This window comes from Lagopus leucura, unplaced genomic scaffold, assembly GCF_019238085.1.
Source record: "Lagopus leucura isolate 7727_CA_CO unplaced genomic scaffold, USGS_WTPT01 Super-Scaffold_100002, whole genome shotgun sequence".
Classification (NCBI taxonomy): domain Eukaryota; kingdom Metazoa; phylum Chordata; class Aves; order Galliformes; family Phasianidae; genus Lagopus; species Lagopus leucura.
Window position 1 is genome coordinate 83,245,892 of NW_024962263.1, and position 65,713 is coordinate 83,311,604.

Sequence of the window (65,713 nt, forward strand, 5' to 3'; positions counted from 1 at the left end):
ACTTCTAGCACATTTATTTTGCTACAGTGGAGAATGTCTTCCACAGCACATTATCCTCCTTTTTCCTCCCTTGCAATCTGACTTAGATTCACCTGCCTCTCCCTTCTCATACCTCACTTCTCAACCAGCCTCCTTGCCTGCTTCAGCTGGCAATGCAGTAGGGAGCACAACACTCATTAATATTATCTTCTAGATTTAAACTTAGGCTTTACAATTATTGGTCAGCTCCAAGCCTCAAATAGGAAACGTGTTTATAGTTCCTCAAATACTCTTCTGTTGCTTTCTAGGGTAGTCATCACCTTTTTGCTTTTTGTCTGCAGGGCACATTGAAGGGTAGTAGGTCAGCATAGCTGCTGTAATGGAAAAATATTGCTGAAACTATTAACAAGAAAAATTGTAACTTATGAGTAGAGACATCTTTCAGCATAGGTGTTTTGTGCTGCCTGCAGAAGAATGAGATAATGCTGCAATAGTATTTGGATTTGGGAAGCTATGTTGGCAGATATATTGGTATTTGCTTATATAAAGATATAGAATCATAGAATCATAGAATCACAAGGTTGGAAACAACCTACAAGATCACCTAGTCCAACCGTCTCCTCATCACCACTGCCACCACAAGCACTAAACCACATCACGCAGCACATCATCCAGACGCCTCTTGAACACTGCCAGGGACGGCAACTCCACCACCTCTCTGGGCAGGCCATTCCAGTGCCTGACCACTGTCTGAGAGAAAAAGTTCTTCCTTATGTCTAATCTAAACCTCCTCTGATACAACTTGCGGCCATTACCCCATGCCCTGCTCGTTGCCTGGGAGAAGAGACCAAATCCCTCTTCACCACAACCTCCCTTCAGGAGGTTGTAGAGTGCAATGAGGTCTCCCCTGAGCCTCCTCTTCTCCAGACTGAACAATCCCAGCTCCCTCAGCTGCTCCTCATAAGACTTGTGCTCCAGACCCCTCACCAGTTTTGTTGCCCTACTCTGGACACGCTCCAGGACCTCAACATCTTTCCTGTAGTGAGGAGCCCTAAACTGAACACAGCACTCGAGGTGCGGCCTCACCAGTGCTGAGTAGAGGGGGATGATCACCTCCCTGCTCCTGCTGGCCACACTATTTCTAATGCAGGCCAGGATGCCGTTGGCCCTCTTGGCCACCTGGGCACACTGCTGACTAATGTTCAGCCGAGCATCAGCCAAGACCCCCAGGTCCTTCTCTTCTTCACACTCATCCACACACTCATCCCCAAGCCTATAACGCTGCATGGGGTTGTTGTGCCCAAAGTGCAGGACCCGACACTTGGCCTTGTTGAACCTCATCCCATTCACCTCAGCCCAGCAGTCCAGCCTGTCTAACTCCCTCTGAAGGGCCTCCCTACCCTCAGGCAGGTCAACACCATCTCCCAGCTTGGTGTCATCTGCAAACTTACTGATGGTGCAGATGTAAAGAAGGCATTGAGGACCTCAGCCCTCTCCTTGTCTTCAGTGACCACATTCCCTGCTGCATCAAGTATAGGATGAGAATTATCCTTGGTTCTTCTTTTGCCATTGATATATTTATAAGAGGATTTTTTATTGTCTTCTAGTGCAGAGGCCAACCTGAGCTCAAGTTGGGCTTTTGCCTTCCTAACTTCCTCCCTGCATACCTTAGCTACTTCTTTGTAATCTCCCCAAGCAGCCTGTCTCTCCTTCCAGAGGATGTAGACTCTCTTTTTCTCCTTGAGTCTCAACAGTAATTCCCAGTCATCCACACCGTTCATCTTCCCCTGCGGCTCGCCTTATGGCACTCAGGGACAGCCTGTTCTTTTGCCTTTAAAATTTCCATCTTGAGGAGCGTCCAGGCTTCCTGGGCCCCTTTACCCTTGAGAAGCGACTCCCAAGGGACCCGCGCTAAAAGCTCCCTGAACAGGTCAAAGTCTGCCCGCTGGAAGTTCAAGAAGGTAGTACTGCTGGCCACTCTTTTGACATCCCCAAGAATGGAGAATTCTACAGTTCTGTGGCCACTCTGCCCAAGACAGTCCCCAACTTTCACTTCTCCCACCAGTCCTTCTCCGTTAGCAAAGACCAGGTCCAGCAGGGCACCGCCCCTGGTAGGCTCTCCTACCAGTTGCATAAGGAAGCAATGTTCCACACAGTCTAGAAACCTCCTGGACTGCTTCCTCTGTGCTATATTAGATTTCCAACATATATCAGGGAAGTTGAAGTCTCCCATCAGAACAAGTGCTGGCGATCGTGTGACTTCTGCAAGCATATACTTGGTAGCTGATACAGTGCAGAGTAATTGTCAAACACAAAGGCAGTATGAACACCTCAATCAGGACAAATCCTGTTTCTAGGCTTAATTTTTTTACATATTATTATTATTATTATCACTATTATCATTATTTACCACCCAGCCTTGGAGGAAAATACTGTGACACATTCTTCCTATCCCTTTAGAACAGAACACAATGATTAGGCAATGCTTTGGGTTTGTAGCCTCTTTTATCATCCTGGGACAGCACTCCTCAAGCTAAAGTCTTGTAGCAAAGAATCATCTCCTAATGTAGAACCAAATGCTGTTATGTTTTCCTAAAACCATTTTTCTTCTAAAAGCCATTTAGGTGTCTGGTGAAATTTAAGTGAACTAGGTCCCTATATGTTTCCAAGTGTCTGCTGTTAAATCAGCTCCCTGGGAGATCACTGGTAAACTCCAATTTAAGGACTGCTAGATTCAGTATTCCTTTTTTTTTTTTTCTTTTTTTTTAATACCATCAGCTTCAATCTCTTCCCACTGTGATTGCTTTCTCTTCCAAAACTCAGTTCTCTCTGCCAAAATCTTTCTAGCATTATGTTATTACTTTTTTTCCAACTTGCCTAGAAGTTTTTAAGCTTACCTGGATGAATTTGCAATGTAAAGCAATGAAAGTGCGTAACAAAACAAGATAAATCAATGTTTTCCTCTGCGTGTTGCCTGCTGCAGAGGTCAAACTAAATCAAGCTCAGTCCACCATTGCACATTCCTGCTGTAAACCAATGTGAACTCCATTAGGGCTAGCACCAAAGACAATAAACTTTCTGAACTTATTTTGAAAGGAATTCATGAACATCAAAGTCCTTCAAATTTCAGCTGAAGTTTCTAAACATGAACTGTATGGGCTTACTCTAGAATCATAAAATCATTTGAATTGGAAGGAACCAACTGACCTGCAATGAACAGAGACACCTACAGCTCGACCAGGCTGCTCAGAGGCCCATTCAGCCTGACCTTGAATGTCTCCAGGGACAGGACATCCACCACTTGAGAATTAGGTTTGTATGTGAATAGAATATTCAAAAAAGTATTTATACGTGAACAATTTGAATGAAAGTGCCTAAAGAAACCTGAAGCTAAAGTGAAATCAATGCAGCACCAGGATTGAATAGAGGGATGCAAACTAAAATTTGATGCTCTATATAGAGTAATGAACCCAGAAATAGTTAAATGGCAGAAACACCACTGAAAACGAAGAATGCAAACACTAAATGTGAGTAGCTGCTGTTAAGTGGCTACAGTCTGCAGTGGGACAAACCTGGGTATCCAGTGCAAAATGATACTGGCTTCTTTTAAAAAAGTGTAGTTTCTGTACAGCTGTGCAAGCTCAAATCTAGTTCACTGCTTTCAAATCCCTTATGTCTCTTTCATCATTACTTCTTTCTCAGTGCCTTTCTCCTATCGAGTATTTCAGCTGATTACTGTCTCCCCAGATATAGACACATTATACTCGAGTCTTATTTTGTTATTTTTTGCTCTTACATTTAAACTTTAAGAGGACTTTAACCAATAGAGGTTCTGTCTTTAGTGCCTACTGAACAGCCATCAGCAGTCATTACTGGGATCAACAAGGCCCAAAACACCTCCAAGCTCTCCAGCTTTCTCTGTAATATGTAATCAGTACTTGCAATTGGGATCAGTGCATTTCCTGAACTGGGTTTAATGAAAGTAGAGTGTCCCAATTGAAACTTTCTCTCTTATATTCCTTACATGTACTTCCAAAGTAGAACAGCTCGTTTCAGTCTGGACCTGTATCCTTGGTGAAATTGGCTTTTAAAATATCACTTTCTTCACTTGCTGCCCTTTTCTCTGCACTGGTTGTAAAGTCATCAGGATGCCTATGAAGTCCTCCTTACTCCTGTGGTTCTTTTCCCACATGGTTACTGAATATTAGCAATGATAATAAATTATCTTACTTATTCGTTTCATCTTCTTTAATAGAACAAACCCTTCTCATCTTCCTGGTACCATTTCAAATGAAGACCTAATTCTAGGCAGAAGAAAATCAGAGGTGGGTGCACATTTGACTGCTGAATTTGAATTTATCTTCCACAAACATTTGCATAGCCCTTAGGAATAATAATGTTTTGAATTCAATGATCATTTAATTCTAATACTGGCTTTTGGAAAGAGAAAGAGTAGATAGATAAAGATGTCCAAAGAGAATAATGTTTTGGACACAGCATCAGTTGGGAAGCAGTTTGAGAGGACGGCTGGGCCTCCAAGAAATTGTAGAATACAGGTGAGGCTGCTGTGGAAGGACAAAGCAGCATTATCTGATCACTGATGGCAGATCAAATAGTGATGCCTTAACCTACAGTGAAGAAAACATGGTGGCAATAAATACTTGCTTGGACAATGATCTGAGAAACATTTGGTCCATGCTCTGACCTTGGAGAACCAGAATTACCTCCACAGTACTCTTGTTCCCAAGGGCTGTGGGGAGAAGGCCAGGAGCTTAGCTGGTTCCACAGTGAGTGGGAGAACATGGAAAGTGCATGACAGCAGGGCCACGCTGGGATGCAGAATGCAAGACGCATCAGCAATTGAGGCAGAGGATGAAGGGCTGTCTGAATAATTATAACCGTGGACTTGGTGGCTGCTCACATCTCATCCTCTGTGGAGTAGCTGCTCCACAGTGGACAAGGTAATGGACCCTTAGAGCCAGCTGCAAGCTTACCAAGGCTTTCTTTTTATTGACATACTCTCTCAGTGTCATCAACATGTCAGTTTATTTGCATTTACTTTTTTGCCATTTCCAAATGACATACACAACAATTTTGCTCTTGAGATGAGATGCCTTTGAGCTTTACTGAGAGCATAAGTTTTAACTTACAAGTGACATGTACTGCTGCTGTTACATTCTCACATCAGATCTCTCCTGTGGTCCTCAGATTAATTAATTCTCTGGTCAAAGAACGTGGATATCAAAGAATCACAATGTGCGTGATCTGACTTCCACTCACACTCTGAATTCTCCCTATTTTAAAAAGAAGTGATTTCTTCCCCACCTCTGTTCCAGGTAGGAACTCCCACAGCAGACTGCAGAAGAGCAGTATGTTTTGTCTAAACCATCATAAGTGAAGTTTGTGATGGACTTCTAGAGGAACCATTAGTAAGGTAAAGTAAACAGGATAACAGAAGGAAGGGTGGAATTCAAATCATAGAGAATCTTAAATCATCCCCCTGGGAGGAGTCAAGAGCAGTGTAGTTAAAATTGTATTGAGACACAACACATGCCATAAATTAACAAAGAGTTGGCCTGTAATTTTTAGAGCAGAAGACATTCAGACATTGTTTAAAGGCATGAAAAGATGGAGAAAATTTCTAATTCATCATGAAGATAGGATGGTTAGGTACCCTGCTGGTTAAACATCAGCACCATTTTTCCATTCCTGGCAGTGTAGTTTCAGTTTATAATCTTGGGGTTTCAAAACGCTTATACCCTCTGGGTTAGAGGGCCAGAGATTATTTGTCAGCTCTTCAAGGAGGTGTTTGCAAACTGCCAGCCAAGTGCTTCAGCAATGCCTGTGGGCCCCCACATGGAGGCTGGGGCTCTCACTGCAGTGTGATTTTCAGTAATCAAGCCACTGTGCTCGCTCTCACTGCAGCATTGCTGGCAGCCCCTCTCTTCCCTGAATAGCCATATGCTGCTCTCATTAAAAAACAATTCATTCACTCATTTGTGAATCCATCTCAAGCATTTCATTCTCTAACTTTGATGGCTGCTTTACTACAGAGTGGGAGAAACCACTAGGTATGAAATGTTCGCAGAGCTCATCATTTTCACTCATTGTGTTAGAGCAAATATATATAGTTTTATTAAGTTCTACCCTTTATTTCCTTTGATTACTGTTTAGTTCTGGAATAATAAAAATATTTAACAACAACCGATTGCTTTCTAGTTTTACTAATAGTCCAAAATGCTCCTTTTGTTAAGGCAGATTAGTAGAACCTTGTTTGCTGAATGAAAAGCAAAATAGAAAGAAAACATTTGCAGAAATTAGACTGTTTAGGTTATTTGTTACAAATGTTCTTGATAACTACAAGGCGAAGTTATAGAAATACTGTGTTCTTGATAAAATTACAGTAAATCTCATTATTATCTTTTTTTTTTTCTAGTCAATACTAGTTTCATAGTATTTTCTTTAAGACAGTGTTCCAAGATATTGTGCTATCCTCATTATTGCAGGAGTTGTTAAGCTAAATGAGGTACACACTTCTTTAATTTTAAGCATGGCAGGTATGACTATCTCTCCATTTCAGGCTAAACAAATCCAGTGCAATAGATCAAAACCAACACTAGCAAAGTTAGAAAGTATTAACAGAGTCTCATCTAATCTCCAAGCACAATGTCAGTACTAGTTTATTTAAGTTATATTTTGTTTAGAATCAGAATTTGTACCATTCTTGTGGGTTATCTGTATTTTGTAAACATTCATTATTTATCATCACTATTTATCAGGTTGCACAGACAGGTGGTGGATAGCACATCCCTAGAAATACTCAAGGACAAGCAGGACAGGACTCTGAGGAACCTGATCAAGCTGTAGGTGTCCCTGTTCATTGCAGGGGAGTTGGGCTTGATGTCCTTTAAGAGTCCCTTCCAGCTCAAATGTTTCCTTGACTATCATCTTGGAAATCATGTGAAGGTGCCAGAGTATCTTTCCCAGATGGCTCCTGGTGACAAATGACATAGGTAGAAAATTTTAACGTGTAAACTGATTAAATCTCCCAAACATCCCTAGAGACTTGAATTGATTTTTTTTTAATTTCAGTGCCACCAAGACAATAATTTCTTGTCTGATTCTGAAAATATCTTCCATAAAATTGCTGTTTGGATAGTCAAAATATTCTCCCTATGCTTTAAATAGAGCATCTACTCAGATTCTCAAAAATCACACTCTTGTAAGTTGATTTGTGGCTGGAATGACTGAAGCTGACTTTCACCGTTGCCTCTATATATACGAACGTGTTTCTGCTCAACTTCAAGTAAACTTCACAAATACTTGCCTAAAGTCACAAGTGTTTCTTTTGTATGGATCTTGGAATAAAAATACTTAAAACTAAAAGGTACAAAGCGTATGAAGTTTGAGAAATGTTCAGAGATGTGCTGTCACCACATCCATGACAGCATGAGAGTATCTATTTAGCTTAAATTCTGATTTCTTCTATATAAATATCTGAATACTAATTATACTGCTGATGTATAACAGCCAGAGGTAGTAAAATAAACACTGGGAGTTGTCAAGCAACCATGCACTAACCATACCATCGAGTGCCCATTTGACCTAAGTCATGTAGGCCGGGCCTGCACAGCAGTTCCAAACATTGAACTTGCTTCCTAGACTTCCTACTTGCATGGCTACATTCAGATGCAAAAAGTGGCATTAATGTAAGAGTAGATTTAGACTAGAAAGTAAGAAATTCTTTACTGTGAGGCTGGAACAGGTTGCTCAATGAAGTTGTGGATGCCCCGTCCCTGGAAGCATTCAAGGCCAGGCTGGATGGGGCTTTGAGCAACCTGGTCTAGAGGGAGATGCCCCAGCACTTAAGATTATCTTAATGGTCCCTTCCAACCCAGACCATTCTATTATTCTGTGATTCTATGTGTCTGAATGCAGCCATCTGCAGAGCAGACCTGTAAACCAGAGGAGGTTTATATCTATATGCATGCTATCTGCTACGAAGCAGAACTTTCCACATCTGTGTGAACAAATTTCCCCATTAAAAAATATATATAATTCAGCTGCATCCAGACTGCCCATGGAGGAAGTCCCCAGCTTGCATTTTGGGCTGCTCGGAAAAATATGTGGAATTCAAAAAATGAACAAAGAACAGCTTCCACAGCCTCTGTGTGGAGGTCCAACACTGTTAACTTAGCACAGATGTAGCCTGATAATTCCCTTTAGTTAGCCTGAAGAGTTAGGCTCCTTGTCACAAACATTGGAGATGGGTAACTTACATCTTTGAGGTGCTTATTTCTCTCCAGGACTAAAAAAGCATGAAGAGTGACTGGTCAAGAAACATCTACATGGTAGACCTCTAATAGTAGATGAGATGAAGAGGTCAATCTCCCTGAAGTGTCTGACAGTTACATTTCCAGTATAATGCCTCAAATCAAAGCAAATGGGACTTGATTAATAGTATTTTAAGCATATACTTCAAATGTCCTTCTTACCAACGGATGATTAAGGACAATTTTTTTAATACTGGTTCCACTGGAGGTGATGTGAATTGGATTGCCCTTTTTGTCATTAGAACTTGGGTTTCCTTGTTAGGATTCAAATCACCAAATAAGAGATGCTGGTTTTAATTGGATTACTTGCCAGCCGCTCTGGTGATAGGCAGCAGAGACGAAAAAAACAATTATAATTCTGATATTCTGGACAGCTCTGCTATTCCAATTCTCCCCCAGCATCCGAAGAATTGGCAGTTCTTAGAAGAAAGTCCAGACTAAATTAAGAAACATTCCTCTCCGCTCTATATTAACAGCTTGCAAGCAGCAGGAGACCAAGGAGATTTGCTCTATGAATTATTTTTTAAATGGAGAGAATTAGTTTTTTATTGTCCTCCATTTTTATTGCAACGCTTTTGCCAGGACTCCATATGCCAAGATGTAATTAGTTTCCAGAGAAAACGTTCGGGGCTCTGGCACAGACCATGGATAGTTTTAACAGCTTCTTTTCTCCTTCTTCAAAGTATTAAGCAAGAGTCTATAATTGTCTGCTACTTCTTTCAGAATCTCTGGAGTTTAAAGCATTTTTTTAGAACAAATTAAAAATAAAAATAATAGTAACACAAGTTTTAGTTCAAAGAAGATAATTTAGGCATGAAAAAGTCAGGAATCTCTACAATTGCTGTGGTTCATTTCAGTACAAATTCACTCCTGCCTTTTAATTACACACATTCATTCTGTCTCTCTATATAAAGGTAAGAAAGACTCAATAAAGATTGCCAGGTGAGTGCCATAGAGGAGAGGCTGTTTTCTGAAAAGAATCATGTTTTCTGCCATTCTGCCATCACTTGATATTTCAGGCTTAATGTTGAAGATGGGAAAGAAAAGTGATCAGCATTTTCTCACATTAGAACTTGTCTTGCTAAACATGGAAATGTCAAAATAGGATGTAGAAAATTGATGATTTTCAGTTAATTTTGGAGTTATAACAAGATCTTCTATTTATTTTTTTAATCTTCAAAATTCTCTCCTCCTTGTCTACAGGATGCAACACGGACATCTCTTGACTTTCATAGCAAACTTTATATGATGAGGAAAATGGTGTGAAGATATAAAAAAAAATAATCACACAATACTCAGGTATAAGTAGGTAAGTGTATATTCACTTTAAAATGTTACGAGCATGTTCAGCCTACAAGGAAACTTCCCTGAGGTTCTTTCCGTTGATACTGAATTATATTAGACTTATCAGTTAAATTTAGATGATGTAAGACACATTTGCTTGAAAAAACTATTCTTTTGTTCTAAAGTCAGACATGGGGCAAGAATTAAAGCTGACCCTCTTGAGAAAGTGACATTCTGACCTTGTTTTATTTTTGCATTTGATTTTCTTTGCTTTGTCCATAAAAAAGTTTTCTTCACGGGAAATTTTCTTCCCAGTAATACATGCAGTGAGTTCTGTACATACTCTGTGCTGACTACTGAGTAATGTGTCTCAGACATTGCCAACATTGAACTCCCTAAATTGCATTTTGCTTCAGTAAAAACGATTACATCGATTCACAGATTATGTGCAGATCTTTTTCACAAATAACCAAGTCTTCAAATTGCAGGATCTCCAGGGTAGGAGCCAGCATTTCCTGGACCATTACATCTATGTGCTTTGGCACTCCACTGACACACTTAGTATCAGATTTTATCTTCTCTTTTATGTAGCACATACAACACTCTGTCTCAATCCCAGACTCACCACTATCTATAGACAGCATGAAATTCATTCCAGAAAAAAAAAAAAAGTACAATAAAGGTCTGTCTGCCAATGAAACATACCATCCAAAAAAGCAGAGCAAGCTCATAATCGCAAAAGATCTGCATTTATACTAGAAACATGGCATTGGAAAACAAATGAATAATGAGCCATATTTTCAAAAACTGTTGAGACAATTTTTGATCCACATAAATGCTTCTGCTTTGTAGCAGTCTTGCAAATTTAGTTTCTGGACAAAAATTTATTTAAAAGCAAGCTGGGGAAGCATTCCAGGGGAAACTATGAATTTGTCAGACACAGTGCTCTCTGCTATCATTCCTGCAGGTAGATCCTCTCTTCAAGAAAGACACTGAGGTCCTGGAGTGTGTAAAGAAAGTCAAGGAAGATGTGAGGGGTCTGGAGCACAATTCTTATGGGGAGCGGCTGAGGGAAATAGGGTCATTCAGTTTGGAGTAGAGGAGGCTCAGGAGACATTATTGCTCTCTACAACCCACTGAACGGAGATTGTGGCAAGGTGGGGTTCAGCCTCTTTTCTGGATAACAGTGGTAGGAGAAGAGGCAATGGCCTCAAGTGACACCAGGGAAGATTCAAGTTGGATATTAGGAAAAACCTCTTCTCAGAAAAAAGGGTGAGGTATTGAAACAGGCTGCCAATGAGGTAGTGTAGTCATTGTCCCTGGGGGTATTCAAGAAAAACATGGATGTGGCACTAAGGAACATGATTTAGAGCAGTCAAAGGTATGGGTTGACGGCTGGACTAGATGATCTTAGCAGTTCTTCCAAACTTATGTCCAACCTGAATCTCCCCTGGCACAACGTGAAGCCATTCCCTCTTGTCCTATCACTAATTACATGGGAGAAGAGGCTGACCCTCACCTCACCACAACCTCCCTTCAGGTAGTTGTAGATAGTGGTAAGGCCTCCACTGAGCCTCCTCTTCTCCAGACTGAACAATCCCAGCTCTTTCAGTCCTCCTCATAAGCCCTGTGCTCCAGACCCCTCACCAGCTTTGTTGCCCTTCTTCAAACACACTCCAGGGCCTCAATGTCTTCCTTGCAGTGAGGGGTCCAAAACTGGACACAGCACTCAAGATGCTGCCTCACCAGTGCTGAGTATAGAGGGATGATCGCTTCCTCACTCCTGCAGGCAACACTATTTTCTGACACAATCCAGGATGCCATTGGAGTTCTCAGCTGCCTGGGAGCACTGCTGGCTCACGTTCAGCTGGGTATCCACCAGTAGCCCCAGATCCATTTCCTCTGTGCAGTCATCCAGTCACTCTGTCCCAGATCTGTAACTTTGCCGGGATTGTTGTGGTCAAAGTGCAGGACCCAGCACTTGGTCTTTTTGAACTTCATTCCATTGGCCTCAGCTCAGCTATCCAGCCTGCCTAGATCCCTCTGTAGGAAGATCAGTACTTCCAGCCAACTTGGTGTCATCTGCAGACTTACTGAAGGTGCACTCAATGCCCACATCCCAGTCATCAATAAAGATATTGAAAGGGCCAGGCCCCAGCACCAACTCCTGGGGAACATCATTCATGACTGGACCAGCTGGATTTAACTGAGTTCACCACAGCTCAGCCGTCCAGCCTGTTCTTTACCCAGCAAATAGTGTGTTTGTCTGAGCCACAGGCTGCTAGCTACTCCAGGAGAATACTGGGGGAACAGTATCAAAGGCTTTACTGAAGTCTAGGTAGACTACCTATCTGCAGTCTTTCCTTCATCTACCAGGTGAGTCACTCAATCATAGACAGAGATCAGGTCGGTCAAGCAAAACCTGCCTTTCAACCTGCCTTTCGTTAACCCATGCTGGCTGTGCCTGATTCCCTGGTTGTTCCACATGTGCTGTGTAACCTCTCTCAAGATGATCTGCTCATTACTAACCTTCTTGTAGACAGGAGTCACACTGATGAGCTTCCAATCCTCTGGGACCTCTCCAGTTGACCAGGAACACTGATAGATGGTGGAAAGCAGCTTGGAAATCACCTCTGCCAGCTCCTTCAGCACCCTCAGGTTGATTCCATCTGGCCTCATGGACTTATGGCAGCCCAGGTAGAGTAGTAGGTCTCTGTTTCCACCTGAATCGTGGGGGTTTTATTCTACTTCCTACCCAATAATTCCAGGTGAGGGGGTAGAGCACCCTGAGACTAATTGGTCTGGCTTTTAAAGACAGATGTAAAGAAAGCAATGAGAACCTCAGACTTTTTCTTATCCTCAGTGGTCATGATCCCTGCTGCATCCAGTAGAGGATAGAGATTCTCTGAACTCTCCCCTTACTGTTAATATTTGTAAACATTTTTTAATTTTCTTTTACCTCAACAGCGAAGTTGAGATCAGCCAAGCTGAGACTTTTGCCTTTCTAATATTCTCCCTGTACGTCCTAACAACTTCTTTGTACTCTCCCCAAGTTGCCTGTTCCTTCTTCCATGGAAGGTAGATTCTCATTTTCTCTTGGAGCCTAAGGAAAAGCTCCTTGCTCATTCATGCTGGTCTTCTTACCTTTCAGCTCATCTTAAGGTACAGGAGGATAGCCTGCTTCTGCACATTTAAGACTTCTTTCTTGAGGAGTGTCCAGCCTTCCTGGACCCCTTTACCCTTCAGGACTAAATCCCAAGGGACATTCCCTACCAGTATCCTAGACAGTTCAAAGTCTACCCTCAAGAAGTCCAAGGTAGCAGTTTTGCTGCCCCCTCTTGACGTCACCAAGAAATGAGAACTCTACCATTTCCTGGTCACTCTGTCCAAGAGAGATCTCAACCTTCACACACCCCCACCAGTCCTTCTCTGTATGTGAACAGCAGGTCTAGTGGGACATCTCCCCTGGTAGGCTTTCTCACCAGCTGCATCAGGAGGTTATCTTCCATGCTCTCTAGAAACCTCCTAGACTTGTTCTTCTGCACTGTTTCCCATCACATATCAGGCAAGTTGCAGTATTCCTGGAACTGGCAATCATCTCACTTTCGCCAGCTTCTCGTAGAACATCTCATTTGTCTTTTCATGCTGGTTAGATGGTCTATAACAGACCCCGATCAGGATGTCCACCTTGCTGGCCATTTCCTTGATCCTTACACATAGAGATTTAACCTTATCATCCCCAGCCACAAGCTCAATAACATCAAAATAACATCCCCTTCTATGACTGGGTGACTAGTCTGGTAGATGAGGGAAGGGTTGTTGATGTAGTCTTCCTAGACTTCAGCAAAGCATTTGACACTGTCTCTCACAGGCTTCTTCTGGGGAAACTGGCTGCCTGTGGTCTGGACAGGTATATACTCCTTTGGGTAAGGAACTGGCTAGAGGGCCGTGCCCAGCGGGTAGCGGTGAAGAGTGAAGTCCAGCTGGTGACCCATTACAAGTGGTGTCCCTCACAGGTCCATATTGGGGCCCATCTTCTTTAATATCTTTATTGATGACCTAGATGAGGGGATTGAGTGCACCATCAGTAAGTTTGCAGATGACACCAAGTTGGGAGGTGGTGTTGACCTGCCTGAGGGTAGGGAGGCCCTTCAGAGGGATCTAGATAAGCTGGATCACTGGGCTGAGGTGAATGGGATGAGGTTCAACAAGGCCAAGTGTCGGGTCCTGCACTTTGGGCACAACAACCCCATGCAGCGTTATAGGCTTGGGAATGAGTGGCTGGACGAGTGTGAAGAGGAAAGGGACCTGGTGGTGTTGGTTGATGCTTGGCTGAACATGAGCCAACAGCGTGCCCAGGTGGCCAAGAGGGCCAACAGCATCCTGGCCTGCATTAGAAATAGTGTGGCAGCAGGAGCGGGGAGGTGATCATCCCCCTCTACTCAGCACTGGTGAGGCCGCACCTCGAGTGCTGTGTTCAGTTTAGGGCTCCTCACTACAGGAAAGATGTTGAGGTCCTGGAGCGTGTCCAGAGTAGGGCAACAAAACTGGTGAGGGGTCTGGAGCACAAGTCTTATGAGGAGCAGCTGAGGGAGCTGGGATTGTTCAGTCTGGAGAAGAGGAGGCTCAGGGGAGACCTCATTGCACTCTACAACCTCCTGAAGGGAGGTTGTGGTGAAGAGGGATTTGGCCTCTTCTCCCAAGCAACGAACAGAACCTGGGGAAATGGTTGGACATAAGGAAAAACTTTTTCTCTCAGAGAGTGGTCAGGCACTGGAATGGCTGCCCAGAGAAGTGGTGGAGTCACTGTCCCTGGCAGTGTTCAAGAGGCGTCTGGATGACGTGCTGTGTGATATGGTTTAGTGCTTGTGGTAGCAATGGTAATGAGAAGACAGTTGGACAAGATGATCTTATAGGTCATTTCCAACCTTGTGATTCTATGATTCTATGAAAATACTCTCTAACATAGAGAGCCACGCCACCACCCCTCCTTCCTTGCCTTCCCTTCTAAAGAGTTTATAGCCATACACTGCAGCACTCCAGTCGTGAGAGCAACTAAGTCATAGTTAGCCTGCTGTACAATGGCTTCCAGCTCCTCCTGTTTTTGCTCGTACTGCATACATTGTAGATGCACTTCAGCTGAGCCCCTTGCCTCACCTCCACTCCCATCAAAGGCTTATCATCATCATATATGGTGACCCTTTCCATCTTCACCTGTCTCCTTCTTTGTTACAGAAGCACTCTCTGTCGTGCATAGAGTTTGGGTAATAAATTAATTCTGAAATGACAAAGAAAAGTCCTTATTAGGCATTTGGCACAACCTAGCTTTGAGCAAAACCCATACAATTAGAGGTATACTTTGACCCATGGACAGGGCCAAAGACTGTGCTACAGGAACAAAGAATAGATAAAAGATGTTGCAGAATTGGTCAGCTCTGCACGGAGGTACAGACAAGGCATGACAAGGAGAGAATGTGCTGCAGTAGAAAGAAAAGTCAAGAGGCCTCACCTTTTTAGGCCATATTAAGGATGAAATTAATTACTTGATTGGCAACGTGAGGAATAAGGTGATAAATCTGACACAGCAAATAGTGATGGAAATATTTGTCATTAGGGTGTTGCCTGTCTCAAGTATGATGGAGAAAATTGCATTTGTCACCAAATGGATAGACTTGGTGCAGACTGGAGTAGAGATTGCAGACTGAAGTAGAGACACAAGCTGGCATTAGCTTATGCAATTTTTGAGATATAACAGCAAACACAGGTCAAGACAGCATGCCACATATATCTCACAGCAGACTGAATTAACTTCCACAGGCTGGATTCTATTTCTCCAATCTGGCACAGAATAACTGCTGTCCTCAGTTAAACTCTAAGTAAATCTGTGAATAGGAATGAAAGTCCTTTTCAGATAAGCAAGACTGCTTTGTTTTCTCCTCATCCACTGCTGCTATAGCTTCACCTCCCATTGCAACTGGGCCTCTTGTTTTTCTCATACTGGCTTTGGATGGGTGAGCTCTCAACCAGGATTTCACCTTAAGATCCCAGGGCGAGCTGCAGCAATGTAAATGGAATATGTGGCCTTGAAATATGGACAGGAGAATTTCCTACCTTAATTGTGTGAAGGCAGAGAGGAGAGAGAGATTTAGTTTTCCCACTGCTACAAGTCCTAATCTTCCAATACTATTTGCATCATTCTATACCATCAATTGAGAAATTCTGCTTTGTGACATGGGACAAGATTAAAGACCAATGGTCTGTTTATGATGAGCTTGATACATATACACTTCGCACTAGTTTAGCAGTGCACAAGTGGATTTACATGCACAGGTGTTGCAACAATTTATATCTTCTTTCCAAGGATGCAGGACATCTGCATGGGAATGCAGATGAATTTTTGACTGCATAGCCATTCTTATCCTGAAAGTAATGGAGGAGGAAATAAATGAAAACTGCACAAATTCATAGAGGAAAAAGGACTAGCATATGTTTGTAAATCCAAACCACAGCTTCTTCTCCTGACTGATGTTCTCAGGTTCATTGATACTTGTGCTACTGCCACTTGAAAGATTATTTTTAGACTCCAGAGATCCATTTAACTCCAAAATTATTTACGATGAAATTCAGAGTAAGTTTCTTGATAAAATTTAAAACAACTCTTGCATTTCTATGGTCTGCTATATTTCTATATCAGACTATTAGTGTATCCAAGGGTAAACGGTCAAATTCTGCACACTCAACAGAGTGCAGTGATAAATTTAGTATAGCTACTGTAATTGCTTCTCCCCATAATGCCAATGAAAATGATGAATGTGGTAAAACTCCTACTAACACCTTATCATTTCCAAGAAAACTACATCATATGTGGGTATTCGTTTGTTAATTGTCATACAGTTAAGTGTGTGCAAATGATGTACAGTGTGGATCTACTAAAGAATACTGACATGCAAATGATGCATTCTATCAAGTTGAAAAGGATCAAGAGAACATTTGGTTATTTCCAGCTCAGTGCAGAATAAGATTTTGTTGACTTTGGTAAAAAATAAATAAAAATGGATTTGATAATAGGTTCCCAAAGGTAAAATTAAAAATTTGTACTACCAGCTGTTGGAGAACTTTTCTTCTGGAATGACTTTGCAGTTAAAAAGAATATTTTTGAGAAATATGTTTCTGCTTGTTCTTGCTGGAAATGAAGATGGCAGTTGTCTGGCACCTATCAGTAAATCTCCTAGGAATTTAGAATTGTAGAACAGAATAATTGAATCATTAAGGTTGGAAAGACCACTAAGATCATCTAGGTCAACCATCAATCCTTCACTGCCACACCACTAAACCATGTCCTTCAGTGACACATCTCCATATCTCTTGAACACAACTGGGGACGGTGACTCCACCACCTCTCTGGGCAGCTTTTTCCAATGTCTCCCCACTCTGAGAAGAAATTTTTCCTAATATTCAACTTGAGCAAGTATTGAATATTTACTGCCAGGCACTGACACTGACAAAACTTCTAGAAGGTTGTTTGCACTTCGGTGCCTTTGGGAATCTCAGCATGTTTTGCCTCATCTCCTCTCCAGAAGAGTGAGTACTCTACCTATTGCCTCTGCTTTCTCTGGAACTGGAAGCATCTTTGTACATCCAATCTGCCAGCATGGGGAAAAAAAACACTTGCTTAATAAATTCTGCTAAACTGACAGAAGTCAGATGCAAAGAAGAAGTGTCAATTTTTGAGGACACTTTTTAAAAAATTCCTTACAGCTTTGTTTTGTGACCACCAGCTTCTGCCCTGAGCATAAGAAATGTTGCTATATTCTACTTAGTTTATGTATTCCCACATTGCCAAACAAAATTTTTAAGCTGGAACAAATGATCCTGTACGTTATAGACTCCTCCAAGGAGATGACAAAAGGCAGAGTCTCAGTACTTTTTCAAAAAAGTGAAAAAATACTGCCCTCATAAGGCAGCTCTGTTTAGACACTAAAAATGGAACCAACTGACATCACCACTCACTTGAAAATCTTAGTGTTAATATTTCAATTCAAAAAGAAATATTTTTAGTGAGCATGTGGAAAATTATGTTCTAGTTGATATGTACTCAGCTTTTTCAAAAATCCATTGACAAGATTGAAAGATTATGAAGGGAACTAAGCTGTCATGGGATAAGAAGGAAGGTTACCTCAAGGTTCAGAAATTGCTCAGAGACAGAAAACAGTATAGGATAAATGGTCAGTTCTCACAATGGAAGAGGATTATCTGCGCATCCCCAGAGACCTTTGTTCAAAGTTGGGCAGTTCAACATCTTCCCAAACAGTACAGAAAAAGAAATGAATACTGAGATGATAGCATTTGCTGAGATAAATTTTGAGGCTATGAAATGAGAGTCACAACTCAAACTGCCTAAGAAAAGTAAAGAATTCAGAAAATCACAAGTGAGTGTGTTTAATGAATCAGCAGTTTAGTGCCTCTAAATGAAAGGGGAAAATAATTTTGCTTAAAACAGCTTGGTTTTTCAATACACTGAGGTATGTCACTTTATATAATATCACGGAATCATAAAATGGCTTGGTTTGGAAGAGACCTTAATGATCATTGAGCTCCAACCTCCCTGGCCAAGGACAGAGTTGCCAACCACCAGATCAGGCTGCTCAGGGCCTCATCCAATCTGGCTTTGAACACCTCCAGGGTTGACACATTCTGTAAGATGAGAATGAAGATCTTTGATCGTCTTTTATTCAATGCCAATGAAGTTCCTCAGGAATATTGTAGAGATTAAATAAAACAGCCAAGCTCAGATATTTCTGGGAATCAGTCAGGTCTGAATTACAGCGACCTGGAGCAAAGGATCTGAGGTTCTGAGCACTGTGGATTTTTTATTCCAAAGGCATTTTACCTTAAGCGACTCTGATCTTGACTTTAAGCCATAATGCCTTGCCGAATTAGAGAGTTACTTTGCTCATCAAGATGTTTACTCAAATTCCTTTTACAAAAGCAAATGGCAAGTTCCCATGAACATAAAACAAGAACTCTAAAATCAGCATGAAAGATGCAAAATATCACCACAAAGACAAGCAGTAGTGGAAATGGACTGGCGAAGTCTGTTCAAAACAGAGTTTAGTCCAAAAGATGGTACTTGTGAAGTAAGTCTCCTGCTTGTCTCTTTTTGCATTGCCAACAATCCTGGTGTGTGCAAACTGATTCCTTTTGGATAGAAACAGTCTGGCAGATGTGGTGAAGGAGTGTGGAGTGGATCTAATGCCATTTATTGCTAGTTGTTATACAAGGATTTGAACAAGTAACCAGGCTATAACATCATCTCATACTGAACACAGGCTGAAATGAGATGCAGGTCATTAATGGCTCTGCATGAGAGAGAAAACAAATGATGAAAGAAAAGCAGCTAGGGGTGACTGCAGGTGTAAATGAGTCCAGCTCAATCTTGAAGAATATGGTGAAAATAGCTACAGTCCGTAGAGCAGTATGCTAGCCATTATTCTGGGTCATCTAGATATTGTATTTGCATTTTTAATGTGCTCAAAGCTTAAGTTGCATTTAGCTCACCATGAATCACTTTCATTCAAGTGAAGTTAGAGGCATCATTGGGAATTTCTGCCTCTCTATCTTATACAGTAAATTATAAGCAATTTTTTTTTCTGTATTTGAATGGAACAGATTCCTAGAACCACATGAAAAGGCCATTGTCTTGTCCCTGTATGCAATAGGAAGAACAGAGGTGGTAAGAGCACAAGCAGCAGGAAAAACATTTATACTTGCATTCATACACAATACGCAGGTACTCAAGCATTGGACAGACAATGAATTTTTGGATCCTCTCTTCCACCCTGAAAGAGGCTCCATATAAAAAAAATGCTACGCAAAGTTTTTACAGCCAAGGAGGGAAACCTAGAATTTCAGTCTCACCAAAAGGAGCCATTTATTTCTTGATTCAAGGTTCATGTGATAAACTGAAGTTCTGATATCTCAGGAGTTAGCAGGTGCTGAAACTAATTCAGTGCATTATATAAAAGCTAGACTTCTCCACCTATGACAGTATGTAGCGATTTGCTTTAATACTGCGATTCAGATATCACAGCTTGCTTATTCGCAACAGTGATGTCTGTCGCATCAGTCCAAAGCTGATTTAAAAAGTCATTTTTGCCAGTTGACTTTGCATATAGCCTACACGTTAAATCCTGAATTGACACAATGGGAAAGAAGTGCATTTTTGTCTAAAAAGAGAACAGAAACTAGATCTAAGATTTCAGCTTGGAGCTGAGTAGACCCAGGGAAAATCATTTCACTGATTAAGTTCAACTTCCATGCCAAATGTTTCTCTGCTACTTAGAATAAAATATTAAACTAAGCAATCCCTTTGGAACAAGCTTTAAAAAGCTTTCATTAGTCATTAAACCCTTTCACTGCCTCATTAAATCTAGTAGTGTAATCTGGTTTTGATTAGCCCCATTGTTAAACATCCACTGTTGTCAAACACTGATAAGGAGGGAGAAATTGCTTTACAGATCACAGACATGAGATGTGTCTCATCACAGCTGATAAAGTGTGAAAAATCACCTTCAGCCCCACAGAAATCACCCCAACACAGTTGGCACAAAGTAATCTGACTAGACACTCATACCTAAAAGGTACAGATTAATATATCTCAGGGGCCTTTGACACTTCACTAGCACTCTACAAATGTTCAAAAGAAATCTCAAGATTTGTGGGAAGGAAATTGAAGCAATTTAATTGATTGTCCTAAAATAATATAAACTTGTACTAGAGACAGATTTGAAAAAGTTTTAATAATGCTTGAAACTGATAATGTTTCATAGGAGAATTGCCAGATCAAGCAGAACAGGAACAGGAACTGAAACAGGCTGCCCAGGAAGGTGGTGGAGTCTCCTTCTCTGGAGATGTTCAAGACCTGCCTGGATGCCTTCCTGTGTGAGCTGGTGTAGGGAACCTGCTTTGGCAGGGGGGTTGGACTCGATGATCTCTGGAGGTCCCAACCTACAATTCTGTGATTCTGTGATTCTGTGACAGAAATGTAAGCATATATTGAAACAGATATATATTTCTCATTAGAATAATCACAGAATCACAATAATTTTAGAGATCGGTGCATCTTTTCCTATAGACATCTGAAGATGTAACTCGATGCTGATGATAAGCTCATAGGAAGTTCAGAGAATCCTGTAGGATACCAACATCTTTAAATGTTCAAAAGATTAATACGTCTTGGGTTGATGGTTCAATAAATAAAATGATTGCAGAAATATGTATGTATACGTATATGTGTGTGTAAAAGGGAAAAAAAAACCCAAAACCTCGATTGTCTTAGAAAATTTCCATTCCAGAATGGAGTTCTGTGCAGGAGAACCAGTAAGTCTGGATTTATTTCACAGATGATGGAATGTTACATTTCAGCAATGCTTCACAAGGAATGAAAAAATCTCTGCAAATGTTTTCTCCTTAAAATTTTTTGTACTGCTGATGCACTTTCATTTAAATCTGGAAGCATGTTGTAATATTATTACCAATCTCAGTGAAATCTTTTATTGAAAAAATCAGATGGCTGCCTGCCTGGTTGCAACACCAAAGGAGTCAACACAAATTTATATACACTGTAAAACAGGCGTAGTTATGCTGCCAGTAGAGTTGCAGATGGTTAGCACTGAGAGCAGAAAAGCAGGGGTCAACACACAGCCACAGCTTACATCTTTCTAACCAAATGTTCACCAGTCTCCTCTTTCATGCACATATTTTGTGTGAAGTTTCTGAGGGAAAAAAAATGCTTACTGTTTAGAGCCATCGGGCTTTTTAGTGTTTCTGCTTTGTGACACATGCTATAACTTCCGAGTTGTCTTTCTCCAGATGCTAAGACTGTGCTATGCTGAAAACTGTATTCCTGGTAACAACAGTAAGAATCCCAGTGTGGATTCTGTTATTATTATATTCCTGTCATAAGGATGCTAAAAGAAGCATCATACTCGCAGGCTCTCATCTTGATGGGGGATTTCAACAACCTGGATGTCTGCTCGGAAAGCAACACGGCAAGCTGCAAGCAATCCAGGAGACTCCTGGAGTCCATTGAGGATATCCGAACTCCCCAGTCTATGTACTGGACAGACCAACCAAAGTTAAAGCATTACTGGTTTCCTCAGACATGAAGGAGGCTGAGGTACTCAACAAGTTATTTGCCTCAGCCTTCACTGCCAGTCAGGCTTCCTACACCTCTCACATCCTTGAACCTCTAAGTGGCAGTTGGGACACCAAAAAGCCTCCCACTGTACGAGAAGAGCATGTTTGAGACCACCTGATGAGATTTATGGGGATAATAATAAAATAATAGATGAGCGGAGATTTACATTAGATGTTAGGTGGAAAGTTTTCACTTAGAGGGTGATAGAGGTTGCCCTCAGAAGTTGTGGATGTCCCATTCCTGAAGGTGCTTAAGGCCTCAATGGATGGTTCCCTGGGCAGAGAAAGGGCCTGTTAGGCAGAAAAGCAGAAGTGGCTATGTCCAATCTGTCTGACTTTATGTTAAAAGAAAGAAGGAACAGAAGTAACATGTCCAACAGTTGCATCAGCGGGGGATATTATTTTTATTTCTTCTATGCTCTTTCTAATGTTAATAAGTCTTAAAACTAGCTTAGCTAATTCATAAAAATTTGAAGACAGTACAGTAAACAGTTTTGTGGCCTTATGTATGTGCCTCTAATAATGCTTTGACTGTAAGATGTTTGGTGCAAGAACTGTTGGTACAGCCTACATCAGAGAGATCCCAGTCAGACAGTTCCCAATAATCCCAAATACTGGCTGGTTTCAATGCATGATTGTGCAACTAATAGCAGCTCATAACTAATAGCTCTACCACTATTTGGTCATGGTCTGTTTGGTCATTTTTCCTTGTGCAAACACAAAACATACTGTCACTCTCAGAGTAAGCTCTATTTTCTAAAATGATGCCTTGCTTTTCATCCACAATAATTTGTAAGGTGCTTTCCTGGCTTTCAGTTTTGCCAAGATTTTTCTTATACACTTCACAAGTGTATCAGAAGTGGAGGGAGACAGTTGTATACCAAATCAGTAACATGGTGTGAATGAGAACAGTAAGCTTTGACTTGTTGCTAATGATTCTGTACCAGAAGAAATTTAACTATTATGAAATCATTTATGATTAAACAATAACAGGAATTGCTGGAGTGTTGGGTAATGGGTCATACAACTGCTATCCAGCTACCTTATATTTTTGGGAGCAAAGATTTGGCATTCTAGCACACAGACACAAGAAACTGTTGGAAAATTCTCAATCCAATGGTTGTGCAGCGTTCATGCCAAAGCTCAACAGTCTCCAAAAGCAGTACATAAAAGTAGATTGATGGATCGATGTCAGCTGCTGTGATTAGTTTCTGATAACAAACATGATACTACATCTTTGTGTGAAAAGATGCTTTTCAACAGCTCCATGCAGTACATGGATATTATGCGTGTGCTAGCCCTGCAAATACTTCCGATCTCTATTGCAAAAGTATCCTATGGCCACTGCTTTCTACAATTCCTTCTAAAGGAAATAGGCTAATGTCCTGTGCATCAACAAAATTCTCTTCTGACGTAGTAAATTCAAAACTTGCATCCCATTCTGCGGTTTTGAAGAAAGCACTAGGTTGCATGACCCTAGTGATCAGTAGCTGATGCTTTGTGATGTGTGTTTATTGTGCACAGTGTGACAGGCCTCATCTTGTGCTTGTACACTTTCCTCCGCTGTTACCTGCTGCCTGCATTCTCCATGGCCCATGCACACACTGAAACTTTCAACCAAGGCTGTTTCTCAGAAAACATCTCATTTTCAGACTGGATACCAAGATTATGGCAACCTATATGTAAGAACTCGTTCTTTTTAGTTCTAGTTATGTTTGGTACCTGCTATTACCTTTCCTAGGAGATGTAAGTGAAGTTGCATATAAGTTAAACGTATTTTGGTTTTTTTCCCCTGAAACAATATTATTTATCCACTAGAAACCAGATGAAAGAAAACTAAGTCTGAATGGGAAAAAAATCTAATTCTGTTATCCTTTGGTTTGACAGCAAGGGTCAAATTTTCCTTAGGAAAAATGAAATGATCTTATATGACCAAGTTGTATGGATGCTTGCTTTCCATGACTCCTAAAGCTCACAAGGCTCATCATTGCCTGGAAGTCTGTATTGTGGATTGTCCCTACAAGATTTTCAGAGATAAGCATCTCCTGGAAACATCATAAAATCCCCACAACAATCAATAAAGCTACAAGGAAGACATTTTTTGGATCTGTTGCCAAAATCAACTGTTTTCTGTCCACAAAATGGTTGTGGAGCTTCTCTTCCTCACCCATCCCAAGGTCAGCAAAATTCACCCCTTTACATACAAAGAACAGAGAAGATTTGAAAGAAATCAGAAGATAAATTGCCTATCAGACTGCTGTAAACTCTATTAGACTTGACTGTTCCCCTGCTACACATACACATTTGCATAAGATGGCACCAGTATTTAGTACTCCAGTTACCAGGGTATAGCTAATTAATTAGATTCCAGGGCTGAGAGTCTTACATCATGAATGAATTTTCTCAGGAACTGGAAAAACTCAAGTAATGTACAAGATGGGAAAAGAATAATCCAAGATGATTCTATAATAGATCGAGTCTGTCCAAATCCAACTTTGGTGAATATCTTTGTGATATATACATTTTCTTTTCATCTCTCTGTGTATGCAGAGTTACTATAAAACTCAATTTTTTTTTTAACCTTCTCAGGTTGCAACTGAAGAAAATGCATCAGTTCAACCCATCAGCCTGAGTCGATGGATATATTCTATTTCTTTCCAGTACACTTTAAAAGAAGGCTATTCATCTTTATCTTCCATTAAACATCTATGAAGAACCATAAAGCATTTCAGAGAGGCTAAAAAAGGCAGAATTCAATTGTAATGCTTTCTTTCTAACCACTGCATTTTTTTGCATTATGTTTTTCTAAGTAAAAGGGAGGCCACTTTCAAAGAATATATCAAAGAATATATATCATGAAATGCACTGACCATTATTATGGGTACTACATGAGCCTAGACTGCTACTTAACAACATACCTTAAGTGGCATTTTAGTGGTTTGGTTACAAATACATCTTATTAATTTTCTATTTTAAAGACAAAAATAAAATCTAACCACAAAACACCCTTTGACACTTCCTGAGTTTAATTTGCTTGCTGCATCCCGTTTGGCTAGAAGTAAAAGCTGTTTTGAATCACAAGCATTTTCTTTCTGCAGGGCCAAAGAAGTCTTCCTTTACAGAGAAACAGTTTCAAATGAACTAGTAAGGTAATGTAGATCACTTAATTTGTTTTTTTGGTTGGAGTTTCTCTTTTTTTTTGTTTATTTGTTTGTTTGTTTTGTTTGTTTGTTTGTTTTAAACTTGGTCTGAAAACTTTTTTTTTAAAAAAAAAAAGTTGTTTAAATGCTAGTTTCCCTACTAAAAGATCAGAAGAGGCATTCGGGCACATACATCCTGAAATCAATTGTTTTATAGACAACAGAGTTAATGAGGCTCGATTTCCCCTGATTTGATGTCATATTGTCCCCCATTTCTCACATTTCACCAACAACCCAACCTTGTAATACTTGCTGTGACCCTCCTTCCGCAAAATTCCTTTGTCTACTCAGTATCTAACATCTCTTTCCATAGCAACTCAAGGTCTAAGGTTATTTTGTAAATACATCCCACACCCATCAGCTTCCCCTCAGGTTTCCAGAGCCTCATCACCATCATCATTCACTCCTTCCTCTAACTACCGCCCAACAAGAGTGTTAACATGCCCAAAGAGCTACTGACATAGTGATTAGCTGAGTGACTACTAACAGAGTTAATAATTCCTAAGTTCTCTCTTCCCAGTGGCCATTTTCACTAACTTCAGAGGAGCTGAATATTTCTGTGATTCTTCTTTTCTGTTAAACAGGGTAAAAATAACCAAAATTACTTTTGAAAGCAGAACTGAGATAAGAATGACATGAACCTCGTTTTCTTGGGAAAACAGAGAGGGAAAAAGGAAATTTGGTCTTACTTAACTGCAATAATTTTCAGTTATGAAATGGTAATTCAGAATACATTCATTCTTTGATGCCACTTGTTTCACTTCCAGGGCAATTCAGAAGCTGATGGAAAAATACGATAGCAGTCTGTGGCTGCTAAAAATGGGCTAAAAAATTAGGGAAATAGAAGCTCATCTCATTCCAGCTTCACAGTCCTATTTCATCTCGATGCTAACAAGAGCTAAAAATTAGCCTTGATATTTTAAAGGATGCCTGCCTGAAAAATCTGGAACAGTTCAGAGCAGCTGCATTTAGAGGAACAAGAAATCTTACTGTTTTCTGTCATCTCCCCCACAGTGCCACGTGTCTGAGATACCTTCTCTTCCAACATTTTCAAGGAGTGGCACCAGTATACCAACTCCAGGATGTAGGAGCTCTGTATTATGCTGGGAAATTCACGTATGGCAGAGTAAAGCAATGTCTCTCACTCCCAGAATACATCACATTCTTTTAGTGCTGTTCTTCATGAAAATGAAAGCACTGGAAGAATACACAGATTTTTCTACTATCTTTAGTTCAGTCAGAATAAACATAATTCTTGTCTTGTTTTTCCTTCCTTCTCTTTTCTTTTTCAATAATAATCCACAGAATTATAGAATCACTCAGATTGGAAAAGACCTTAAAGATCATTGAGTCCAACCACAACCTAACCATACTATCCTAACTCTAACAGCCCTCCACTAAATCATGTCCCTGAGCATCACATCCAGACGGTTTTTAAACACATCCAGGGATGGTGACTCAACCACGTCCCTGGGGAGCCTATTCCAGTGCTTAACAACCCTTTCTGTAAAGAAGTTTTTCCTGACATCAAACCTAAACTTACCCTGGTGCAACTTGAGGCCATTTCCCCTCATCCTGTCACCACTGAGAACAGACCAGCCCTGCTCTCGCTGTAAGCACCTTTCAGATATTGGAAGAGAGCAATAAGGTTTCCCCTCAGCCTTCTTTTCCCCAGACTAAACAGCCCCAGTTCCTTCAGTCTCTCCTCACAGGCCATATTCTTCAAGTCCTTCACAAGCCTTGCTGCCCTTTTAAGCTAAACAGTAATTCTTCAGAAAAAAAAACCTGACAATATGTGACTCTTTGACCCCCATTCTCATTTGGGCTTTACAGAGTAAACAACCTAGAAAAGAAAAAAAATTATATAAGCAATATACTTACAGAAAATACACCAGAATACAGAAGTACAACAAAGTTTATGGCAAGAACTGTAATGACATTTCCAGCTTCAGCCAGATAATACTTACTCTACGCATCAGATCATGAAAACAACTCAGGTATACAGACTACAAACAGAGAGACTAATAAAGAATCTTTCAAATTAAGGGAGGTACTTCTTCATTATTTTCAAAATCAACATTGCTTTTCACTGTCTCTGTAATCTTCTCTGGCTGTAGCTTAATAGGTCCTCGTCCAATTTGTTCCTTTTCTGGGATTATCTTTGTCACATCTGGGAATGAATACTTGTCAGGATCCACTTCTAATTTCTCAACTGGTTTGCTTCTGAAACAAGAGGGAAACAAAAAAAAAAAAACCTTCATTTCAGGGTCAAATATAACAGCACTGTTTTGGATACCTGTTATTAAACTTAATGACTTCATTGTGAGAGTTGTTACTGAGCCCAATTAAATGAGGATTAAAAGTCCTTATTACTTGAAAATTGTTCGTTACAAAAACTCAGTGTGAACAATGAGTACTACAAAAGTACAGCTAAATCTTCACTATTTTTTACAACAGAATCTCTATCTTACAAAAATAAACACTGATAGTTAATTTGTTGGCATCTGTAATTTGTCTAATATCAGGACATGAAGATTGCTGGTGTCATATTTTAAGTGACTGGCTTCTGAAGTAAGACAGGATTTTACAATCATAACTGTTCCTTCATCCTTCTGTTCACTGTTATCACACAAGGTGATTATTAGTTATAGGATGACAAATGTATCTTTGGAAAGCAGAAATACTCCTTTAATTAGACAGAAAATGTAATTGTACTAATTTGCGTGCTTATATTAGCTAATTCGTAGGTTTTGTTAGTGGAAATACTAGCAATGTTTGTATTATGAAAAAAAGATAGTATAAGAAAGGCCAGAAGTACAAAAGAATCTCCAGATTCAACCACTATTAAGGAAATTGTTTTAGATTACACTTGCAGATGAGGACAGTCCACTCATTAAGGCAACCAAACAACACCACATGATGATCAAAGACTTGAAATATACTTTGTCTTGCAAAGTCTGTCTTTTTAAAAAAAGGCAAAATGGGAATTTCATTGTCTGATGATCTAATTTCTGAAAATTCCAGCATGGTTTGTTTATCTTCGTACTGATTTTACTATTACACTAAGGACTACTTTGGGTCAAAGTTCCAAGCTAAACATTACAAAAGACAGTACATTACAAGATGTGAGAAAACTCCTTGTTTACCCAGGAGATCAGAAAGGTTTACTAAGACTAGAACAAAGGAAAATGTAGCAAGGTTACTGGTTGAAAAAAATGCTTTACTTTGATGACAAATTAGGTAATGAAAGTATGTAAATAAAGTATATAAGAAGATCTTTAATCTGAAATACATCATCTTCAGTTTTTAAAAAGCGAGGTTTTGTGAAGAAGCTTCCAAAGTCTGCCCATGCTTCTTCATTAGTCTCCCAGGCCATGCCTGTGTGTCAGATCCCTGCCCAACTTACAGAGAAATGAAGAGGCAGGTTTCTTCACTTATGCTAGGGCCAAGGAAAACATGACTAACAGAAGAGTAATAGTCAGATTAGCCACCTCTTTCAGCATTATGCCACTAGAATTTTCTTGTTCTAAGGGAATTTTTTGCCCATTTTGCTGAGCAGGAAATGTCCAGAGAAGCCTACCTCTTAATAATCAGAATAATCTTTTCCCACAAGCGATGAAAACAAAAGCCACTGAGAAAATATGTTACGAGGAAAGATACAAGAAAATTGTCATTTCTTTACTCTGAATGTTCTTCCATTTTTGAGGCTAGATTTTTAATTAAACTAAACAGTTTAATGACACAAAATTCTGTGGCAACATTCCAGAAAATGTTCATTCCTTAGAGTTAAGAAACAGTTCTGTTTCCTCTGTGATTTGTGAAAAGTGCTGTCACTTTGAAGGATTTTATAAGTAGCCACTGGGGGATTCTAAAAAGAACACCTTTTTCTTTTTTTTTCCTGTCTAGAAAATTAATATAATCACTAATGACAAGTCGCTAATTTGAAGGCATCTCAGAAAAAAAGTAAAAAAGCATAAATATTAAATTTAATCAGCCTCAGCATGTACTTCACTCACATGGTAGAAAAGATTTACCTTGATTTGATTTATTTCAATTATTACTGGTAATTTGCATTTGTTCTAAAATTGTACAAATTGCTAGTCATGAAAATACAATCAACATTATGGATTTTGAATAATTCATTGCTTAGTAGATGAATAAACTTCAATACACCAAAAAACAATTAACTGCATCATAAGTAACAGTCCACATCAACAAGCTTGTCACCAGTCATTCTCAAAATTTAATCAGCAAGTGTTACCTAGGATTAGCAAGGACAATAGGAAAGACTGAGAATCATCACAGGTCAGATATTCTGTACTTCTTTAGTACAGCTCACGTTACTCCCTCAGCTATCATAAAAGAAATGTTTGGACGATGACAAGCCTTAATCATGCTGAATTCAGTGCATATATGACACATACACACAAGTCACTCTGAAATTATTGTTTCCTATTTATTTCCATGGAAACTACAACAGATACAAAGAGCACAATAACACTATTTGACAGAGCAATCTCTCAGCTTCGAGACACAGTCACCACCATTAGCTGTGAATTTTCATCAGCTACGAACAAGATCCTTCATGTTGCATTCATAAATATCTCCATGGTCATCCAGAACATGATTTGTGTCTCATGTCATTGTTGCCACTGCTGAAATGCACCACCCACTGCCTCACAGTGCTCACATCCACTGTTTGGTCTCTGTAAATATTCAGCAAATATCAATTAATTTCAGTTGGTGCCACAAAATGTAACAGAATATTGCTGGGATGATTCAACCTCTACCGCCATACCACCCACATCTGCCTCTGATATCGTGGGCCAACATAATAAAATAGGAAGCATTAACTTCAGAACTGCCATTGCACATCTCCTGGAAATGCGCTCTTCCCATCACGCTTCTATGGAAAAAATGGTATGACTACTGATGATGTCATGACTATCTGAAAAATTCTGGAAGAAGGAATGCAAAGATTTTCTGCCTAGGAGAGTAAAAACTATTCTTGTTGCTAATGCTTTTTCATAAACAGTGGTAAAATAGTGATGAAGACAGTAAGACCAACTACAATATATCTATCAGCCTCAGTGTTCACAAATGATTCCAATTTCAGGCACTGCTACCTGCTGTTGAGTGGTCTCTACCCAAGCAAGAATGATGATCTACAGATTAGATCATCAAAATAAATAATATCAAGTGATTTTTTTTTCCCTGGCATTTCTTTCCCTTAGAAAGGTTATTTCTATCTCTATATAGTTGAAAGATTCTTCAAAAAAGAAAAAGATTTCACAATAAAGAAATGACAGTCAGTCCTTCAATTTTGCATAACTATAGCAGCCTGCTGATCAATCTGGTGTGTGACAGAGCACAACTCTGATAATTTGAGGGGGTTTTTTATAATTTACACTTTTGTTCATACCGTTCTTAATTCCAACATTTGATATTTTAATGATTTGACAGTTACATTTTCTTGCTTCAACTTCTGAATTTCAATAAAAGTTTGGATTGCCAAAGATTTCTCATACTCGTGATCCAGAAAATACACTGGCATTTGACTGAAAGTTTCCTTTCTTGCATCAGCATTTGCAATGATATTTACAAAGTATGACCAACAGCTCTGGAGAACCAATCCAAGTTTCAGCTTCACAGTTCTGTCCCTTACCTTTCTTTTCACAGTCACTTCACAATATTAAACTGACCTTGCCTGTTAGTAAGAAACACGCTCCAATATGTTCAATATACAAATCCATCTTAAACCACATTTTTGCATCTTAATTATCCCAGAAAAACAAAAAGCACTGCTAAATTTGTTAGTCAAAGCTGAGTCCTGTTTAAACATCGGGGAAGCTTCTACTGAAAACACTTCATTCTAACAAACTGTTAAGACCTCACTTAAAAAGTACTGAAACGTTATATAAATAATGCTCATAGCAAGGGGGTTCAAACTAGATGATCTTCATGGTTCTTTTCAACCTAGGCCATTCTATGATTCTATGGAAAACACTGTTAAGTATGTCTATGCTCTGAGTCTTTTATCCTTATCACATACGTACATTTTGAGATGATTTTAGATTTTAAAGCTCAAGAACTAACTAAACAGTATTTTTGAGAATTTTCCAAGTTGTCCTTGCCCTTATACAACTATGGATTATTAGACACATGTGTGAGCAAATTAATTTTCAAATCATTTCTTAGGCGCCCGACATTTTTTTCCTCTGTTAGTCAAAAGATAGAGGTGTATACTGCATATTTTGGTTAGCTCTGGGCATCCATGAGAATGCAATTCAATCTATGCTTTACGCTTCACAGTGAAAAAAAGCCTTTTAAAAATGTTTCTTAGTCAGACCTGATCTAGTTTCTGTTTAAAGTCAGTTGAACTACTACTTCTATGTTTTCTCCTATTTCAGACAATGTAACTTGCTTTGAGAGCAGGAATTCTCAGTATCTTCATAAAAGATATCAATCTATGTAGCCCAAAAAGATTATTTTTGCAAATCCATTCAACTGGCTAGATCTGTGATCAACTCCTAGGTCTTGTAGAAGGCACTCATGACATCTCAGTAGAACTGATAACTGATTTGCCAATTGTGATCTTGCCACACATTTATTCATCTTTTGTGTAGGCCACGTTTCAGTTGCACTTACCTGTCTTTTAGTTAAAATGTTCATTCCTGATTTAGGAGCAGAAATGAAGGTGAATTTGAGTTTTGAAAAACTGCATAAAATCTGCTTGCAGTTCCTTCAGGTTAGTTTGTCTACAGCTTCATAAAACTTCTACCCTCATCTTACTTCACATTTCCAGTTTGGAAATTAGTCATTTTGTTCTATGGTATTCCTTTCTGCAACATTAAATTCTCATCTCTTTCTGCAAACTGCAGAAGTGTGCTGGGAGAGATCCTCAGCTAATCAATTGGTGGACAGGAGAATAGTCCTACACTTGGCAAAGATTCTTTCAAGGATTCAAATTAGAATGCATTTTTTGTTTTCATTTTCTGTTCCTGTCTTAGTAAATAGCTTTTATCTCAACCCATGAGTTCTATTTTGTTTCCAATTCCCTCCTCTTGGGAACAGCTTGGGTGGTGCTGAGCTGCCTGCCAGATCAAACAGCAACAGTGTATATTAACATTTAGAGATGTTTCCCATTTTCTATTTTTTTCTTTTCCAATATGATATAGGAGGAACAGTCTAAAGCTGAGTGTATGGGATAAGAGTCATTAGGTTTATGTATCTGCTACTGTTAAATTTCCAGTATAATTTGAGAAAAGTAAGTTCCTACCTACGTAAATTTCACCTATGTACCAATGGCAAATTCAGCTTCTTTTCCTCATAAATTCTGACGCCACTAACAGTTAAGCCTGACAGATGCAGCTGCTTTATCAGTAGATGTTCTATAAGTATAATAAATCAAGAAACCAAATTCCTGCTAAAATACCTTATCTCTTTGAAGGTTTGAAATACAGTTTTGTATACAGTCATAGAATGTGGCAGAAGTAGTGAGCATCATCATATAATACAGCTAATGAGTTAAGAAATTTAAAGCACTGTATTATAGTTTAGCAGATTATGTCTGACAGAATTTAGCTTAGACATCTGTATCTGTCAAGTGTGATCACTGTAATGAATTTCTTCCGTAATCTAAGAGACAACTATTCAGCAAGTTTTTAACATCTGGCTAGTCAGCAATTTTTCAAATTCAGAGGTCAAAACCTAGTATTTTTAGAAAGAGCTGTAATTCAAAATGCCTCTTTCCTAATTCTCCTTTTGTGATTTGCACTCCTGAAATATTTTAACACTAAAAACTGCATTTTTTCCTTCAAAATCCTCAGTAAATATTTTAATAATTACTTAAAAGTGGACTGAAATCTAAAAACTCCTTGCACTTTGCCATGGAGTACCTTTAGTTCACCTCTTGGCTGGAAAGGGGGCCTGCTTCATTATTAGTCTTCAGACACTTCCTTTTGGAGTGTTCTAAGGAAATACGTATTAGCAACCCACTAGTTGCCAGCTCTTTGCTGTTTGGAAGAATCCATTTAGAAGAGAGGTTGTGTATCTAAAGTAGGAAGATCTGATTTTCTCCTAGAGAACAGTTAATACATTTCTTTTAACTGATTTATTTTAATGTTCAAAGGCTGTAGCTTCTGCTTCTGCTGGAAAGAACCATGGAAAGCCCATCTTTTAAAAAATAATTGAAATACTCAGTAATTAAGAAGGTGAACTGTAGTAATCACAGCTGCCTAAGGAAAGGGTACAGTAGTTGTGTCTCATCTGGGATGTCAACAAATTCTTGCAGTCATCTTATTGTCTTTTCGCTAGGCAGGCCAGTCAAGAAAAGAAGACAAAAACAATCCTTATTAAAATTAAGAAACAAAAAGCAGGAAAAACAACATGAGACACTTGCAGTGCCATTTGGCCAGCATCCTAAATACTGAGACCAAGAACAGACATGATCCATAATGATAACCTCTACTGTCTGCCTAGCCTTTCTACCAGTGTGTACCACAACAAAGCCAAACAAGGAAATACAACACTTTTGGTACAAATAAGCTGCTTAACAAACTTTGCAGTTACCATATCTCACAACGGTATGAATATTGTTGCCTGCAACAAGAGGAAAAGCAAAATACAGTAACATACATCAAAATGTCTGTATTTAGTAAGGCCATGTGGCCATCAACCCCTGTGTCTATCTGCTCTAATGGTTATCAACACGTGGTAAGAGAAAAAATCATAGCATATCCCTGATATTTGCTAGCTTCCAGCAGTCATTAACTACTATCTGAAGGAGTTTAAGAGCTAGAGTTTATGGCACATGTAATAGAATGAACCTATGTTGCATAACCACAGAATCACAGCGGTTGGAAGGGACCTCTGGAGATCATGTAGTCCAGGCATAACCAACCCATGTCCCATGAGCAACATGAGGCTAGCACAGTGGCTGTGCCACAACAAGCCGTCTGGCCCAACCCTGTAAGCAACCCATTGCTCAGCAACAGCCAACTGTAGGTGTGCTATTAACTCTGTCTGAGCTGCAGCCAGGGCACAGGGAGGGCACAGTGCAGTGCCGGCACAAGTTATGGCAAATAATTGTATGCATTTTCATTCATTAGCCATACAAAGTCCAGAGATTCAACTCAGAAATCTGACTGTGTCCCTTTACTTTTACAAGCCCTGTTTTACCAGAGAAAAACATGTCCTCACTTCACAGTCATGCCTTATTTGTATCACCCCTTTTTGGCAATACACACATTTGCAAGCAACTGTTTTCAAGGATGCAGTACAGGAGGAGGAAAATTTCATCAAAAATCTCTGATGAACATTTTGAAACCTCACTAAGAATTGCAGCCACTGCCATTGAACCAGACTGATGTATTAGTTGGACTTTCTCTGGGAAATCTCTGACTTTTTTGAACGGAGGAGCCCAGAACTGAACACAGTGCTCCAGTTGTGGCTTCACCAGGGCAGAGGAGAAGGGGAGCAGAATCTCTTTTGAGCTGCTGCAAATGTTCTTTTTAATGCACCCCAGGAAAACAAAAACCTTGCAGAATTGCTTTCTGAAGCTACTTAGTGCAGTACCTCAACGTGTATACTCACGCTATCAGTGAGCAAATACATTCATGAGAAAGATTCAAAACCTCTTTTTTTCTAAATGGTTTTGAGAGGCTACACAACAAGAAGTTGTGCAGAGACAACTCCCAGTAGGTAGTATAGTTTTAGCGTGCACTATTTCAATAATTTGAATGAGTTGATGGAACAAAACTGATATGCAGAATTAAGTGCTTTTTTGGCTCTGCTATTGGAGCAGACCATTTTATAAACAGCACCAGACAGGCTATTAGTCTAAGGTTTTTATACAGTGTTGTAACCTACACAAATGAATATTTTCGTACTTTTAACAATAAGATACTCAATAGGAAGCAAATACTCTGGCAATTGAATAACTTAAGTACAAAAATTAAAATTAATGGAAAAGAAAAAAAGGAATTACCTTGTACTTTTTCTGTACATCGTGTTGCTGTCAGATGGTTTGACTGAAGTTGATGATTTTTGCTTAGCCAGGATTATTTCTTTAACCTAAAATAAAAATAGACAGAAAAATACGTCCCACAAAAGTTGATATTTATGCTCAAAAGCATTTAAATTATCTGTCAAAAATTGAAGCAGTAAGAGGATGCGAATAAATTTTCTCTTGTGACCTTTTGTCTTTCTGTTAGGTTTTAAAACTCTTCACTCAGGATGAAACATGTATAAGGCCATTTAACCAAATGATTTAAATGGAATCATATTCAAATACATACATGAGTATGTATATTTTTAAATGTTTTAAATATATGTATATATATATATATATGTTTTCTTGTTTAGTACCACGTAAATAATGCACACTGATTTTCTCTGTAGCTAATGAGCTTTTTCTTGATGCATCTTCTGCTTGTATTTGAGTCGTAATGTCTATGTTAGTTCAGACACTTTTATTAAAGCACCTGCTAAGTTCTGGACTTCTCACTATTTATGAAAAGGAGAAGCGACTACAAAGTCTTTCAGCAACTTTACTAAAATTAAATTTCAAGATTGAAGCCTAGGTGAATTCCCTTTCTCAAAGAAAACATGTCCATCGCCATTTTTTTTAAGGAACATATTTCATTTCTCATGGCAAAAACATCTCTCTTTCCTTTCATAACAACGTCATGGGAAAGGGATCCCTTAAGCACTTGAAAGGAAGGGGGAGAGCAGGAACATAACGGAACTATAAGAGAACTAAAACAAATAGTTTATTTTAACAAGTATGTTGTGGTAACATTGACTTGAAAGTATTCTGCTCCAGATCTCTTAAAGTCTTTGCTCCAAACTGTGTAACAAGTAAGACAGATTTATAATTCTGTAGCTTCTATAATCCATTTCTGAAATGCATTGCCAAGAGGCTGATCCCTTCTGATTCTGTATACACTCTGGTGAAGGAAAGTCTTTTTCTTTGAATCTTCCCTCACTTCACAGGGCGCCCTAATGTGCATTCCTTTGATGACCCTGACACTAATGTTCCTTACTTCACCCACTGAATACACTGACAAGGAAAGTAAGGAAAATCACTGGTCCTGCAATCAACAGGAAAGATTGGATTTCCTCAACAGGATAAAGTTTTTTCAAGGTTTTGTCAAATAAGAAAAGGGTTAGGATTCGTGTACTATATCATCACTTTTTTACTCAAAAGCTCTCTTGCTCAAAAGATGTCAAGAAAAAAAGTAGGTGATATTGTCTATTTCATTTTTGTTTCTTTTGAAACAATATACAACCATGGTATGTGAGGTTCAACAGGACAGTGATCACATGCTGATCTCTCAGAGAAGTCAAGAAAGTGAGCTTAACTAATATGGAAAACGGAAACGACGGAGTTAAACTTTGGCTAAATATAAGACTTTGGGCTCAGGAGAAATTTAAATGACTGGAATTTGAAATCTGTAATATACAGGAAGAAAGTCTAAGTGAATATAGTGAAGCTTTCTGGAAGTAGTTCTATGAAACCGTTGTTAGTAGTTAGAATGTTCAGAAACCAGATAAGAGAGGTCTTTTAAGAACATTAGCAGATAACTCTAAAAATGGATGTGTTAAACAGAATCTGGCATATATTTGAGAAAAGAGAAGGAATTTGTGAAAACAATATTTTTAAGCTGAGTCATCTTTTCAGCCTACAGTTTTTTCCTACAATGGCTTTCTTTTCCTGCAATGTGAATTCCACTGAGTAATAGAGTTCAACAGAAACACATTTATTCTGAAGGAAGAAATGATTTGTAGGGTTCCACAGCTGTATGTCTCCATATGAACTGGATGGCAGTGAAATATTACTACATTTTCCACACCGAGCTGAGTGAGAATTCTATGAAATTTTATCAGATAATTCTTACACTGACATGTGTGATATATATCCTTCTATTTTCATATTAAGGTAACTAATTCTCAATGGCCTTTAAGTTTCTGAATGCTTTTGAACGCCTACACTATAAAAAGCTGTCAGAATTCATTTGTTATTGCTTCTATAATGAAGGGTTAAACAAAAAAATCAAAGTTTTCCCTTTGCTTTACTAACACAAGGAAAGCTAAGTTTTAAAACATGAAACATGATACAGAATGTATCAGAACCCTGAATAAAAAAATGTTTGCTAATAATGCTGATTTCTGTTATTGTTCACGAGCAGTAATTAACAAGACTCTGGCATAATCTATTGGTGGCATTTTACAAAATTGATGATTTAATATGTCAATTTTGGTTAAAGTTAACCAAGAAACTCTCACTTTTTATCTTCCCTGCAAGATATTTTGATATTTAGGGAGTGCCTTAGAAATTTCTGACGCCCATTCTGCATTGGTTTGCTGTACAATAAATAGTACATTTAAGAAAAGTGTTTCCAGAAAATGAGGTGAAAATAATTTACTTTCTTCTGCGTTATGTGGAATTTACTATCTATAATATCTATGAATGGCAAGGCCATCGGAGAGTCAACTAGAGAGATTTTACTTCTCATTTTAAAGGCTGGGAAAATATGATGAACAGGCTGGAAGATGTACAGTGAAATGTTTAGCAACCTACCCAGAAACTCACTAAAGCAAGAAAAAAAAACACTGAATTCAGTTAGCATTCTGTTAGAGATCTTTTCTGGATAGTATTGCAAAAAGCCTTCTGTATAAGTCTGCTTTTTAGTTTAATAGTATTTTAAGAATTTCAGTTACCTATGGAACTTGCTAGCTCTTTTATCTAGTTACAAATAATTTTATTTTTTATATAATTTATATTTTATTTTTTAATAATTATTTATCAGGATCAGAAATGTTAAATATAGTGCAATATAGTCATTAGGTTTTTCTTATCACTGATACAAACTGAAAAGAAGCTGTATGAACTGTCCTTCCTCTCATCTTGAAATATCAAATTAATATCAAGTTTATGATAAAAAATTAGTGCTATCAAATATTGTTGATATCTTCAACCATAAAGTTCTGGAAGAAAAGCTTGTGCTGGCATTACAGTTACTCCCAAAATTTATTCATTATATTACTTTCCTAGAATACATTCTTTTCATATTAATATGATTTCTATGGATAGAAAGCATTTTGACAAGGATTTGTGTCCCAAAAATGTCATTTTCACACATGTGTGGGCCACACGAATTTTGAAAAATTCATCTGGTCTTATTATCTCATATAGACAAAAAAGCTTCTTATTTTCAGTTCTATTATAAACACTTCTTCATACATGGCTTCAGAACATGACAGATTTTGCAGAGGATATTTTCACATATAAAAAGCTGTATCTGTTGAAAATACGGGAAAAAGTTCTATTAATATTGATTTCCTTAAGAGTTCTTTAAAGGAATTCTAAATCAGACCTTTTGGCACTATGATTAAATCATCATTCTGGAATGTTCCTTCTTTGGGAAATATATCCTGAATAACTTTAACTAGCTAGTTATTACCTTTGACTCAGAAACATTCCCAGTGTACTCATAACATTTTAAATACCTTCCTGTGATGCCTCCTCAGATTATTTTTCATACCTTTGGCATGCTGACAACTAAATGACCAGTTGTTTGTGATCTTTTAGCAGAGCTGCTATCTGGCTTGACTTCCTCAGGGAGCACTAGTTGGAATGTCTGTGAGAAAACAGAATTGAAGTATATCATGCTATTTTTTTTTATTTTTATTTGTAACCTGGATAGAACACACACACATAAGATAACCATCACATTCTTTGATATTAATAGCAGTCTATGTCTAAAACCTCTCAATTGAAATACAGTATTACTAATCCTAATACACGATTAACATGCTAAACAGCTTTTACTAACAAGAATAGCTATATGTATATTTTTGAATTGCTGTCATTTCTGAAGTAATGTTTCTAAAAAATGTTGTAAACTGATGCTTGACTTACATTAGCAATTAAATGAGAAAGCTTATCTAGTCTATTTTAGATTTAAATTAATTCTGAAATTTTATTTATGCAGTCGGTAAAGTCATAAATATGGACTTCAGTTTACTATTTAAATGTTTCAAATTTTTCAAAAAACTGATAATAAAAATAGAACCATTGAGAAGGGAGAAAAGTAAAATGGCATTTTAAACACTCTTTCAAAGGAATACACATCCATTTGTTTCCGTCTGCTATAAATTCCAGATTGTGAAACTGCTAAATAGTAGCCTAGGGCAACTAATAAGCTCTCTTAAGTGATTTATGGTACACTATAATGGAAATAAAAAGTGAGAAGGAGAGAAAGAGAGAATAGAATTTCATTTCAGGCTTTGCATCTCTTCTGGTGAGAATTTCCACAGTTTATACGTGGTTCAAAATAATGCAATTATGAAAGAGTGTTTTTTCTGAATATGTGCACGAAAGTTGATAATTAGTGTAAGTCAGCTACAGAGTACACTGAATAACCATTGCATAAACTAAACATTGATCTGACATGAATTTAATAAGAACAAAACTAACCTTTCCTTTCACCAGTACTCGTATGTAAGTTGGCTGGACATCGATATCAAGCAGAGAAGTGTCCAGATGTCTTCAAAAATAAATGTATATAAATTAATAAACTTCACAATACAATTCAGTACATAAACTCTTCAGATTATTTAACTCTTTAGTAATAACTTGACAATTTGTAAACTATAAAATTCAATTTTTAGTTATTAAGTTAAATGAAATATTACTTAGATTTAGTGGGATGGTTTTTGGAAGAAAAATATGATATTCCTATGTGTGTTCACAGAACATCAAATAAAATAGTGCCGAATTCTGCCAAGTCCACAACAGTATTTCAGTACAGCTATTGTATAACTCCAGTGTTTCAAAATCTTTGTGAAAACAGAGAAGTTTTTTGTGTGTGTGTGTGTTTTTTTTTTATTAGTATGCTGCTTTACATTAATATGAAAATTTGCTTACTTGCTATTTAAAACTGTAGAAGCATTCTGCTACTATTGTTAGCTGGTAAATTTTTAATAAAGGGACCCTTTTTATATCAATTGAAAATAAATATTTATATTCCCAGAAAACAGTATTTTTACATTCCAGTACTGGCAAACAAAGATTGTGACCTGTAGAAGCTCCAATCTAACATCTGCTCTTCATCATGTGAAGTATACTCTTGTTCCTGTGGCCAGCTAGTGAAAGTATGAGAACATATTTCCTATTTCCCTTCATTTATGTTACTTCTAAGGTGAAATTTTCAAACTTTTTAGTTTTCATTTCCTACAGAAAAGCACAGACTATTACACAATATCCAACATTTTATTGCATGAGAACAGAATTTTTATGGCTCCAAAAAACCTAATTCTTATAATTCAGAAAAAAATTGAGTGGGCTTGTTCTAAACAAAATAAATAAGCTTAAAGGAAAGAACACCTGATGTGAATTATAATATAAACTCTAACAAGTTCCAATTTGGGGTAAATAGTCTTGTGGCTTTCAAATCCCTTTTTGACCCAGAGGTAAAGCCACAAATAAAGTTGCTAAAGTACTTAGTAGTAAATACAATAAAAGAGTTATAAGGTTTCCTTCTCATATTTTGGTCTGTTTCAGATAACTTTATTCTAGAGAATGCTCTGTCATAGTTTAAGGAATAGCATAAACCATGGACTCTTTCCAATAAGCACTATGGACTAGGCTATCTCATCTTGTTTCAAGAAGAATTTAACTAGAAGATCCTGAACTGTATTGGAGCCTTTCTAGGGCTAGACAATGGACAAAAACATTTCTTACAATTCTATTCTGCCAATGAATGAATGGAAAAGATTTTACATAAGTATAAACTGACAAGCGTGGAGGAAACTTGTCTGTAGACTGCAAAAGACATCAGTTAAAAAAAAGACTACTAAGACACAGAGCTTATTCAATCAATCTGAAGGGTCTTTGAGTTATACAGTTCCACTTCTTTGACAGAGGCGTCAAGATTGATTATATAACCCCCTATATTTGTTTTCCTCTTGAAATTCCATTACAAAAAGGATTATATTTGGAATTCTGTGTATTAGAACGTAATGGCAAAAATGAAGCGGAAACATAAATAATAAGTCTGACCTGTAAACAGCAAGATCCAAGATGAACTGATTGTTTTCTTCATCATCTTTCAAAGAGAAATGAAGCCTAATAGTAATGATAAGACACACCATCAGAATCAATTGGGATGAATAAACAAACATTATGACCCTCTTCAAATTCAACTACTAACAATTTCAGGTAAATAAAAATGATACTGATCATGATCATGTGATAATGTGACATGAATATTTGACAAATGGTTTCAAATTTTCCTCATAAGTAGTAAAAGATATTAACATAGTGACATTTGAGCTAGAGTCACTCTTATATTTGCTTTCTGTTCTTACCCGATCCCCAAGAAACAAATAAAAATTGTGCTGAAGGTTAGTTAACTTCAGTCTGTCAGTGCAGAAAGAGAGACATCTGCTGGCAAAGTGTCTTTTTTATAGATATCTTCATAGAAAGACCGTTCATGAAAAGCATGAACAGCCTGAAACCCAGTAATTCTAACTTCATAATTTGTTTATAAAAAAAAAAAAAAAAATTGCATGGTTTTTCTTGTGGAAGTTACCTGTGGCATAAATATCTGCATCCGCGTTTGTAAAATAAAGTAAATAAAAATGCATAATATCCTTGATTCTACAAGCTTAGTCCTTTTTGTTAAAAATAAGGCCATAGATTTTAATAGCTATGTGTTTCTGATCTGCTGGCTAACTTCTGAAATTTATGAACAAATCTCAGCAGTTATAAATTTAAAACAACTCTTGTACTTTTATTATAAGATTTTGTCTACAGCTACAAGTTCTGATCAAATACTGAAACTGACATCAGAATCCTCAGATACTTTGGGTTCATCTAATAGAAAAAAGCTAAACTGTTAACAGTTTATCAGTTAGCAGTAATATCTCAGCAATGAAAATACAGATATACTTTTAAATTCTTTTCTCTCCCCCACTGTGACACAGACTAATTAGAAGAAAGCTTATGGAGCTTTTAGCTTATGCATATTTTTGAACAGAAAACTGCAAGCAGTATGAACAGCTTTTTTTCCCATTCACGCTTCCTTTTCTTACTACACCCAAAATCTTGAGAATGCATTAAAATACAAAGGGCAAAAAAATAGAGAATTGTTAAATTTTCTAGGTGAAAACTTTAGTAGAAATGAGAAAAATAAATAGTCTTCTTTTCTGAATAGCATACAGCTATTCCTTTTGATAAGCTTTCAGCATCAGATAACCTTGGATATTTTGGACATTAGACTTAAGCAATAAAACAAAATGTTTGGAGGGCACCATCTCTGTACTCTTTATTTATGTCTCTCCAGTACCTGCCAGATTGCACTGTGGAGCTGGAATATTCCTGTTGAAGCCATAACAGCAAAGAATGTCAATGAACTGGCTTTACCTGGGCACATCCACACAGTAAATTTTAATCCAGTAAACTCAGGTGATATGAATAGGACTGCTACTAACAGTTAACTCTAGATGACTGTTTTTCTTAAAATTAGATAGCTTGAGCTTGATTCTAAATGCTTTCTATTAGCATAAGATTTAAACTATTTAAGGTTTGTCATCTTTCAACTAGGAAATCATTCTTTTCATTTTCTGTCAACACATTTTTACAGAAAGGTACATCAAAACATTGAAAAGATTATTCCAATGAAGATCAAATAAATACAAGCTTTTCTGCTATTACCTATAATTTTACCTAGATCATAGAAACTTATGCATTTACAATGCATACAATTGCATTTATGCAATGTAAGATTTCAAATCCCTTAAATTTGCATGGGTTTATGAATTTCTAAAGTTCAGATAGCATTTTTCATGCCAGTGATAAGTACTTTCTTAGCTTTGGGGTTTTGCTTGCTTGTTTGCTTGTTTTTGTAGATAAACCAGTCTACAATTGGAAAAACTTGTTTGGAGAACAGCAGACAGGTATGTTTTCCTTCAAAGGCCAACTACTGATCATAGGCAGTTTGAGAAGCCGTTCATAAGGGAACAGTTCTCTGTCTTCCGTTTTCCATTAATACAAGAAGGCTTGGTTCCAGCTTCAAGTGAAATCAATGGTAACACATGGCTGATATTCCAGGAAATTCATTTTAAAATAGGACTTGAATATCCATGTGCCTTTGAAGACAGGAGGCTCCATTGCTACAGACTTCTATGTCATGCATAGAAGTGAATTACATATGCTGCACAATTCTGCCAGGTTTATATCTGTCATTTAAAGACAGAATGATTTTGTTCAAAAATAGTACTTACATATAATTTTCCACATTTAAAGTGGCTACTTAGACATATCTATCTTCAACAGTCAGATTTTAGTTACACTTTTTCCATTATTAGCAAGATGCTGTCAGAGAAATTTACCACAGAAGGGAAGAAGAGTAAGGAGTTTTTACACAAAAATAAATTCTTTTGTTTTCAAATATCAAGATATAAATTACCAATCTTTTACACTTTACTCACTGAAAACTATTTTTCCAGCATCAGAGTGTAATTTTAGGAGTAATTTTCCCCACTTGAAATACAATACTACATATCAGAATTTGTCTTTTTTCTTATTTTTTGTATTGTCACACATTTCAAAATAGTGGTTTAAATCAACTGTTTAAATTCTTCACAGCATTGCTTTCTTACATACTTAGGCATATTGACATTCAGAACTTTTCCTTCTGCAGTGACCAATTTTGGAAGAGGCTTCTCTCTTGTTTTTGACCCTCTAAACAAAATAGAAAGAAAAACAGCTTATAATTTCACATTTTCATATTTTATGTTGAATAGCAAAACAGAAAGGAGAAGATGTCAGGAAGGCAAGGATTATCTGGTACTGGATTTTAAGGATACAACTTATTTCAGAAACTGAACAGGTTATGTCAGATGTCCAACTGAACATTAAAAGCACCATCTAAAGCTGAGCAAATACTTTGTAGTATCATTTATTTACATAGATAATAACTTCCTAGGTGTGTCACTCAGAATTCATTGTCAAACATGATATCAAACATGAATTAGCTGGCAGAACAGTGGAAATTCTGAAATCCAAACAGTGGAGCTGAAAAGAGAAATTATTACATTTAACAACCCTGTTTGAGAGAAAACAAAATAAAGGGTAAAATAAAAAATAGAAAATGAAAAATAATAAGCAGCCAGTATATTTTACTAACATTTTTAAAGCATATTTGCACAGGTAAAGACAGTATTCAATGGGAGGCAGATGCCAACCTCCTCTCTGTGCCTTCAAAAAGTTGTTCATCTTCAGTTCCCAAAATATATTATAAAACAAAAAAACATACCTTATACTGTCTCTAGCTTTCCTTTTTTCTTCAATATATCTGTGAGTTTCTAATCTAGATTCTGGAGTATATGGTGTTGGCTCCTCCCAAAATCTTCTGTCTTCTTCATCATCTTCAGCTGTTCTCCACATTTGTTGTTCTCCTTCTGTCTGATAATTTTCTTTGTATTGTAGGGAGTCTGGGCTACACGAAACCACATGGAATATTGTTTGAAAAAGAAGAGTAACAGCAATGATAAATTGATTACTCCACTTTTAATATTAATTCCTACCAATAACAATATTTTAAGTATTTGGATAACTTATTCTGCTCTAGTCTGAGGCTGAGGTACTCATTAAGTTCTTTGCTTGAGTCTTCACTGGCAGCCAGGATTCTCATTCTTCTCACAACCCCAAACCTCATATTCCTGAAACTCCTGGTGTGAACTGGGGAGAAAACTCCCCCACACTGTAAGGGCAGAGTAAGTCTGAGACTGCCTCCTGAAACTGAATTTGTACAGGTCTATGGGGCATGATGGACATGCATCCAGGATCCAAAGGGAACTGGCTGATGTGGCTGCCAAACTGCTCTCCATTATACTTGAAAAGTTGTGGCTGTCAGGCAAAGTTCCCTAGTAACAAGAAAAAAGAGGAACATCACTTCCATATACAAGAAGGGGAGGGAGGAGGATCTGGGGAACTGCAGGTCAGTGAGACTCAACTCTGTGTCTTGGACGATCACGGAGCACATCCTCCTGGGAGATACATTAAGGCACATGAGGGATGAGCAGGTGATCCAAAACAGAAGGTGGAGCTTCACCAGGGGAAAGTCATGCCTGACCAATCTACTGGTCTTCCATGACAGAGTGACAGCATCAGTGGACAAGGGGAAGGCAACTGATGTCATCTATCTGGACTTCTGCAAGGCCTTTGACATGGTTCTGAACCACATTCTTTTCTCTGAATTAGAGAAATATGGATTTGAAGGGTGGACTATTTGGTGGATAAAGAATTGGCCAGAAGGACACACCCAGATGCTTGTGGTCAATGTATTTAAGTCCAGGTGGAGGCTGGTGACAAGCAGTGGTCCTCCAGGGGGCGGTCCTGGGGTCAGTACTCTTGAACATCTTCTATTCATGACATAGATGAAGGATTGAGCGCACCCACAGCAAGTTTGCCATAGAAGGAAGAGGTGCCATCCAGAGGGACCTTGATAAACTCTAAAGGTGGGTCCTTGTGAACCTAATGAGATTTAACAAAGCAAAGTGCAAGCAGTAATCCCAAATGTGTATAAAGACTGAGAGAAGAAATCCTTGAGAGTATCCCTGTTGAGAAAGAGATAGGGATCCTGGTAAACGAAAAATTTAACATGAGGCAGCAGTGTGCTCTTGCAGTCCAGAAGGCCAACAGTATCCTGGGCTGCATCAGAAGAGGGGTGAGATGATTGTCTCTCTCTGCTCTGTTCTCATGAGGCCCCATCTGGAGCACTGTCCCTGTGCCCAGGCCCCCAACACAGGAGAGATGTTTAGCTTTTGAAAAGGTCCAGAGGAGAGCCACAAAGATGATTAGAGGGCTGGAGCACCTTTTCCTATGACAATAGGCTGAAGAAATCGGTCTTGCTCAGCCTAGAAAAGAGAAGGTTTCAGGGAGACTCATTATGGCCTTCCAATATCTAAAAGGAGATATAAACATGAGGGAAATCAATTTTTTACACAGGTAGGCAGTGATATGACAAAGGGAGAATGGTTTTAAATTAAAGGAGGGAAGATTTAGATCAGACAGGGGGAAGTTTTCCACACAGAGGGTGGTGAAGTGCTAGAACATATTGCCCTGAGAGGATGTGGATGCCCCATCTCTGAAGGTGTTCAAGGCCAGATTAGGTGGGGGCCCAGGCAACCTGATCTAGTGATCAATCTTGCATTTGGCAACTCTGCCTGTGGCAAGTGGATTGGAACTTGATGATTCTTAAGGTCCCTTCCAACCCAAGCCATTCTACGATTCTTTGATTCTATGAATCACGGAAATTAGACTCTACTGGACTAAAAATGGACTAAAGATGAAGGTCAAGTACAGTGAAAGAGAAAGCGAGAGAAAAATCCTTTTGCTGTCTTAGTAACATAAGGTAGAAGAAGTGTAGGTGTAAACAATTCCATAGCCTTTTACACATCTCAAAAGATCTTCAAATTGTTTCATTCTTAATATCTATTATGTCTGAAGCAAAAGAAATTATAGATGAAGAACAGCTTTCTCTGAAACAATTGCATTACCTTAAATAACAATTTCCAGCTGTCCATCTGAAAGAAGCTATCAATTACACTGTTTTGCACCCAGACAATTTAGCCAGGAGATACAGGACAAAAATTCTTTTGTACTGTCTGCAGATCAGTAATTAATGACATTTATAACTGATTATATTTTTCTTTAGGCATAAAATGCTTGAGGATAAATGCTGGAATCCCACTAGAATCAGTAATAAAGACAAACATGAGACTTTAAGTAGAATTACATAACCAATATTTCAGGAGGAAAAGCAAAATTATTAATGAAGAAAAAGAAGAATGATGATTAGATGATTACTTAAAAACTGTTGCTACCTACTGTTACCTGTCAAGTCCAAGCTCAGCTTCCATTTGTTTTTCTTTCCTATCCTTTCTTTCATGCATCTTTCTTTGAGCCTCTTCTTTTTCTTTGGCTCTTTTGAGAAGGTAAGCTTGTTCCTGTTCTCTGATTTTCTGTTTCACTTCTGGATAGTATTGAAGTGCTTGAATTCTCTCCGAACGTTCTATTTCTTTACTATCCAAATACTTCCCAATGGGAAGAAAAATCCATATAAATACATGAGAACTTTTAAACATATTCAATCAAATAAATCCATTAAACTTCAGGTTAATTTAATATTCATTTCAAACCTCCAAAGCACTATTTAAGAAACAGTATATTTAAACGAATTAACAGTAAATTTCTATTTAGGTCTGAAAAAGTGTTTGTGCCTAACAGTTGCCTTTTGCATCTTCTCAGAATTTTACTTTGTCTTATTACTATGGAGTAGGAAGAGTCCCTTCAGCCATTTCTGTTATTTTTTTTCTCATTTTGATTCAGCTCATGGAACTATTACAAATATATTTCTTTAAATGTGTTCATTTACTGCTGACAAAGTTAGTTGAATCTACTCACATTAAGGAAAGTAAGTGTCTGTGCTTCTCCAAGGTAAAGTGTGAGTGTGTACTTGGGGTCATTTTCAGTGACAGGAAATCATTAGATCAGTCCCTGCGCAGAATCTCAATCTCAACATATCTATTTACAGCAGATGCAATATAGTGCATTTTCATGTCAACTTCTATCCTTCCATTGCCTTACACTGTTGGTATGGTATATAACATCAGTACCTTATCAACAACTTAGTAACTTTCTGAAATCATGACAATATTAAAAAATATATGTTTAAAAAAATACTGTCTGTATAAAAACAAATGAGTAAAAAGCCACAACTGTACTATGTACTTATCTTTTTGGAAATTCGTAAAAGCATCTCCAATGACAATGACTGATAACTCTAAGAAATAACTGTGGTTTAGTCAGAATTCTTGAGAACAGACTTCACTTTCCTGAGGGCAGTACGAAAAAGATTCCTATTTTTTCCTACCATAAGCATTTGTTTTGTTTTGTATTAGTATGTTTAGTCAACAAAGCTGGCTATTGATTTGTTCATAGAATTAACAATAAAAATCTTACTTTTAATTGATGAAGTGTTGCCACCACAAATTGTCTATAACCTTCAAATTCAGTGCATGGGTTACCCACTAGAAACAGTTCCTTCAAATGTATGTTATATTTTAGGGTTTCGACACTGGACAGTTCACCAATGAAATTTGCTGTCAAGTCAAGCTTCTTCAGTTCTTCACAGCCTATTTGAATTAAAAAAAAATCATTTGATTTGTTCATAACATAAATGCTCATGACACATACACACAAACATACAGAGACATATATGTACTTAGGTACTAAAAATGATGCCTGCATTTGCCTTTGTATAGTAACTTCATCCTGTCAGGATACATCTTTTACAGGCCACAGGTAGAAGACTGACTCACAGCTAAGCTTCAGGAGATCAAAATATTTATAGAAAGAAAAAAAATTCTTGGTAAGATGGAAAATATAAAAAAATTACTCTTGGTTTCATGACTATAAGAACTCTGTGGTCAGAGCTTGTATACTAGTTATTAAATGCTTCATTTCCAGACGATAAACTTCAGCTTTAAGAGTCTGATCATACTGGTACTGTTCTCAGCTGAAGTCTTCTCCACATGGCTAAAGAGTGCCTAATTACTTTGGAAGAGCAGGATGACTTACGGGTTTCCTTTCTGTGTAATGTTAATCTTCACTAACATTACCAAAGTGTTGATAAAACGTTTTCTAAAAATCCACTCCAAGTTGAGATGAAGTTTTGCACTTTATGGACTCAGCTATTGTTATGAATATTTTATCACTGATTAAATTGCAAAAATTGGTGAGAAAGTGGTGTGTTAACCAGAAACATTTATTATAATTAGTAGCACTAAATTTGCTAACACATTGATTTGGGAAATCTGGATCCAGAATTTGTCAGCTACTCCTTTTATCATAATCTGTCCTGAGTCATAACCTTGGCCTAAGAGTAAAAAAGTTCAGCTAAGAGCAAATTCAGCTTCTGTGCTCATCATTTTAATCACCTCTTTTCCTTTGCAGGTCTACTTGGCAAGTATTCTATGCATAATGGAAAAGAGCATAAACAATGCAAAATGATTTATTAGAGGATTAAAACAACCTCAATTTTTGCAACGCTCGCTCCCAAAGTTTCTGGCATCTAAGTAAATGACAAATCACAGTAATAAATAATGCAGCCTGCTAGAGCACCTTAAAATTTGCTGGCATGAAAATAGATGTAAATTTCTCAACAAACTGCCAAATAAGTAATGCAGTATATATTTCTGCAACTATTTGTTTATTTTTCCATTTGATTTAAACCATTCTCTTGAATCAGCATGCATATGATTCAAAAGAAAACAAAGCAAAACAGCTTTTTTTTTTTTTTTTTGTCCCCTTGCTAAGGTGCACATTTTATATACTGAGCAACTTGACAAAGCAGAAATCGAGAAAGAAAAAGGAAATAAGTCAAAAGTCAGAAATGGTTCAAATAGTATGGAATGTATTTATGGATGGCTCTAAGTCTTAGGACCTGTTCATGGAAAATGGTAAATCCTTGGACAAGCAATTATAGTGACAGGCTAAATGATTAAATAGAGATCATATGGATACAATTTTATGTAAAGATAGAAAAAAGATTGATCTGAAAACCTCTGTAAAAATACTCCAGACAATGCAACTTCTGTACAATGTAGAATGTTCTTCTGTGAGACTTTTGATTGCTGAAGCAAAGGTGACTGCAGAATGATAAAAAGAGATGCTTTTTACAGCCAGCATGGTAATAAAAAAACAAAAACAAAAAAACTTTGCTCTAGATAAGCTGCATAACAAATGATAGAAAAGCATAGAATTGCTCAGGTTGGAAAAGACCTTAAAGATCATTGAGTCCAACCACAACCCAGCCACACCACTACCCTAACAAACAACCCTCCACTAAGTCATGTCCCTGAGCACCACATCCAGACGGTTTTTAAACACATCCAGGCATGGTGACTCAACCCTCCCTGCGGAGCCTGTTCCAGTGCTTAACAACCCTTTCTGTAAAGAAGTTTTTCCTGATATCCAACCTAAACTTACCCTGACACAACTGGGGCAATACCAATACCAATCCTGTAAAGGTTCATTAAATTTTGATTCCTGTTTTGTAAAGGATTAAAGAATGGAGCTGTCGTAGCTGACAACACTAGTAAAAGAGTACGCAAAGAGCCAGTTAAAATGCATTTAAGAAACAACAGTGACAAAACTTCAGCTGTAAGAACCACTGGCTACAAAGAATTTCTGAAACACTGCACACAAACCAGTTTCTTCTGACTGTAAACGTACTACATTTATTGATGGGCATAATTAATAGCTTCCACTTTTCTTTACATTGTCTCTACTCAAGTTTTTCAGTAATAAAAAGTGAACCAGTTCATTAAAATATCTTACCTTCCAAATTTTCAATTCTTTCAATATTGTTCAATGCAACATTTAAATATTCTAACTTCTTTAACCTGCCCACATTTTCTGTAACAAAACACAGATCCATTACTTCAGTTTCCTTCACTGAATAGGCATTATTATTTTACTTGTTTGCTTAACTTCAAACAAACAATAAAGCAGAAAAATGGGAAGGACAAAACTGAATTTGTATTAGACTATCAGGCATTAATATTTTAACGCTTAAAAAGATGAAAACAGGATTTCTATGAGAAGTATATGTTAATATTAAAAAAGAGGGAAGGCTATAAACACATTTTTTATCAAAACATCTATAATACAAGTACATAATGCAAGAGGACTGGCCAAAATATGTGGTGAAATATTTTGTTCATCATGAAACTCTGGAATAATTGGACCATATTTTGTCAAGCTTTATGAAACTGGAGTTTTACACTCACTTATATAGAAAAGATTGGTTTCTTTAGTATATATTCATTTTCTAAAGGTCTTTTATCTACAGTGCTATTACAAGTAACTGAAATAATCCATAATCCATGTTATATAGCTGTTGGAAGAATTTATTCTGTTTTGAAATAAAGCTTAGACCTACTATCTTACATAACCCAAAGTTACTTAGCCTGCAATTTATGTTGCCTGTAAAATAGTATGAGTTAATTCTGGTAAAAATGTGGTCTAAGAAGTTTCCTTTTCTGATGGAATTTTTGAGGCAACTTAAGTTTTTAGGAAAACCTAAAGATGTGTTTTAATTCCTGACATTAGAAAATAATGGACGGATTAACAAAATAGGTCATGTCATTTTCAACTAGGATTTTCAGATATGCATGATCAGTTGAGGAAGCAGCAGTGGGCTGGCCCACAATGATGGGTTAGCCATTATCTTTTCCATTTTCACTCAAGTCATAATGAATACACAAACACTCCATTCTGACTGAAGTAAAGCAAGTGCAGTAACAACTTCAAACCACGATTCCTTTCTGCCACAAGCCTAAAAAACAACCTTGAGGCATGCATTAGCATTTTGGGAAATAAAACCTTATCTTATAATTCCCTTTGCTAGAGCTCATGCTCCTGTGCTAGTAAGTTTGCCAGTCCTCTGTTTTTGTAACACTGTCCTTCACTGTCACACACCTGCCTACAACAGATTTCTAAAGCTTTATGGCCATGTACTGAGTGACACTGTCTTAGCACGCAGCATTAGCACACATACTACAAAGATACACACCGAACAGAGGTAAGGCTGAATAATGAAAGAGTTGAGGAATTGTTCAGATTGCAAGTGGCGTGGGATCTGGAGGTTAAGCCATTTGCAGAGGAACTAAACTAAGCTCAGAGATGCAGAAGGGTTGAGATCCTAAATGCTTGCACGCTTCTTCAAAGAAGCTAAGCTCCCTCAACTAAACGGAAACCAAGAGGATGTTAGGATTACAGCACCTTGTTGTCCCTGAGACAATCACACATTGTGTCAGAAGCATTCTGTGTTTGACACTGCACAGGATTTCAGTGGCATATGAAGAATTCCTTTTCTGCATTCAAAATAAATATTTACACAGCATTCTATGGGCGTTCTTTACAGAAAAGCATTATGTAAACCCTAAACATCACCTGCATTATCTAATGTATCATTCCTCATAGTGGAAAGCACTGAAGGAGTGCAGTACTGCTTGATGTTTGTTTTAAGAGGAGAAAAGGATTAGAAAGTTGCTCTAATCATAGAAAATGTATGGTAGTATAAGGGTACAAGAGGAGGTACTACATCACTTTGTTTCAAGCCAAGAATAAATACAGTAGATGATATATCCAGGAACATTCCCTGATAGATTAAGACAATTTGACAGAAATAAATGAGTGACGCTGTTCTTTATTAAATATGGTGATTCAAATTTATCCATAGTGTCACTGTGATATAACTGGAATATATACAATGGCTCACTTAAAGCTGCAGGAGTTCTCTTTCTACAGGCCAAACATAAGATAGCAGGCAGCTGTCAGCCAACAACAGGACCATTCTATAGTCTAGGATCTAAAATGTATTATTTTCACCGCAAGCTATTGAAATTAGCAGGACCACAATGCTTGTTCTTTTATTTCTATCAGAATACCTAGCATTTCCTCCTCTGTGTAAGCAAGGTGGGGGAGTAGTAAACTTTACCAGTGCCAAAATAACTGGGAAACGCAAATGCCATTTGAAATGTGACACGCAGGTCTGAGACACAACTCTGATACAAGATACACGCTTTAACTCATGATGCAGTTCACAGACTTCACCAGTCTCAGGTTTTTTGAAGATCTGACTGGAAAACCTATCCAGTGAAGTCAGAAAGTTTACCTCACACTCTAATTTGCAAGCTGTGCTGACTAACTGCTGTACATACTGGCCCTGCAGAGGCAAACAAAGAAATTCAAGCAGAGAAAGATTCATCTAACTGATACAGATCATGTCTACAGCTGAGCTACTTCTCTAGGATCCCCTATAATCAATACAGAGAAATAGGTTATTCAGGGTGCAATTTGTCTTGTCTTAAATTGGCTGTCTAAAACCAGTGAACTAAATCAGGCTTGAAAATTTGTCTTCTTCTGGTTAACTAAGACCTTGGAGAGGTGTTTTCTCCATTCATAGATGATGAAATTAATTTCTCAGTAAGGATTCATGCAGCGTATTTTGCTGTATATTTTCTCTATGGTATTTCTATAATTGCAATATCTGTGTGCATGATATGAGTAAGGCAGTGTAGAACACAATGTTATCTTGTGTTTTCTTCCCATTTATAGAAAAGAAAAGAGCCATGAATCCTTTACACAGCTTGGTGGTTTTATTTCTATGCATATGGATACCTTGCAGCTTGCTAACTGACCAGTAGGCTAGTCTGATCTTTAGGGTGGTGTTAAGGGTTTCCTTTAAAATAAGAGACACATCCTGACAGAGGCAGTATAAAACATACAGATATGATATTTTGATATACAGAAGTGTGTGTTCTGCATCAATGCATTGCTGTCTACTTCACAGTGGTTTACTTCTTGAATTCAGTACTGTTTCTATGAGATATGAGCACTGACAAAATAATAAGATAGGGTCTTGTGCCTTAAGCACAAAATAACAGAAAAAACAACTTTTTTTACTCAAATTCTGATGGGATAGAGCAGCATAAAGCAGTTTAAAAAAAAACTTTCTCTCTCTGGGAGAAGATTACTCCACTCGAAGTAATGCAGATGTTATCAATACAAATATTCCTTTGGAATTTCCTGACAAGCCCCGTTAGGGCAGCTTGGAATTGAGATTTAAAGGCTTTGCCTCCAAATCACAAGCACAGAATTTCACCCTAAAACTCTAGATTGTCTTTTCTGCCTCTTAGAATCATAGAATCATAGAATCACTAAGGTTGGAAAAGACCTAAAAGATCACCCAGTCCAACCGTTCACCTATTCCCAATAGCTCCTACTAAACCATGTCCCTCAACACAACATCCAGCCTTTCCTTGAACACCCCCAGGCTCGGTGACTCCACCACCTCCCTGGGCAGTCCATTCCAGTGCCTGACCACCCTTTCTGAAAAGTAATATTTCGTAATGTCCAGCCTGAATCTCCCCTGCCGTAGCTTGAAGCCATTCCCTCTGGTCCTATCACTAATGACACGAGAGAAGAGGCCGACCCCCAGCTCACTACAACCTCCCTTCAGGAAGTTATAGAGAGCAATAAGGTCTCCCCTGAGCCTCCTCTTCTCCAGGCTGAACATTCCCAGCTCCTTCAGCCTCTCCTCATATGGCCTGTGTTCCAGACCCCTCACCAGCTTTGTTGCCCTTCTTTGAACACGTTCCAGGGCCTCAATATCTTTCTTGCAGTGAGGGGCCCAAAACTGGACACAGTACTCGAGGTGCGGCCTCACTAGTGCTGAATATAGGGGAACAATCACCTCTCTGCTCCTGCTTGCAACACTGTTTCTGATGCAAGCCAGGATGCCATTGGCCTTCTTGGCCACCTGGGCACACTGTCGGCTCATGTTCAGCCGAGCATCAATCAATACCCCCAGGTCCATTTCCTCTACGCAGTCCTCCAGCCACACCGCCCCAAGCCTGTAGCGTCGCCTGGGGTTGTTGTGGCCGAAGTGTAGGACCTGGCATTTGGCCTTGTTGAAACTCATCCCATTGGCTCCAGCCCAGCTCTCCAGCCTGTCCAGATCCCTCTGTAGGGCCTCGCTACCCCCAGGCAGATCCACACTTCCAGCCAATTTGGTGTCATCTGCGAATTTACTGAGGGTGCACTCGATGCCCTCATCCAGGTCATCAATAAAGATATTGAAGAGGACAGGCCCCAGCACCGACCCCTGGGGAACACCACTCACGACCGGTCGCCAGCTGGATTTAACTCCATTCACCACCACTCTCTGTGCCCGGCCCTCCAGCCAGCTCCTTACCCAGCCAAGAGTGTACCCATCCAAGCCTCTGGCTGCCAGCTTCTGCAGGAGAATGCTGTGGGAGACAGTGTCAAAGGCTTTGCTGAAGTCTAGGTAGACCACATCAACAGCCTTTCCTTCATCCACCAGATGGGTCACTAGATCATAGAAGGAGATCAGGTTGGTCAAACAGGACCTGCCCTTCATGAACCCATGCTGGCTAGGCCTGATCCCCCGGTCACCCTGCACATGCCGCATGATCTCCCTCAAGACGATCTGCTCCATAACCTTCCCTGGCACCGAGGTCAGGCTGACAGGCCTGTAGTTCCCCGGATCCTCCTTACGACCTTTCTTATAAATGGGAGTCTCTTAAGGAACTTCAAAGAAATATGCCAATATCATTCCTGAGCACTTCTCATTTTCCATTCTTCATAATGTCCTTAACAATATGCTTTAACTTTCGGTTAGTTCCAGAAAGGTCAGGCAGTTGTACTTTCAAGGTCCTTTCCAACTGAACCACTCTAGTTAATCTATACAGTATCTGTAGAATCGATGCTTTTCCAGACCAAGACTCCATGTCATATCATTCTGTGTGCCTAGCAAACTTAAAGCTGCATCACAAGAGCACAAAACATAGATCATAAGGAACTGCATCTTCCTGTGGTAAAGGAAGATCATTCAGACTTCTCTGTAAGTTGTCTGTAAGTCTTTATGCACAAAAGCAATTACTGTATCTGAACGAAGATTACTTCCATCTGAACAAAAGCTACTATGTGTATAAAAACTGAATTGAAAAATGAGCATGAGGACAGCTAGTTCTCAAGTATTGCAGTTCATGGAATGCATTGAACTGTCTCTGTTACAAGAAAAGGACCTTTGAGTTATACCTTCACATACAAGTTTTTAACCAATTAAGGTGTTCTACACTTCCATTCTAGTGACTTGTATCTCAGTACTAACTTTTTCATTTAAACTCCTGCAAATTTCTAAGCTTCTTAGAAGCCTGCTAACACGAAAGGGAAATAAACGCTTGTGGGAGCAGAATCAGAAGGAACTTCTCTGTAGTTACACACTCCACATTCTATGAAGAATAACGCAAAAGATATACATATATTTCTTACTATGCAAGCAATTCCATTTAATAAAAAACATATGCAGAAAATGCTTACCAATTTTTGGAATTAGGTTATTCTGAAGATAGAGAATTTTCAAATCCCGACACCATTTGTCAAGGTATTCTAATTTTTCTATTTCTTGCTGATGTAAAGAGATTTCTTCCAGTGAAAAAATTTCACAGTTATTATGTTCTGCACGTCTTCTAACAAGATCTTCAGTGACTGAAAAAATAGTTGAGGTCATTGGAAAATATCTCCACTATTTGAATTATGAACAATTTTTTAGATCATTAAAATCTTTTGTTCCATCATACTAAACAGATACTTGGGACAAGTATCAACAAAAAGAAATTCTGCTATAAAAGACAAGTGTCAAGCAACTTCAGCTCATCCTGCTACAGTGAGAATAATTTGTAAAATGCAGTTAAGCCACCTCCAACATTTAGAAAAATCCATATGAAAACTGTGGAATCTTCCATAAAAGTGTAGAGCAAACCTTGCTTGGGGCAAAGCTATAACTAATTCATGCTTATAAACGTTTGTGTTGGGATGATATGTAATCCTGCGTATTTTGTAGACACCAGCAGTTCATTAGCAGCAAGCAGAAGAGTTTCATTGGCTGAAAGATGCTAGAAACCTGGCTTCAAGAATTTTCATTTAGCAATGTTTAGTGCAAGGCAATCTTTCAGTCAGTTAAAAGGATCTGTATGATGAAGATAAAGAAATTCTGTGAGAACTAGTGCTCACTCTTGAGCTAGATGTGATTACTTTGTTTCCAGTCCACTGCACCAAAAAAAGCACTTGCATTTTCATCTCCTTGATAAACAGTCAACTACAGTGAAGTACTGATTAAAAACATGACTTTTAGGAAATAAGCATAGAATCTTACTCATATTTTAAAAACTTACAGAAGCCTAGCAAGCCTTTCAAAAATACTCTGAAGAAAAACAATAAAAAAAGAAATATATATAAATACAGAGATCTATGAAAACCAATTGGTCCTAGCATGCATTTATTACATTCTTTCACTGCTTCTTTATCTCAGGGAGGTTTTGATAAATGCTCTGTTTTTTTTACTGGTCCTGGAACAGCTGCACACACTCACATGAACAGAGCTGCTAAAAGCCTGGTGATCTGTGCACCTGTGTGGCGCAGTCTTGTGTGTGTCAGCACAGCTCCTCTATCCACAGCCTTTAGGAAAGAGGCAAAATAAGTTTTGCACATTACATTTTCTTTTCTGCAAATAAGCAGAGTTCAGTTTCCCTTCTTTCACCCAAATTTTATCTAATTTAGATTTATGTCACATTTACAGATATATGGAATTATTTATCAGTGATGCTGGTATTGATGCTAGAGTGGATCCTGTCTGCATAGGAAGCATGTTGGGAAAGGTGAGCCCATCCCCTTGAATCACTGTGGGTAGGTTTGCTGCATCTGAAAAACCATCTTCTGTTTAACAGCAAATTGATTAAAGCTGATTAAATTATTAGAGAAAATATGGCAATAATCATGACTAAATAGTATTTACAGAAAATACGAAAAATATCAGCATTCTAATAACTTACTTTGCAAGCATGCTGGAAATTACAGAAAAGAATGACCTTCTTTCCAATGTGTCTAGTGTCAGATCTTGCAGTGACAGTATGTCCAGTGCAAACAGGTGCTTTTGAGCAAGAAAACAGTATCCCAGGATCTGCACACTTACACATTGGAGACATCTGCACTTGCTATACCTTTATAGAAAAAAAGAAGTGACACAAACTATTCTGGACAGTTTTATTACAGCCAGATTTCCATTTGCTGATGATTGTGGCAGGAAGTATGCAGAAACACTCATTTTCGATACATGGTATGCAAGGCAGAGACAACCATCCCCAACAGAATCTATTTCTGGGTTCTTCTGTGGGAACGGAGTGAACATTTAACATTCTGTATGCTATCTATATATTTAAGGGGAGTAAGGGAAACAAACTTGCAGAAGAAAACAATAAATATTGAGGTAAGGGTATAAGGAATGAAGAGCAAGTGCAGGGAGAGGGAATATGGTACTAGGGAGTGGGGAAAGGAGGGATGGGGCCGGAGGTGAGACGGAAGGCTGTGTGACACTCACTCCGCACCATGGCTGCCCGCAGCTCCCGCAGCCGCCATTACAGGACGCCCCGCGCAGCCATGGCAACGTGCAGGGCGCTGCTGGGCCGCCCGCTTGCGTCGCTCTCCTCAGCGTGGCCTCAGCTCCGCCCGTGTCTGCAAAAGCTGGAAACGCCGGCACCATTTGTACTCCAAAATGACGATGTTTATGAGTCTGTCAGTCCTGACACTTTCCTTTGGCATTCAGATATGAAATAGCTTCCTCAGGCTGTCTTCTGTCTATCTACTGTGTGATGTCCTTGTCACCCCATTTGCCCACCATAGTGCTTGCAGCAAGCACTGCTGTCCTTCACCTTTTAGCTGAGATTGTCCCAGCTAAAAAAAACTCTTTCCACACTATTTAAGGCATGAATCTGCTCAGAGAGCTGTGTGAAATGTGCCATGCTGTGTACGCAGTTATCACAGCCCCCTGCAGTGTTCTGTGGACTCTCACTTGTCATTACCATACTTAAACTTCACATTCAATGCCTACCTTGCAACCAACCTGGTGTGTCAGAGTCGTGGCTGGAGGTCTCGGTGACATCAATTCTCGTGTATGGGATTTCCTACTTCGCAGTGAACATAATATAATGTTGCTTCATGTGCTTGATTAAGCAAGTTCCCAACTGGCAAAGTTACAGCAACCTAAACCTCGAAGGAAGTGGAGGGGATGACGTGCTTCAAAACATCACAGAGTCCTTCACCTAATCCTGATATGATGACAACCATTACAAATCAGCAATGAAGTAATTACAGGTTTATGTATTCTGTTCATTGCCACATCATTCCTTGGTCACAATCTTATAGAAGCCACAATTGGTGACTCCAAAACTTCAGGTGCAGAACATAAACTGGTACAATTGTAACCAAATCAAGGTGTAAACATCAGGAAAGTCAGCACGCACCACAAAACATTTAGTTAACCACAACGTAACAGTCCAACCAAGCCTAAAGCTCATCTATTATCAGAAAAATCACATACATTAGAAAAGTTTAAGAAAGGATTTATTTGCTTGTTTTTAAATCTTCATTTACTAAGTCACTTCGCTGGGATGTAATCCATTAAAAAATACAAATCACAGTGTAACTTTCTAATTTTGTTGCTATTTAGGGGGTGGCAGGAGAAAGGTGTCGTGGAGTTAAAGCTACCGAGTTTTGTGGAGGTAATGAGACACAAAGGAGCAAAGTGAAGTTGACGCACTTTGGTTTGCAAGTCCCTGGCATTTGTCCCTGTCTGACTGGACATGGCCCACTAACGCTGAGGACAAAGATTCAGACAGAGCTGGTTGGATGGCACCATCTCATGGCTACAAAGCCACAGAAACGAAAGCTGGGGCCAAGGCCTTTTGCGTCTACTCATTTATTTCATGTCACACTGCAGGCTCCTTCCAATAATAGCTTTTACAGCTGTGACTTTTACTAGAACTATTAATTTCTGACTTGAGATTACAGCTCACATTCAAGGTAATTGATAATAAGAAGAAAAATCTCATTCTTTCTACATCCAATATTTTAAGTGCTGTGTCTACACTGCTTTGCACAGAAATACACAAATTATTTTGTTATTCTAAAACCCTGTTTTTTTTTTTTGTTTTTTTTTTTTGTTTTTTTGTTTTGTTTTTTTTTTTCATGGCTCTAGAATTGCACACTGTTACTTTCTCATGCTCTCAATAAGCTATAAAGACCAGTTGTGTGTATGAAGGGATGATGCTGAGATTGGGAAAAACAGAGGAGATTTTTTTTTGTCATTTTTTTCTCATTCATTTCTCATCATTTCTCTGAATGAATTTTGTGAAATCATAGAATTGTTTAAAGGACCTTTAAAGATCATCTAGTCCAACTTCCCAACATTGAACAGGAACACCTACAGCTAGATCAGACTGCTCAGAGCCACATCCAGACTTTCTCCAGGACTCCTCTCAGGACATCCTGTTTTAGTGCCTCACTACCATTATTGTAAGAAGTTTTTCCCTATATCCAATTTAATCTCCTTTCTTTTAGTCTGAAACCATTTCCCCCTGTCCTGTCACAACAAACCCTGCTAAAGCGCCTGTTGCCTTCTTTCTTACAGCCCCTCTTCAGATACTGAAAGGCTGCTGTCAGGTTTCCCTGTAGTCTTCTCCAGGCTGAACATCCCAACCTCTCTCAGCTTGTCATTTTAGGAAAGGTGCTCTATCCTTTGGATTATTTTTGTGACCCTCCCCCAGCTGTGCTTTAACAGGTCCACTCTCTGAGAGACTGAGGACTCTGAAAATTTCAATTTATAGTAATGGAATTTTTCTTGGTTTCAGTCTTTCTTGCCTGTGACAGCAAGTGGTAAGTTATCCCCCTGTCCCTCCTTCAACCCACGTGCTTTCTCATCCTATATTCTCCTGTTCTGTTGCAGAGGAGGAGTGAGGATGGCTGGGTGGGAGTCTGGCTGCTAGCCAAGACTAACATGGCACAGCAAGAAACGGAAATGGGCGATTGCAAAGAGATGTTCTTGCAGAAGCTTTGTGGGAGGGCTGAAACAGATTTCTTGAGGATATTTCATATCATAATGTAAATAAATTACCAGTAATCTATGTTTCTATGTGTCCAGAAAGGCTACTTTATGGAAGTTATGGTAGATACTCTCCTTTATCTATACAACATTGTTTTCCATTTTAGTTTTCTCTTATTATCTCATTCCTGCAGTAATCTTGTTGAAATTCGACTGAGAGCTGCCAGGTCTGTCAGCTTTACAGGAGCAATACTGCAGGGATGCTGCAGCTCCATGCCCGTAGTTCCAGCCAGCAGTGAGCCTGAGCATGTATTCCCAGCAGGCACAGAGCAAAACATGTGCCCAGCTCCTGGGCCATCTGAGCCATTTGCTTTGTGGAGACTCCTGCTGATGCTGAAGCACCCTCACTCACTCCAGTTGTCCTGGTCCCATTCCAGTTGCTGCATTCATACCTTCATACACACACATGCATACCAAACAGAGAGGCTTTTACCTAGAAAGAGTTAGAAATGGGGTTTAATAAGGAGATAGGACAGACTGCTCTGATGAGGCACAAGATACATATAGCAGACAAGTGTATCAAACCACAACCACCCTTACAAGCCCCTTTATCTTCTTAGTCCCTGTTTTCCTATGCCTGCTCCTTCCCAAATCATGTTAATCCTCCTTTTATCCTGTAATTGCACAAAATGTCTTGTGCAATCCCAAGATGCTATGTGCCATAATGTACATCATAACCTGGGCAGTGCTTCCTGCCAGGTCAAAATATAATGTGGAAGTGAAATCCTATGTAGACTCTGAAGTGACTTCTGCATTCATTTATTTTCAAATACAAGTCTAAACTTTATGTTTACCTACATGAGTATTATTGTGTTCACTATTTTCATGCAGTTATTTGTACTAGTTGTGCACTAAGAGCTTCAAGTAACATGCATTCTCAGCATGAGACAATGTCCATGATAGAGCTAATGTCCACACTGCAAACAGGAGAATGGAGTTGAGAAAGAAGAAAAAGTGTCCCATCTGGAGTTTATTCCCTGAATAAATTCACTTTACTGCTTTAATACATTTATAAGTTTATTTGTTACACACATAAAGCAATGCAATATAAAATACTCATTCCACAGCAGAACAAAATTAGCTTTATAGCATTATCATCGCAGTGCATCAAAAGTATCCTGAATACATGCAGCATATACTCATGTAAAGTGCTGTAACCCTAGCAAATTGATTTCCATGAACAAATCTTAACTATTAAAATGTCGCATATCAGAGTCTGAGATGGAAATCAGCTGATTGATACCTACTCAGAATCTGGAACTATGTCTTTTTCTTTCTTTCCTATTTAATTATTGTGGTTTCTGTTGTTGTTATTACTGTAATTATCATTACATGCTATGTTGCTAACAGTTACATAGTAACTAACAAAATTAGGTTTTTATCTTCACCCCAGAGTACCAATAAATCCCGTCCTAACAGCACACAGCCTACAGGACAGGTCAGAAAATGACAAATAACAAATGTATTGAAATATATGCAATCCCCAATAATCACCTGCATTACTGATGACAGATACAGGAAAAATATGTGAAAAAGAACAACTTTACAGGTATGTAAATGATAGGACAAGCAAAAGGCAGCATGATAAATGTACAAAACCAATAATTTAAAAGGAAATAAGAGTTTTGCACCGTATATATTAAAATACACAACAGTGTTTACAAAATGCTGCAGCTAATTCATCAAAAAAAATTTTTAAAAATACATCAAGGAACATATTCTGCAGAAATGGACTGAATGACCATGCCTATTATCTGCATCATTTAACACCACTTAAGTCAAGATGTTAATCTTAGTCCATGTGGCTGGACTTCTGTATGCATTCCTTTCAGGACAAATACTAAGCAGGCTTGGTCACACACTGGCAATATTATAAGCTATTATCATTCTGCTTGCCACTGTTCTCTTCAACACAAACATACTCACTATTAAGCACTATGTGATATGTACTCAAGAATGCCCTTGGAATTCAGCTGAACACAGCAAGAAATAAAAGGCATAGGGGTTATAAATCTCAATCTTGAGTTTCTTCTCCGATTTTTTTTTTTTTTAAATAAGGTGCTATACTAAAGCTGAATCAGGATTTAATCGCCAAGGACAAAAATAAAATTGTAGTAGTCCTCTCTGTTTGTAGATGTATCTGTTAATCAACAAATTAAAAACGGTTTGATTTTACTAGAATTACTGTTCAGAATTATCCTAGGCTTGATTCTCTAGTTAACAGAAGTTGCAAATTCTAATTATCTCTGACAGCCTGGGTTTAAACATTTAGGCTAGAAAATGTTTTCTTCAGTGTTTCATCAGGTAAATTTTGGATTCAGTTTATCTTTTGATAGGATTGAACATACCATACCGCTGTACTTCTTTTCAGGAAACTGTTTTCCTCAATTACTTTTCTGCCCTTTGGAATATATGAAAGGAACAGCCGAAACATAAGCAGTCTCATAACTGAACAGAACTTTGTTAATTCAACCCTGATGAATATTGCAGAGGGCATCTCTTAGCAGATCCCACACATCTTATTTTTAGCCCTTGAACTCTGATTGCAAATCTGTTCCAGAACTTCCCCCTCTCCTGATCAGAACACTTGTAGTTTACAGCTTATATTTTTTTCGCAGACAGAGTATAGCAGTTCATGCTACACCAAATTTTTGGCAAGCTACATCGGCTTTTTCTTCACTTGCTCTCCACTAATTTACAATGAGCTTAAGCTTTCCTGCTTCTCAGCATATCACTTCTGTAACTACAAGGGTAGTTGCAGTCCTAGATTTTTTACCAGTACAGGATGTTATTTTTTCAGTTTATTCTTTCAGGAAATTATTTAAACATAAAAGATCTTTTAATCTTTTCTTTTTAAATGTACTTAGTGTATGGGAACTGCTGAGTCACGGCCTGAACCTCTGATTGATCACCTGAGGTGAGCCATGAGTCAGCCAGAGGAGCACAGGTGAAGGCAATTCACCTGTGCTACTGGAAGGGGTGGAGCCTGGCTCCACCCCTCCTGGACCTATTTAAGAGCTGGCTACCAGAGGGGAAGGATCTCTTCTGGAGATCCTCCTCTTTGATATCTTCTAGTGAGCTCAACCCAAGGGTAAGCTCTTCTACTTATTCTCTTTTGTGATCCTTGTTTGCCTTACTCTTTTGATTATATTGCAATTATAACATCTTGGTTATACAACTTAGTAAAGGACCTGATATATCCAGAAATAAAATTGCTAACAAAAAATATTTATAAATAGTATGCAATGATACCCTCAGTTGTCTCTATAGTTAAAGAAAATAAAGCAGAATAAAATGGACTAAAGTACTTAAGTGCAGTAAGTACAAATAAATAGCAGAGAGAATAAGTATTTTAATACTGTATTAGCTACCTACACAATGCATAAGTCTTAAGAAAAAAAAATGTTCACCTTTTATTGCAACTACAAAACTGGATCTTGCTATATCAGACAGTCTCCATTCACAAAAGATCAATGTAATGCACTGAGCAAATGTAAATTACTGTCCAAAAATTTTAATTTCGGTGAAATTTCCCTGCCTGAGCTCTTTATGCTTCACTTCAAAATATAACCAGCATATAGTTATTTACCATTTGAAAGAGAAATGTTTGTATTACATTACTGAACGTACATTTTTCTTCATTGCCACACTTTGGATTTTTGGTGCTAGAAATACAGCTATAGTCTGCTTGATCTTGACTTAGGCAGAGTTGGACAGACAGTGGTGTTTGAGTTTTGTTCATTCCTCTACCAGCACCCTTACTGTATGTTTTTCTGTGACAATTTTGAAATCACAGTCATTGTGGCTGCCAACCTGATTGTACTCTGCTGGCAATGCTACTTGCACAGCCACTATCTCACATCTGATGTACCAGCTGGGGCTAAATGCTAATGTCACTTTTAGCACAGCAGAGGACAAGCAGATGAGAAGCAATGCTAGTTATAGAATGATCTGGTGGGCAACAGCATGCTCACGTATCATCGTTCTGTTGCACGAGAACATGAAACCCATGCCATCCTAGCTAAACTAGCATAAAGGGAGATATTTGAAGAAGCAAATTATCAAATGTTTGGCTTCAGAAGATAGTGGTTTTTGGTTGCCCACAGGATCTATGTATGATTTAGTCTCTGTGGTGTCAAAGATCCAACTTGAAAAATCAGGCTCAGCATTTCCAAAGCATAGTTAATAGCTGCAGGTATTGTATTTTTTTTTTTTTTCTATCTAAAGCCAGGTAGAATTTCAATATTTAATGAATTTCATCATTGCTTTTCCACATTCTGATTGCCAGTTTTCTGAAGAGTCCTTTCCTTCTAATAATTAGGCACTAATTTCACACCCATTAATGTTTATGTTTTCTTATGTTTCCTTCTTCTTTTTCTCTCTTTTCATGGTGCTCAGGATAATGGTATGATGGCCAAAAGGAAATGTGCACACGATACAGTAATGCTTCTGAAATATGTTACTACTAAGTCTCTACCCAAACCAACTGTCTTTACTAGCATATCATTACAATAAATTAATATATATGAAGCATTTGAAGACACCAGCTGCTTACCAAGTGCAAAATTAATGAGGATTGCAAAACACTTACAATCAGTCGACCATCAAAGTGCTTACAGGACCCCATCTTTATGTAGTACCTCGTTGACATAAGAGACTAGAGGTCTCTGGTTTTGCATGACTGATTGCAGATGATCACCAAGAAATGTGACATCACACAGAATAAAATAAAATAAAAATAAAAAATAATAAAAAATAATAAAAAATAAGCTAAAATAGTTTGTATTTTAAAGGAAAAACACAAACAATTGTTATTTTTTCAAACCTGAAAAGCTTGGAATGGCTAGGAAAGCACCTCCAGCACCCACTGCAAGGCAGCAAGAGAGCGCCTCCCCCCCACCAGGAAGGGCCAGATCCCGTGACTGCTGTAATGTACAGGGATAGGTACCTGGGATTGGGGCAGTGACACTTTAATGCCCTGTACACTACATGATGTTTTGATGTGGAATACTGAAACCATAAAAACATAGAACCATGTCAGATAAAAAGAAGGTTACTGTATTTAGAGAACGTGGGAGGGATGAATCTATTTGAGCAAATAGCATCTCCCTAACTGTGG

General features: G+C 38.2%; 1 protein-coding gene across 1 annotated transcript; it reads right to left on the minus strand.

Moving 5' to 3' along the window:
• Window positions 1-26,969: 26,969 nt before the first annotated feature.
• DNAAF11 (dynein axonemal assembly factor 11) lies at window positions 26,970-58,065 on the minus strand. Its single transcript, XM_042869840.1, has 12 exons — window positions 58,036-58,065; window positions 55,980-56,147; window positions 50,409-50,486; window positions 48,030-48,202; window positions 46,902-47,101; window positions 44,320-44,502; window positions 43,668-43,745; window positions 41,061-41,126; window positions 39,477-39,546; window positions 38,542-38,637; window positions 34,983-35,068; window positions 26,970-27,217 (listed from the first exon to the last, which is right to left on the minus strand). Exons 1-12 carry the CDS (start codon window positions 58,043-58,045, stop codon window positions 27,031-27,033), a joined length of 1,395 nt encoding a protein of 464 aa, XP_042725774.1. The 5' UTR covers window positions 58,046-58,065; the 3' UTR covers window positions 26,970-27,030.
• Window positions 58,066-65,713: the final 7,648 nt, after the last annotated feature.

What these genes read in the sequence shown, in the direction of transcription:
- DNAAF11 (XM_042869840.1), bottom strand. An exon ending in TAACCTAATTCCAAAAATTG is followed by an intron (nt 50,487 to 55,979) that starts GTAAGCATTTTC and finishes GTTTTGTTACAG; the next exon opens with AAAATGTGGGCAGGTTAAAG. An exon ending in AAGAATTGAAAATTTGGAAG is followed by an intron (nt 48,203 to 50,408) that starts GTAAGATATTTT and finishes TAATTCAAATAG; the next exon opens with GCTGTGAAGAACTGAAGAAG.